Below are 71107 nucleotides of genomic sequence, written 5' to 3' on the forward strand. Positions count from 1 at the left end.
GCCCTGTGGCAGGCAGAGGTGATAGGGTAAGGATGCAGAGGATAAGATCCAAGAAAAGATTTACTTATCTGTCAGTTCATCCGCGAGCAGCCGCAGAATCGCAGGTGCAGCTTGGCAGGGGATGGAGAGTGAAGACACAAAATCAACAATGACTTATGGCAAAGTTACAGTCTCAATGTTATTCTTTATTTTTTTCTCAGTGTCTTCTTGAGGGTATGTGTATATGTGTACGTGATATTAAATGAATGTTTAAGTGCAGGACACTCAGTGCCGCATACCGTATTTTTGTCTGTCGATAACGGGCCTGTTTTCATACATAAGGCGCATTAAGCGAAACAAAACAGTCAGATAAGTCAAACTTTACTCAATATTCTTGCTTCCTCTTTTCCGTACCATTGATTCATTAATGTTGAATTCTCTCGCAGCTGCTCCAACTTCTATCGAGAGGGGAAAAGTTAGCGTTCATCCTCTGGTTCCACTGTGCTAATCTTATGCTAACATAGCTGTGTCGCTAGCGATCACGTAGCACATCATTATATACCAGCTAGCCCAACTTCAGTAACCCTACAGAAGTCATTGCTGTTTAGTTTTCGGCCTTCATTTATGTTAGAAGTGGTAGCAGAGCTGTACGTTTTAATTTGTTCAGAAATCTCCGAGAACATGGTACATCATTTAGGGTTGCCAACCGTCCCTTAAAATACGAATAACGTCCCGTATTGAGCTAATAAGGGACGCACTTTGTCCCGTAATACAGTGAGAATCAAAAGTAGTCTATAAATGTTAATGGAATTAACACTTTGTTTGAAAACATAATTCCCAGCCCCTCTCCTGCTTTGTGACCAATGAGCTGACAGCACACTTATGACAAGTCGAGTATGACAATTCAGATTACCGCTCATCTCTGTGCGATTTTTTCAGTCGCGTTATTCAGCTCCTGCTCAAACTGCACGATTGACTCGCAGGGGTTAGAAGTTGGTAGGTCACGATGCAGGTCTCACACTATACCGCCCGATGCTCTGATGCGACCTGAGTGCTCACACTGTGCGTCCATAACATGAAGGTTATAACAGAAAATCTGTCGCTCTCCCTCTCTGTCTTTCACTCACACAGACACACCACCACCATCAACTTTGCTAAATTGCTAATGAAAAACATGATCAGGCAGCTGTGATTGAGCAGCAATGTAAATCCAACTATTTTCACGGTTGTTGTGGTCGTGATAATTTTGTGAGGCCACATCGAAAAGGCTCGGATGAGCTTTCCAAAGTTCTACAAGTTGTGCCTCCATCGCTTGTGTCCAGATCACACGCTGCACAGCCGTGCTGCTCCGTCTTTTTCACCGACGGCTACGTCACGAGCGATTGATGATCGGGAGCTGGTCGTGAGGCGTTAATCGCTTCTCGTTACCCCACGTATACTACACGACGCACGATGAAGGCCAAAATCGGTCCGAGCACCAAATCGGTCGCACGACTCAAAAATCGTCTTAAAATGGGCCAAAAATCGCACAGTGTAAGCCCAGCATTAGAGCAGCAATGTTTGTTCCCCTCAGAGAAAGAGGGAAAGGCTGCAAAAGTACAGGGAGGAATGGGAAAGGAAAACACCTGGCTGGAAAAGTTGCACGATAACACCTTTAAAGCGCACTGCACTGTGTGCCGGCGCACTTTTTCCATAGGCATGCTTCTAATGGTGGGCACATGAAGAACATGAGGGGCGTGAAAGCTCGGGGAACCCTTAACCAATTCTTGTCCACCAGGCCACGGCAGAAGCAGATATGGTATGTAAACACTGGTTGTGTTTTTTTTTTAAACCCTCTGGTTAGCCGCAGCTTACTTCTTTACCCAGTTCTTCATGTTGACCATGTCTGCACACATAAGTCCATTGATGATTTAGATATGCGTTAACTTGCGCTTTTGAACAGCTGTACCTAATAAAGTGACCATTAAGTGTATGTCTGTATATCGTGTGGCGGGACACTCACATTGCAGTCGCAAATAGTTCTTTAGTCGTGTTTTAAATACAGAATGTGAGCCAAAACAGGCCAGAATAGAACAAGTGCTGACTTCATGCAGATGTAATGTTTCGCCCTCGGGGAGATGGCAAGTCTAAACATGCCCAAATATAATGGAGTTCTGGCCAGCACTTATTTTACTGCAACAATAGAAAAAAACAAAACCTAAACACTGGGTCAAAACCACAGGCTGCAGAGGCTAAGGATCAATGAGGAGCACTTAGCTTTGACTCGGTGTGTGTGCTTCCATACATTGCCTGTGGAGCCTGTTTACAGTTTAGAGCAAATCATCTGGCTGTCAGGTGCTGCAAAGTTATATTTTGGCTTCCTCCTGTCAGAGTGTTCGTCTGCAGCGGTTGACACGCCTGAGGAGATATCGGTTTAATTAAGACTCCAGCTTCAGCTGCTTGTGGCACCGTCACATCCCAGAGTTCACAGAGTATAAATCTGGTAGCTCAAACACTTAGTGTGTGTGTGTTTGTGGATTTATAACACCTGCATCCTTCCTGCCCCTTTTTGTGTGTCAGCCCTGTCAGAGAGTGTGAAGGTGTGCGGGGCTGAAGCTTTGGCTCTGCTGGGACTGATGAAGCAGCAGGACGGCCTCGCTGCAGCGGACAGCGGCAAGCTGAAGGCAGCTCTGGAGGCCGTCCTGGCCACGGCAGAGGTGGGTAGAGATAAAGAGTCGCTCTGTCTCCGCAGCTGCTTTGTGATACGATGGCTAATTTCTCCCTTAATGTGAATACTTGACTTTCCGCTGTTTCAGAAATTGCGTCCTCGGGGTTTGGAGCTGCAGCAGGGGGAGCTGGGAGACCTCGTGGAGCAGGAAATGGCTGCCACTTCTGCCGCTGTGGAATCAGCCGCTGCCAGGATAGAGGTGCATAAGTGTGTTTGGGAGGGGTGTTTAACTTTGGTCATCAGGCACCAGGTGTTTGTGCGAGTGTCCAGTGTGAAAACATTGTCCCCTGTTTGACTTTGCAGCAGTATTAACCTCTCACTCTTCTCCCCCCCTTATGCTCCTCTGTGCGCTCCAACAGGAAATGCTCAACAATTCTCGAGCAGTTGATACAGGAATCAAGATGGAGGTCAACGAGAGGTAATGCTCAGATTAGGACTTGTTTTTTTTGGAAGGGGGGCACCGCACGGAAGCTGAGCAGATTATCTTTTTCCTATAACATCATTTTTAGTTAAATGTGGGTTTCCAAAGATAACGGACTGTCTGGCTTTTAAAGCAGCTGCAACCGTGAGCCTTTCTACACTCATGCAACAGCGTAAAACTCGGACGAGCGGACATTCAGCGACCTTTAAATGAGTTCAGTCATGTAATGTCCTCGCTCTAACCAGGCAGCAGCCTCCTCCTAAAGCAAGCAGTCACACAGTGCACTGAAGCTCTGATATAGACCTGCCAAACATAGCACAGACAACAACACCACATTTTACCTCTAATTAGAAACAAACTTCAACCTCAAGCTTTTTAACTTCCGGTGGTTTTGTTTTGGTTTCTCTTTCCTGCACAGCAGCAAAATGCTTTTGAACTTTAGAAGAAGTTGAGTCATCTCCAAAAACTAACTCAGCATCTTCTTCAACAACAAGAAGCTCTCCACAAACCTTCACCAAAGCAGTGTTTACCTTCAAGGGAATAGTGCTGTAAATAACTAGAAGTCACTATATAACATGATACTACAGTATATTTCCTGAAAATACTTTCTTTATAGATATAACACATTTTGATGGAGAGGTCAGAGGTCAAATGTGACACAATATGTTGACGATACACCCCACACTTGTAAGAATCATAGTTTCTAAGTTGGAGGCTTTTTGTTAATTTTCCACCAATAAATATTTAAGTGAACTCTGAAGATGTGAGCTAAATTTTAATGGATTGTTAACATGACCTCACTCTACACCACTACAAAGTTTCAGAATGACACACACGCATACAAACATTACCAAAAATGTGCAAATGTTGTGTTTTCTGGTGGCGTTTTGCCTCCTTGGCAGAGGCGAGTGTTCCTAAGAGAGCGGCGAACTCCTCCATCTCATTTTGAATAAATAACACAGACACAAGCCTGCAGGTATCTGTTTGTATTCTGATGTGTGCAATCTGAGGAAAGGAAAGGGAGATGGTTTTCATCAACCGCGAGATGTCGGATAGTCACCTGCTGAGTGCTGATGTGTGAAGAGTTTCATAAATTCAACCACAAAACCAGGACAAAGCTTGACATTTGAAGCCAGCCTGCCACTTGTCTTCAATGCAGTATTCTGTCTTTTCAGCCTCATTAAATAAACGTCGGCCGTTTGTCGGACCCACAATAAAAAAAAGATCGGGTTGATTAGGTTTCTCTGGTATTCATCCAGGCTGTGTATTAACTCTGTGTGCAAATTAAGCTAATTAAACTTTCTCTTAACTCTCAGGGTGACTTAATTATTCATGTAAAAAAGGAAAAAAGTGTTTAATCTGTAGCTGCTGTGGGAGATGATCATGCAGAGGAACAAACAGCCACTACAGCTGTAACCAAAACAAAACACACAAACTGCACTGAGGATTTGGGTCAGTGGTGCATCAGTCGTGCATTAGCTATCGCTACAAGCTGCGTTCAAGATATCTGCAGTCACAGCTTCTGAGCTACATCAGGCTTGCTTGAGCTGGAGAGCTGCAGGCAGTGATTGTCTTCTGCTCTGTCGCCCTCTGCAGGATCTTGGCCTCCTGCACAGAGCTCATGCAGGCCATCAAGGAGCTTATTTTGTCTTCCAAAGATCTGCAAAGAGACATCGTGGAGAGTGGAAGGGTGAGTCACACTGCAGCTTTATGTTACTGGTATTTTAGCATAGTTTAAATAAATCCAATATCTAACATCTAATTTAAACATGTTTGGTGTTTGTCCACCAGGGGGCAGCCTCCATGAAGGAATTTTATGCCAAGAACTCACGCTGGACCGAGGGCCTGATCTCTGCCTCCAAAGCGGTGGGATGGGGCGCTACAGTCATGGTGTAAGTAGCCTTCCTCTCCTCTGTGAGTCTTTCTCACAGCAAAGTATTAAAGTGCTTGAAGGCTGAGTGCTGAGTGGGAAAGTTGTTGATGATGATGATGATGATGAGCAAAGAGGAAACTTTTTTTAGAAGAAGATTGATAAAGCGAACACTTTAAGGCTTGTGAGGTCATTTACAAAGTTTTAGTTTCTTCTGAGCGTGATGCCCAGGAGCTCTGGCTAGTGACAGGGAAGATGACATCGCAGATGCAGACTGCTTCCTCTGAAGCGTTCCTGGGCGCACACTTAGAGATGGGATTAGGTCGGGCAGTCGTTCAAAGCAGAAAAGGAGCAAAGTGAAATTGTTCAGGCATCCAAGCAACCTCCTAGATGTGGCGTTGGTACAGACTCTGTTAGCTGAGTCAGTGTTCCCCAGGATGAGCTGCGCTCTCTGCTTAAAGTGCTGTATTTTCAACAAGTGGAATTGCCAAATACAAGAAACCAGTAAAACTATATTTAAAAAAACCTTTGAATTTCAACCACAGACAAACTTAACAGTTTTGTTCATGTCCTGTAGTAATGATGGCTGTTATCTAATGTTATGTAAATGTTATGCTATAAACGCTTACCCTGATGTGGGGTATAGTTTATGTTTTAAGGAGTCGTTTTTGTTGTTTCTATGTGTGCTTTGGTTTAAGATGCTAGCCGCGTTAACACTATAAAAATCTCCAGTGTATAAAAACTCTGTTTCCACTTCCTTTCTAGCTTTAAATTAAAATCAGAGCTTCCCTTGAGTTTGTTTTGCACTGTGTTGTTGTTGCAGGGATGCTGCTGACCTGGTGGTTCAGGGCAAAGGGAAGTTTGAGGAGCTGATGGTGTGCTCACATGAAATTGCTGCCAGCACAGCACAGCTCGTGGCTGCTTCCAAGGTGAGCAAAGAAGTTGAGCTTTTTTGAGAAAGCTGAAAACGTTACTTTAGCAGTAAACTCCAGGGAAAGATGTTAAAGATTTCACGTCTCTCGCATTATTGCTGCTCTCCTTCTGCAGGTAAAAGCAGACAAAGACAGCACCAAGCTGCACCGCCTGCAGCAGGCGTCCCGCGGCGTCACACAGGCCACCGCGGCCGTCGTGGCCTCCACTAAGTCTGGGAAGTCCCAGATTGAAGAGACAGGTGAGTTTTAGTTTCCTATTTCCTGCTACCTTAAAAAAGAAAGGAAAAAAAACCAAACAACCACAAAATATTTATGCCGGTCTTTTCTAGACACTATGGACTTCTCCAGCATGACTCTCACCCAGATCAAGCGACAGGAGATGGATGCACAGGTGAGCGAGCAGCCGACGGTTGAGCTGCGAGTCTTAATTAAATCAGGAGGTGACCGTAACTTCATCCGAGAAGCTTTTCACAAGGTGCCTTTCATTGGACGTGGAGTAAAAATAGTCTCTCCCTTTTGGCCCCAAAATAATCACAAAGTCTTATTTTTAACGAGCGTGCCGATCCGAGACTCTGAAGGTTCATTTTTCATCGTGAGTGAAGCCAAGGTTCATGTGAACACTTGAGTCTGTGTTGTGGCTTTGCTTCACCCACACTGAAAGAAAAACACGGGAAGCTCTGAACCTTCTCTCACACACACAGCTCATTGTTGGAAACGCACACAGGGCTCCTATTTTAAGATGTGTGTTTTAGTTTAAGTCAGACCTGTTTAAACAACAGCTTTCATCTGGTTGTTTAGAAGGTTTTCTCTCACTCACACACAAACACACGAGCCTGACATAATTCAGCCTGGATGACAGTTGGATTTTCCGTGTTTGAGAAAAGTTAAACAGCTGTATCTGTATCACGCCGTGACACCCATAAATCCACGCTGGCAGCTGTGGCTGCGTTACGTACAGTTTTAAATGTAATAAATCATCGGCTGTTGCTCGATGAAAGGTCGTCTTCTCCCTTGTTTGTTCAGCTTCGAGCCGATCTGTTTATAGTTTTTAGTTTTCCAGGATTTGAGAGGGGAAAGTGATTAACAGTCCTGTGAACGTGTCGGCGTCTCCACAGGTCCTGGTTCTGGAGCTGGAGACCCGTCTGCAGAAGGAGCGAGAGCGTCTCGGCGAGCTGAGGAAGAAGCATTACGAACTGGCCGGCGTAGCAGAAGGCTGGGGCGAGGATGAAGAGGGTGGGCACCCGCGTTACAATTTATGCACGGTTTAACAAAAACCGTAGCAACAAAAACACTTAAAATCTGTCTCCTCCTCGTCCTCCACAGGCACAGGCTGATCCCCGCCACCGGTGTCGTCACCCCACTCCTCCTCAACCCAGAAGACCGGCTTCTGTCTGCCTCTTTCTATTTATAGACACACTTTTCAGCCTTTCTTCTCCCTTGTTATTTTTTTAATTATTATTTGTTTGTCTGTTATCCAAGCCAAATGAAAAGGTGCTTCTTTTCTAAACCCGCTTCTCCACCCATGTCCCGAAGCTTCCATAAAGGACAGCACCAAGGGCTCAGCAACAGCGGAGGATGGGTGGGGGTGTTAGTGGTATCGGAGGGACGAACACGTGCACACGAGGAACGGTGTGAAAGACGACCCACAGCCCGGCTTCGCGGCCTTCCCCCCCCGCTCCTCCTCCTGGACTGTGTTGGGAAAACTCAGCGGCGAGGTCTCTTATTGTCGTTTCCCTCCTCGCTGCACAAGTTCTACTCGTCATCCCGGGACGCACCGCACAAAGGCCGAACTCTGAGGAGCAGGACGGAGGGGGGAGATGAGTCCACCCAGCCCACATTCGTGTCTCCGTAACATAGACGGCGTGCTCTCCCATTTAAAAACAGATGTTTTTGTCCTGCGCGTGAAACAGCGGGAGCCCGAGACGCTTCTTTTTTTCTCACTGTGAGTTCTCACCTTATTGAGTCCGCTTCGCTGGACTTTCTGCCTTTCACCTCCTCACCATTGTAACGACCATGACTGTTAACTTAAACACCGACCCCTCCCACACACACAGACACACCCCTGATTTTTGGTCTTTATTTGAATAAGCGCTCAAATAGAACGGTCCATGTGCAGGAGGGTTGGGTTGCAAAGTAGCGCACACACACACACGGTCCCTGTGAACTACCTCATGCTACATCATTGGAGGTAGCCGTGCATCAGGGGAAGGTTTAGATGAGCAGGTTTGCTGAAAACACTAATAACATGGGTCTGATTTTTCAGATTTTCCTTCTTATACTGGTTAAACTGGGGAACAGGGTAGCGAGAGGCAGCCCTCTTTATTATCATTATTTTTTTTAATATAGAGCTCGTTCTGATGTCTTTTTCTCTTCATCAAAACACAAGTTTTGCTCCTCGGTTCAGTAAAGACAGAGACCCTCCTCTGCTGTCTCGTCACAAGCTTAGCCCAATAAATCAGCAGGAGAAGAAATATCCATGAGAACTTTGACCTTTCTTGAAGTCAGACTTAAACGAGGACTCGAGGCCATTCCCGCTGCACAAACCTTTAGATCGGCCCGGTTTGATCACGTGACCCAGCCTCTCGCCACGCACAGCGGGGGACCGACTGCCGTTATTTTCCCTGAATTCCTTCTCTGAGTGACAGAGGGATCACGGGGTCTGGGACGAAAGCAAACTGCAGTGTTTTTTCAATAGCTTCCTAAAGACCAAGTAGCTGTGGACATAAACTACAAGCCTCCTGTTGTTGGAAATAATATTTTGCTTGCTTTTAAGGATTCGGTTTAACTTAAACAAAACAGTTAGTTTCCTAACTTCCTGCTGAACCCGACGAGCTGCCGTTTGGCTCTGGACTCTGAAACCTGAGACGAGCAGGCGTTTATTTTCAACCCTCAACACGTTACTTACCTTCTTTCTATTCGATGACCCGCGGTTGGTGGTGGTGGGGGTTTGTCTCTCTGTGTCTTAACGTACTTTAGTTTTGGACGCTCCGCTTCAGCTGCATATCTCTAAAAGGTTGTGACACTGGGTAATTTAACAGCTGCTGGTCGAATAGTATTTGCCAATAATAATAAGAAGTATTATCTGCAGTGCTATTGAGTCCAGGTCTTCTTTTTGTACTAAATGATTTTTAGCTGTAGTCTGTCACTTCTTCCACATCTGGACAACACATCTGGTAGCTGACTTCAGTAGAAGAAAACCTCCATAAAAGAAAGGAGCATTTTCTTTGTATGGATTTTTTTTTTCCAAGTGTCTTGAAAGACTGGATTGCACCTCGAGTGATATTTTGGGTTTTATTTTATTTTATTTTGCCCAAATTACCTTTTTATTAACCTCTCTCTCCCTCTTTGGCTCTCTCTCTGGTTCATGTCTGTTTAGTCCTACCAGCTCAGCCAGCCTTTCAAACTGCCTCACACTGTAGTCAGAGAGAAACAGATACTCACATAGCAACATTGAAATATGTCTTTGTATAATATACTAAAACTATGTTGGTGGGTTTGTTTTTATTTTTTCAGTTTTTAAAAATAAATATTTCAGCTCATTAATACAGACCATGGCGTGACTGCGTCTCCTTCTTTCCCTCGTTGGATCTTAGTTCTGGGGAACAAACCAAAGCCTGTAAAGAGCACAGTTTTGAGAAATGTTAGTATTCTTGGAAGACGTCAACGTTGCACAACAGTCACTGATTGATAAATTACTTTAGTCTTTGCTCCGTTAATCCTTTTACCTGATAACGCGGTGGTCGCTGGGCAGATTTTGAGGATTTCCAAGAAATAAGTGAATAGCTGGTGGAGATGACGTGCAGACAAGTGCAAACAATGGCATCCTTATGTGCATGAGAGCGCAGTGGTGGGAGGGTGCAGCGGGTGTAGGCTCAATAACCATCTTTTACAGAAGCAATAACCCCTTCATGTGCGTTGGATCAGATTTGAAATCCTAATGCAGCTAATTGATTTTTCTTTTTCAGGAGCAGGGGTTGGGTTGGACTGTTTTCCAGTAAAAGGATTGACTCGAGTATTTTTTAAAGTGCTTTGTTGGCACTCACCTTTGCCTAGATTTTCTGGCCAATGAAAGACAAAAGAGGAAAAACTGCTAATGAATCAGCCTGAGCCACACCCTCCCCCACCGCACTGAGATATGGTTGGAGGCGCTGCGGGACTTGTGAGTAAATGAATCGGTGTAATCTAAAACCACTGTGCTGAGATTACATAAATCCCCAATCTGGGCTGCTCCAGGATCAAACGTGTCTGCTCATAAGAGCCTTAAATGCTCCTAACTACAGTACAGCTGATTGCCACTGAGGAAGAAACAAAATACAAACAATACCACCTCACAGCAGCAGATAATCATTAACTCTGCTGGTAATGTCTGCGTTATAAACCCTGCTTGCATCTTTTAATCACAACACTATAGTTAAAGTCTGGGTCTTTCAGAAGCTGCTGATCTGCTGGGATTTTCCCACACACCCATCTCTATTGTTTATAGAGACCTAAAGGTCTCCTTTTCCAACCAAATATCCAGTAAGCGGCAGTTCACTGTGTAAAAATATCCTTTTGGTGTCAGAGGAAGATTGTCAAGCTGATTGGAAGCCAACAGCAGCTTGAATAACAACCAAGGTATTCAGAAGAGCATTTCTGAACATGCAACATGTTTCATAAAGCAAATGAGCCACAGCAGCAGAAGACCACAATCCTGTCGGCTAAGGTGAGGACACAATTCAGCTCACCATAACTGCACAACTGAAGATTGGAAAAACATTGTTCTGATCAGAATTTCTGCTGCAACATTTGGACGGTAGGGTCAGTTTGGTGTAAAGGACCTGAAAGCATGGATTGTGCCAACAGATCAGGTTGGTTGTGTAATGGTGTCAGGATATTTTCTTTGCACACTTGGGACTCCTTAGTACCAACTGAGCATCATTTAAACATCACACCCTACATGAGTACTGTTGCTGCTCGTGTCAATTCCTTCATGGCCGCAGTCCAACCATCTTCTTATGGCTGCTTCTTGCATAATAATGCACCATGTAACACTGGTCAGATGATGATGAGTGAGTTTACTGTACTCAAATAAACCTCCACAGTCACCAGATCTCAATCCAAGAGAGACCCTTTTGGGATGTGATGGAACGGGAGATTGACATGATGGATTTGCAGCAACTCTTTTATGCTATCATGTCAACATGAACCAAAACCTCTGAGGACTGTTTCCAGCACCTCGCTGAATTTTTGCCACAAAGAATTAAGGCAAAAAACGTCTCTATTACTACCAAGGTGTATCTAATAAAGTGTCTGCTGAGGGTGATTCAAACATTTATTTAATTTCAAAGTGTGCAGGTGTGCTACAGAAATGCATCCCCTCTCTGTGACGGTCACAGCTGCAGTCAGGTGCAGACAGGCCACAGGTGTGCTCTGTTTACAGTCAGCAGGGACTGTAAACCTGCAGGCCCAAAACAGCAGTAACCCTTTTGTAGGTCAGTAAATCCTGTAAGCTGAGAGTGTTGAGCAGCAACAACAACAACAGCAACAGGCTGAGGATCTGTAGAGCGGCACACAGCTAATCATAGCGAAACGTGACATCTGAGGATCAATCAAAAATACGGTGAATACAATCAGGGCAGAACAGCAGATCAAAGGGCAGTGCGCACAAAGACGTTCGTCAGACGTGCAAAACATGTTTCTGAATATCTTAAAACGTGTCTATACAAAAAGAAGTGACCCTTCTGTCTGGTGCACGCTTCGGTCATCTCCACTTTGAGACAGAAACAACATGTCATGTACAAGTGAAGCACATTTAATAAATGAACTTTCCAAAAGCCTTTAAACTGTCCTCTTAAAGGTTGTTCAACATTATTGTTGAAATGACAAATATTCACTTTTTATTGTTAGCATTAGTTGTTACCATGGCAATAAAGCTTAGAGGACACCTTAGCCTAAATTCACTAATGTTAAAATGCATGCATAAAAACGTTATGCTGTCTCTACAGACAAAGAGATGTCATTAAAGCAGCTCTCTCTCTTTAAAGAGCCCTACATCCGTACATGTTGTTCCACTCCCCTCTCAGTGGCTCAGTGTGCAGCGGTGCTGAACTGTTTTGCTTTGTGCTGCTGTTGTGTCACATGGGTTATGTAGTGGGTGGTGCCTGTGAGAAAGACAGGGCTGAGCTATTTATAGCCTCTGCAGTCTCTTACAACAGGTCTCCTGGCAGCAGCAGCAGCAGCAGCACAGCCTCGGTCTGTCTGAGGATTCAGCAGGGACCAAGAAGCCCCACGTATGCAGCATTTTTTAGATCAGTGTTTACACTGACAGGTTCAGCACGATGGTTCACACAGATGGAGATAAACTGAACTGTAGTAGGTTATACAAGAAGAAAAGCATACAGCATATAGCAGGTTCTGCACAAAGCTTTGTGAAACTGGCAAGAAGAGTAACTAGTAAACAATAGTGGTTTCAGAGAAACTTATTTTTTCCAAAGACCTGCTGGTGACATATAATTGCATCCATCCTTTGCACATGAAACTAAAGCCACTGCTGTCCCCTGTGCACGTGGTGGTGATTCACATTTTCTTTTTTCGATTGTGTGTGTTTTCATGTGTTTGTTTTGCTAATGTGCTTCATTAGTTTCTCATTTGAAGGCCTCATGCAGTGCAGACCTCTCCCTTAAAGCTGCATCACAGCTGGTCTTGTACAAATCTGTTTTTATTTTTGTGCACATTACACACAGTTAGGTCGATTGGTTTTTGGATAATTCTTTCTATGTTTTTTATAATTCAAGGGGTGGAACAAAAAACACTTTAACAGATTAAAATAACAAAATCGCAATAACTATTTAAGAATTACAGTCAATTTTCAGTCTCAACAGTAACTCATTGAGAGGCAGTTGCATGGCCATGTGAAGCCCATTATCTTGTATTTGTTATTTGCTTACTGGAGCTCTCAGTAAGCAAATCCAAAAAGATGGCAGTACAAACAAAGGAGGCCGTCATTAGGCTGAACAACCAAAATTAAACCCTTCAGCTGGCAAATCAACAGTCTGGTTGAGCAGCTGAGTGATACCAAAAGACCTGAAAGACCACAGAAGACAACTAAAGTGGATGATCACAGAATTATTTCCATGGTTAAGAAGGAAATCCTTAAAATCTAACCAATTTAAAATCTCTCTGCTCAGATCCAGAAATATACTGCAGAACCGATTAGAAAAAGCTTTATAACGCAAATAATATAATGTTTTAAAACATGCTGCAAACCCAGTCAAAAGGGTTCTCAAAGCAGCTTTTGGAGTCAACATCAGGCGATGATAAGCTGGTCCTGATGTTTCTAAACAACAAACAGAAAAAATGGAAAATATGAGTTCATGTGCCTGTCAGGAGAAAACCGCAGCAGGGAGAATTTCATAGTTTGATCCAGGAGTTGAAGTTTTATCACAGTTGCTTTTATACATATTTCAGGATGTGAGAGGAGGAGTTTGAACTCTTGTTGGCAGAGTTAAGACCACATCTGAGGAGGCAGAAAAATTATTTCAGAGAGCCAATTGACCCAGAGCACAGTTGTGGTCTGATTGGTCAGCCTGAAAAAATAAATGCTACAAATTTATCCTGTAAAATTAGCCGATCGGTGTGAACGGCTGCATTATAAATACAAAATACATGATATATTTGCATGAATAATCAAAGTCTACAATCAAGAGACTCTTTCATAAACATAAATACAGTTTACAACATGTGCAAATCAGTAGTTAGTTAGTTAGTTAGTTAGTTCAAGAATAAGGCCAAATTAGGCTTTACCAGAAAACATATAGAAGAGCCTGCACAGTCCTGTAAAGGAAAATAAATAATCTTTGAACAGATAACATGAAGATGAACTTGTACCAGAATGATGGGAAGAGAAAAGTTTGGTAAAAGACTTGTGTTCTGAAACATAGCAGAGGAAGTGTTATGGTATGGGCCTGTGCTCCCACTGGAAGCAGGTCACTAGTGTTTATAGATGATGTGACCGCTGATAGAAGCTGCAGGATGAACTGCAAAGTGTCAGGGCTACACGTTCTGCTCAAATTCAGCCAAACATTCCACAACTGATCAGACAGCATCTCATAGTGCAAATAATATGATGACTCAAAGAATACTGCAAAAGCAAATAAATTATGTGGTTCGTGTGAATGGCTGCATCAAGAATATGAGTCCAAATACATTTTTCACACACAAAATATTTGCAGGAATTTTAATGTATAAAGGCCTTGATTCCCTAAACAGTTCATGCATATTTCATTTTTGTAAAACTACTTGAATTAAAGTTAAAAGTCTGCACTTTCACAAACTTGCTCATAGAACTAGAGTTACATTAGTAACAACTACTCTCCTACAAGTACTTTTGTGGAACCTTTTCTCTGCATCCATTGTTCCCAGGAGGACAGATTTTACCAGGGAAACCACCCATTTAAATTGTAAATATGTTTTCACGTTTTTACAACTACTCATTTTTGCTGCAGATCTACAACTCCTAGAACTCATATTCTCTATAGTCAATGTAAAGTATGACATTACTTCCGCTATGTCCTTCTTTACCTAACACTTGTCATAACACTCATATCATTTCTCAGATTTAAATACAGGGAGAACATGATATTTTTTTCAATGGTAATAGAATAGAATAAAATAGAATAGAATTCAACTTTGTTGTCATTGCACATGTCACAATTACAAGGCAACGAAATGCAGTTTGCATCCATCCAGAAAGTGCTTTAGCAATAATATAGATATATAGATATTATTATTATTATACTATTACAGGTATGAGGGTACAAAATATGGGTCTATTATGGGTATGTTATAATGTACACGGTATGAAGGTATATTATGAATATGCTATAGCTTTAAGTATGTACAGGCTGTAGTGAGTGTACAAGCTATGTACAGGCTATGAGCAGAAGGTTAAGAAAGAAGAAGAAGAAAGAAAGTTAAGTGCTCTTTTTATGTTTTATGTCTTATATAGTAGTTTACTATGTGGAGGGGGGGTTCACACAGAGTTAGGTTTGAAGATGTTAGTCGATTTACTTACCTTTGGACGCAGGCTGTCTTCAGTCTTTGTAATAAGCAGACTCATAAATCACACTTTCTATCTAAGAGTAAACAGCCACAGTCTATTATCATCTTCTAAACACGATTCTATCACATGATTTATTTCTGTGGTTGACAGAGTCAATGTTGCCTTTGTCAGCAGGCTCAGCTTTTCCCAGCAGCCTCCCTGACCCCTCAGAAGCTGTCACAACAAAATGAAAGCAACATGATCGCATAGCACCAGAGTCGGCCAGCTTTCTCCAAATCTGTAATTAAAATTCATGCTGTGGCAGAAAGGTTGCATTTTATTTTAGTTTTATGGGGTCTTTAAAATGCTATTTTGTACTCGATGGTTGCTACGTTGTGTGCTGGGACTTAGAGATGAGAGGTCAGAGAGTGCACTGAGCTCAATTTAGGCCTGTGCTGCTTCATAACCTTTGGCATTATTCACCTTCTTACACACTTCAGGCCACATCACAACAGCTGACTGTACGAGCTGTGGAGCAGTTTCCCTTTCACGTTTGCCTGACGATGTTTTCATGAAGAGAAGAGACGAGCAGGCCGGCAGACTCAGGCTGCTGACATGTTAGTAAGACAAGAAAACACTTCAAGTGACTCATTATTTTTGGCAGCAATTTCAGTGTGACCCACTAGGAGGATTATTTATAGCATGATACTGTTTGTGTGGATTAGTCATTTAGCTGTTTAGCTCTGTAAGCAGCTGTGGTCATTCTGAAGATTGCAGTTCATTTTAAACATATTTAAGGAATACGCAGTGCCTCTTCCACCAAGCAAAATACATTCACTGAAGAGCATTAAAAAGACACAAACTTAACTTAATCTTCTCAAAGTAGCTCATTAAATTAGACACTGTTTTGGGCGGAGGTCATTTCAGTCCCCATTTCAGTTCACCAGTTATATAAAATGAAACATTAAATCCAAATACGTCTTGACCTACCCCTCGCTTCTTTATATATTTGTTAGGAAAATAGAAAATAGGTGCAGCGATTTATTGACACGTGCAAACAGACAGTGCATCAGTGATGTTGAGGCCAATCTATGATTCAAAATGATCTAATGTGTGTTCTCTTATTCAGGTATCAGTGTCACGCTGAAAAAACTAAATGCTGGATCAAAATCTGATGGTGCTTTTCTGCATTGTTAATTCCTTTAAGAGCTCCAGCACCACCGGGTGAAATGCAACCTCAAACCACGACAGAGCCTCCACTGTGTTTCACAGATGGCATTTACTGATGTACCTTTCTCCTGATCTCAACCAATCAATGACATTATAGTACCAAATCACCCCATGAGAGCACTTCGCTCTCGCTCTGCAGGCCTACTTGTTGTTCCTAGAGTATTTAAAAGTAGAATGGGAGGCAGAGCCTTCAGTTTTCAGGCCCCTCTTCTGTGGAACCAGTTTCCAGTTTGGATTCGGGAGACAGACACTATCTCTACTTTCAAGATTAGGCTTAAAACTTTCCTTTTTGCTAAAGCATATAGTTAGGGCTGGACCAGGTGACCCTGAATCCTCCCTTAGTTATGCTGCAATAGACGTAGGCTGCTGGGGATTCCCATGATGCATTGAGTTTTTCCTTTCCAGTCACCTTTCTCATTCACTATGTGTTAACAGACCTCTCTGCATTGAATCATATCTGTTATTAACCTCTGTCTCTCTTCCACAGCATGTCTTTATCCTGTCTTCCTTCTCTCACCCCAACCGGTCACAGCAGATGGCCCCGCCCCTCCCTGAGCCTGGTTCTGCTGGAGGTTTCTTCCTGTTAAAAGGGAGTTTTTCCTTCCCACTGTCACCAAAGTGCTTGCTCATAGGGGATCATATGATTGTTGGGTTTTTCTCTGTATGTATTATTGTAGTGCCTATCTTACAATATAAAGCGCCTTGAGGCGACTGTTGTTGTGATTTGGCGCTGTATTAATAAAACTGAATTGAATTGAAGAAAAAAGATTTCAAATTTGGATTCATCAGTTCATCAGACCGGCTGCCACTGATTTTCTGTCCAGTTCTTATGTAGTTCGGCCCACATCAGCCTTCTCTGTCTGATTCTCCTTCCTTAAGAACGGCCTGTTAGCACACTTCCTCAGATTGTTTAAGTATACACTGCACACTATGCTGAGATATGCTGTATGTTTTCAGCTAATAGCGCTTTGGAAATTACCTTCTTGGTGCAAAAGTAAAATTGTATACCTGTCAAACTGTGGTATCTTTGCCATTTTTCATAGATTCAGGTAAAGAAATGGGAGCAAATGATGATGAAGCTGCTAGCAACACAGTGGAGTTAACCTTGTTTGTGGCTGAATGTTTCATCAGTCAGTGTTAAGTGGCTTAACAAGAACGTTTTTGAAAGACCTTCAGAAAACCTGGAGAAAAAAATATGTGTGTGATCCAGGATCACAGAAGGATATCACCTGAGTTTAACTGCTACAAAACAACTGAGTGAGTGAGATCATCAAATAACTCATGATTAGAAGAAGACTGTTATGTGTTGTCGGCGCCCCACTTTATCCAGACTTTAATCCATAAAGATTGCCCAGGTTTTACATGACCTCAGTGCAGTGCAGTGAAAGTTGTGGAAGATTTCTGAGACGAACTGCTCTTGTGTTGGAAAACTGTCTCAACGTTTTTGCTGTTTGCAGACCAAGACTGTCAGGTCCCTTAACAGCAAATGTCATCACTCAGACCAGCCTCACTGAAGGCCTTTTCATTGTTTCGTGCTCGCCTCCCTTGTTCCTCTCCAGCCTTGGCCTGTGTGTCTGATACAGATATGAGTGGGGAAGGAAAAAACCTTCCTTGCTCTGTTGGGGCCTGCGGGTACTTCTACCCAAGCAAACAAACAAGTAGGCGGCACTTTGCTTCCCTTGGAGGGGGGCAGCAATTTCCTCCAAAAAGAAGGAAAAACCACAGAAGGTGCTTTTAGATGCTGGTGCAAACAATCTGCTGTCGACACTTCATGTCTTCCTATTGATTACCAGCACCACAGAGCATTTTAGACATGAGACAGCATGATTTTATTTAGGGCAAGTGAACAAAAAGTTACACAGCACTGCACTTGTGAAGCTGTGGGTTGTTGAGTTTCATGCTACCACACTTGGAGGAGAAGGATTAATCATTTGTGTTGTCTGTGTGCCACAGCTGGAAAAGTAAATTAAAGCAATTAATCAGGGACAGGGGCATCATAACATGGCTTGGAGCTGCCATTTGTATTGTGTGTTCTCCCTCGGCTACACTTAAGTATCACAGCGGTGTGCGTGTGTGTGTGTGTGTGTGTTTGGGTGGGTTTGCTTATCTGTGCATGATGGATGATTTTCTGTGAGCCATTAGAGACTCGAGAGCATGGCAGCAAACTTGTGCCATAAAAAACCCATAAAAAAAGGAAAAATTTGTGGAAATAAGAGTGCGTTCAGAAAGTCAGTAAGACTTTAATGTCTCTGCAGTAAATGTGAACCTTAGCGTGTTTTAGGGCTTCTAAACCTCAACGATTAACACCTTGCATTGCTTTTTTAAATCCATGAAACCAAAGGATGAAAATAATAATTATTTATGATAAATAGGAATATTGCCCTTTCTTCAGCTCCATTTTGTTTCCTGGGATTTGCTCTGTTACTTTCATGGATTGGCTGCAGTGATCTGGAAATTGCACTGGTCTGTCAAGGTAAATAGAGTCTTGAGTGTAAAAGTAAAGCTTTTGTTTTACTGGTTGATCTACATCCTTCCCCTCACCTGTGGTCACGAGCTCTGGGTAGTAACTGAAAGAACAAGATCATAGATACAAGCGGCAAAACTTAGTTTTCACCTGGGGTGGCTGGGCTCCTGTTTGAAGACAGGTTGAGAAGTTCAGTCATTCAAGAGAGGCTCAGAGTAGAGCTGCTACTCCTCTATATTGACAAGAATGCCTCCTGGGCACCTCCTGGGTGAGGTGTTCTGGGCATGTCCTACCCGGAGGAGGCCCTAGGTTAGGTCCAGATGCATCGGACAGATTATATCTCTCAGCTGGCCTGGGAATGTCTTAGTGCCTTAGTGGAGGTGGTGACTTGGGAGACGGAGGTCTGGACTTCTCAACTTAAATTACTGCCCCTACAACCTGGCCCTAAGCAGAAATTAATGGATGGATGCACTTTCACCTTAATATTGAGTTCAGTGTGTGGTGTATGTGGTTTTGTACTTCAGTAATCCTTGTGGGAATCTATTTAAAGATTAACCAGTACACAGTATGTATGCAGACACAGCTGTGTAAGTCTACTGGACCACAGGTACCATAAAAACAAAAGGACCGCTGTGATGTCAGGATGAGAGTCCTCATTTGCCCTCCTCATAAAGTAGAGTGTGTGGGTGGTTGTTTGGCCAGAGCGCAGTGTTTGCAGCCTGGCAGATTGCATCTACTGTTACATATTCCGGCATCTATTGTTTCAGAAGCCTCCCTGGCAGGATATTAGATCATGGGGTAATAAAGAAAATACCAACACCGAGATATAATGTACATTTGTAAGTTTCCAGCAGTTTAAAATACCATAAACATCTTTGTACCCAACATGACCCAGATGCGATCTCTCTGCCGTCACAACATATGTGAACATCTGTAAAATCTAGGCCACATGGGGTTACAAATCCCATTTTTTTCTGTGTGCATGTGTGTGTATGTGGGAGTCACATCATATGCTGTGTCCTGCTTTGCCCATTTTTCACATCCGATGTGCTCGTTGCACACGTATAGTCATCCAGACAGTCAGCCGCTGCCCTACTTTTGCATAGACATGAACACTGAGAGGCAGCCAGGTCAGTTTGAGAGACAGAAGAGGGGTGGGCACGGCAGACCCAGACAGTGCATGACACCAACTCCTCCACTGCTCCGGTTTAGGAAAGAGAGATGGAGTGAGACGGGGTTGCTAGGAGACCTGGCCCAATGCAAACACAGCACCATCTGCTGCAGTGAGATTTGGAGTGGGTTAGCCAAGTCAGGAGGTTCACTGGAAACGAGGCTACAGGGAGCAAGAGGGAGCGGGAAAGCGGGAGGAGAGCACGGGATCCAGGCTGATAATGGGAGGTGGAAAGGGAGAAAAGGAATGCGGGATATGAGTGGAGCGGACAACACGGAGGAAGTACTGGAAAGTACTATAAACATGACGAGGAGCTCAATTATTCCATGACTAACAGGTGTGACTCTTATACCAGCCCCTATAGTCGTCCTCCTGCGCATACACACAAACACACACACTTTCAAATGTAATCTCGCAGGAAACATCAGGAGAAGCATCAGCACGTATTTTCTGTATCAGAGTGATAAACACTCATAAAGGCGATGCCAAGCTGCTGTTTCGTTTTCTCGGTTCTCCAGTAGTAACAGATGATGCACTTGTTACCATGGGAACCATAAAATGTCATCACCAGCAGATATCACCGTTCAGTCGCAGCGGGCTCCGCGCCCACGTCCTCCGTCGAGTCACACAAACACACGCCTGATAATGAGTCATTTTTCTCACCGTTACCAACATTGGAGCCGCGTTTTAATTACACAAGAACAGTATCAGTGGGAAGAAACTACACAACAGTCATTACAGTCCTGTAACTCTACGGTACAGCGTTGGCTCTAGGTGACTGGGGCCTTTTATGCCCACACAATGAATCCTCATTTATAATGCAAAGCTTTAAAAAAAGGACACAGACCCTCTGTTTCTGTCACATGGCTCTATGGACACTGAAACAACTATCCACAAATGTATCTTTCTGTCACGTCACATGCAGATGAAGAAATTCACATTGTAAAGCTTTTAATCGACGTGTTTTCTAATAGAAAATGATCACAACTGAAATTTTTGTCCCTTTATTTTGGTACTGTCTGTGGTTTTCAAACTGCACTTAGAATAACAGTCACACTTTTCTTTTATCTCTTCTATTCAAATTAGGTTGATACTGTAACATGTAATGTGATTAAGTTCAGACTGTGTGCTTCATGTTTTATCTGCACAGAACATTTGCTTATATAATGCCAACACCAGGAAACTGGAAACAAATATTTCAATGTAAAACAGAGGAACAAAGACTGAAATAGGAATAATCTTGTTTCAGGGTTGGGGTTAGGATAGTTTTGTTTAAGAGATTATCTGCCATACACTTACTGGCCACTTTGTTAGCAAAATGTAGCATCACTGTTGGTGTTGTCAGGCTGTTCCGAGTTCCGAGTATTTCACGCAGTGAAATGTGACCTGATACGCTCCTCGACTCGAACTTTATATACAGTGAATGACTATATACAAAGAGGACATTACGTGCAGCAAGTGGGTGAGTTATATACATTATATAAATAAAGATAAAAGATGGTAGGGTCAGAATATAGTATGTGATATTAGAATATTGCTGACCATATCATCCCTTTATAACCAAAGTGTACCCATCTTCTGATGGCTGCTTCACACCTCGTCATAAAGCTCAAATCATCTCAAACTGGTTACTTGAACATGACTGTACAGTTCTGTATCAGATTTTCTTAGACTTTTATTAAGTAACTATCTACTTTATTTTTATTAATTGCATTTTTTCTGTAAATAATAAATGAAGTACATTTCACACACCAAAAAAGTTTTAAGATATATTTTTTTTAATTAATATTTTCACTTATTTATTAACTGAGTCAATTGTCCACTTGGTCAAAACTGCCTGAATCCAAATTTTAAAAATGTGCATGATCACACAATATTACTTCACCCAATATAGCACAGTGTGCAATGACTGGAGAGCAATATGAAAAGCAGGCAAAACCTGCACTCCTGCTAGCTAAGCTAGTTGCAGAGATACCTCTAACTTATTTGTTCACCATTTCTTCTCATTTTCTAGAATTTAAAAAAGTAACAAATTGCAATTTAATGATTCAACAGCTTAAATATTAGTGTGTAATGCCACATATTTAAAACACAAGCTAAATGCTTGATATAGAGATAACCTGCAGCTAAAACCCAGACCTTAAAATGCTAACTTGCTTTAGCGCTATGAGGCGATCTTTGCAGACTCTTGACTCCAGTGGTATTTGCCAGATTTCCTGCTATTCTCTTTTCTTCATATCATGTTTCTTACTTATATATTTGGTATATGTTTTAGGTAAGATATTTTAAAACTGTCAAACTTAATAATTATCAAATTAAATGATTGTCAAATTATTATAGCCAAATCTACAATCTTGCTTTTACAAACGCAATTCCAGAGCACTGGAACAATGTGTATGATGTCAATGAAAACAAAATGCAATGATTTGCAAATCTCAGTCTATTCCAAATAAAGCAAACATCAAATGTTTTAACTGAAAAAGTGTATTTAAAAAAAAACAAAAAACATTAACAGCGTGGGACAGGGACAACAAAAAGCTGGAAAAGTAAGTGGTCCTTAAAAGAGACAGTTGCAGGACATGATTGGGTATAAAAAGAGCATCTTAGAGATTCACCAATCTGGGAAAAAAAAAAAACTGTCTGCAAATTGTGGAACAATTTTAGAATAATGTTCCTCAACATAAAATTGTGAAAACTAAATCTCTTATCTACAGATATAATGTCACAAAAAGATTCTGAGAATCTTCGGGTCCCAGGGCGGCACTGCATTCAAAACAGGCATGTTGCTGCTATGGAAATCCCTGCTTGGGCTCAGGAAAACTTCCAGAAATCATTACTGTGAACACAGTTCACCGTGCCATTCACAAATACGGGTTAAAGCGCAAAGAAGACGCCACATGTGAGGATGATCCAAGGAACACTGCTGTCTTCTCTGGGCCAAAGCTAATTTAAAATAAACTGAGGCAAAGTGGAAAGCTGTTTTCCTAACATTCTTTTAGGAAAACATGGACACCACATCCTCTGGACTAAAGAGGATAGGGACAACACAGCTTGTTATCAGTGCTCAGTTTGAAAGCCTGCATCTCTGATGGTATAGAGGTACATATGGAATTGGTAGCTTGCATAGCTGGAAAAACACCATCAATGCTTAAAGGTATATACAGGTTTTAGAGTAACATATGCTCCCATCCAGACATCTTTTTAGTGAAGGCCTTACATATTTCAACAAGACAATGCTAAACTGCATCTATTACAACAGCATGGCTTCACAGTACATGAAATGAAAAATATGACAAAGAAGACCCAGGACTGTTGAGCATCTAGAATCCTATATCATCAACGTCCAGCAGCTGATCTCCTCAGTTCCAAGACTGCTGCTAAAAGAAGAGTAGTTGCTACATAGTGGTAAAAAAGGCCTTTTCCCAACTTATTAGAGACGTGTTGCTGCCATCAAATTGAAAGCGAGCTTGCTTTTTTCCTAAAATGGTACATTTTCTCACTTCAAACCTAGATTTTCTATGTTAGATTGTGAATAAAACATGGGTTTACGAGAGCAATGTGTTCTGTTTCTACAGCATCCCAAGCTTTTTAGAATCGGGCTTGTACGTATGTGCTATCCTCAAGGTTATCTCACATTTGTCCGAACACTTCAAACTCAGTTGCTGGAGTGGGCGAGGTAGCGCGAGAAGACAAAAACACAACGACCCTTACAGATACCGTGATGCATTTTATTAGATGAAGATCCAATGATATATAGTCAACATCAGCATCCTCCTTTAAAAAAGACATTAAAATTGAAACATTTTCAGTAAAAAAAGTAGTATCGTACAGCCAATGTGGGGTACCAGAGAGAAAGCATGACATGACCTAAATCATATTCATTCATCATCGTAAGGATCATAGATAAAACACAATACATTAACACTGTTTACAATCTGTAACACAGAGGTTGACATGAATGATGAATACAGTAAATAGAATATATTCATATATTAAGATCTGTTTACAAAATCAAAGTAATGCATGTATGTATATTATATATATCACAGAGAAAGGCTATCCACAACCTTGGCTTTCAGCTATATGCACACCCCTTGTTATGCAACACTTTGCCCAAGCAAAATGAAATCTTTTGTTTGGTCAATTTATTGTTAATGGGTGGGTTCTTTGGTAGTGCTGGGTTTTTAACGCTGCAGCCTCAGACTGAGCGGTGAGAGTTACCGACGAGAGTTAACCGTTAAGGTTTGGTTGTAACTGAAAAGGACTCTTCACCTACGGGGAAACTTCTAGAGCAATGTTCGCAGGAAACTGTGTCTGTGACAAAACAGAGCAACTCATTTTTACTTTTCTAAACCAGGATCACATTTAATCTGCGATACATCTCACAGCTCAAACGCACTGAGATGAAGCTGACTAGGTGTCAAGTTACAGCACAAGGTTTAATTGGAACTTTAATATGCACAAAATGCTGTTTTTCACCAAAAAATAAAAAACAAACATCATGAGGATCTCTAGCACAAAACTAGTCAGAAAACTTTATACCGTGCATGCATTAACAGTGCATTTGCATGGGATGGAGGCAGCTGTAATGGATTCTCTCATTTGAAAACAATACATTTCCATCGGAGAATAACACACCTAGCTCGTTTTGTAGGATCCTGGCCTTAGCAAAGAAAAGTTAGCATCAATGAACCTGAGCAACGCTTTCCAGTAAGGTTACCTCGCACTGTGATTAATCCAAGACCCTTAGTGGATGAGGAGTATTTAGTAAGCTAGGTAGATCATGTGTCGGTGCATTTAGGAAAAAAAGTGAATCTCATACATTGCTTCATAATGTTACCCATTAGTTTCTCCTTTTTTAAACAAGGGACAGTTAGTTAACGATCAGGGTAACAGCAGTTAAACAGCAGTCATCCCAGACTGAAAGAGAGCCTTTGAGCGATGACTGAAAATCTGCAGTCATGTATAACTCGGTTAAAAGTATATTTTCATGTTCTCTTGACACATGAAACCAGTTGCTCTCTAACCACTGGCTGGTTGGCTTCTTCAAATGTGTTTGCATCTGACTGATCGCCTCATCACCTTTGCTCTTCCTCTAAGCAGCAGAAAGATGCTCACAGTGTTTGCAAACCTTTTAGGAACTCTGGCCAAAGGTGCTGACCTGAGACGTGCCTACGTTTTGTAATTCAGTCTGGTCCTGTAACAAAGGTGGTCTCAGCGATGGGTCCGCGGACACCAGACGAGCTCGGGGGAACGATCAGCAGATCGCTTTACACGACTTTGGTGTATTGAAGGATGAATAAAACCTGGGAGAGCTGCTTTGCTGCTGTGAGGGCAAATTCCTATGAGGTTTTGGAACAAGCTGGTGGCTGTCCATCTCTATCTCTCTTTCACATTCGGCTCACCCTGATCGTCCTGAGCTGCATCACTGGCATGACATGGAGTGGATCCCAGCCAGAAACCATCAGAGCCTCAACATAAATGGATCAGGACCCTTCCCTCTCCCACTATTTGGAGTGAGAGGCCCAGTGGGTAGCAATCTCTACCCCCTCATCCCCAACTCAGCGCCCCATGTGCTAGGGCCTCCGTGCCAAGCCTTAGCGCCAGGCCTCATCAATGGCCCAGCTGGCATGGCCCCGATCAGCTGGATTTGCTATAATCATATTAGGTCATCTCTTTTACGTCGGGGACGGAGTGGACGTTCGTCAGCTCCTCATTCAAGGCCGTCGAACGCCTGCAGGCTGGGCCACCCGGTCTCGTTCTGGCTAAATTTCCCGTTAACAAATGGTTTTAAAGTCATTATTAGACAAGGTACAATACTTCACACAGTGGAGACGTCTCCTAGCAGGTATAGAGGGAGTGCGGCTGTCTTTTTTAAAGGCTCAGAAAAAGAAATTAGACATCTTGCCTCGTATACTGTTGCTGGCCAGTCACCTAGTCCTGCTAGCTGCGTACAAGCCTGCCTAGTCCGTCTCTCTGTCAAACTGGGATGTCTGGGACTTTGACGCGTGTGTTTTTGTGTGTGTACATCGAGAGGTGTGATAGGGAGGGATGGGTAGTAAGTTACAAAGGTTAATGGTAAATCAGCCAAACCAAAGTCACACACTCACCCACCACACACGACCCCGCTCCCACCCTCTACCCAGTCCCTCCCCTCCTCCTCCTCCGCTGCGGTTGTCACCCGGCTGCTCGCCCCTCAGTCCCAGCCGTTGTCCTTGATCATGTGGGCCAGCTCGATGATGAATTTGCCCTCTTTATACTTTTGACTGCTCTCAAAAGCATGTTCCTGGAGGGAGTGGCAGAGGACAAAAGACAAGAGAGGCTGCGTTTATTTCAAATGTAACAGCATGTATATGGAGATTGCAGTCTTTTCAGTTCTGTGCAAAAATCCTGGCCTGTCTCTGCTCCTGGCTCCGGGGAAGCTGGTTATATAACAATCAGTCACTAAACACTGCAGAGGAGCCTGCAGATCCAAAACCCTGACCAGACTGCACTGTCATACCTTACATTGGCAGGACTGAGTTTCTAAGCAGTAGAGACACCAAATGAACACAGGCTGCAGCCAATGCAGGGCAAACTCTGCAAGCTAAAGCTTGCTTTTCCTCGCTTGGGTGTGTGATCCAAAATTCCTCAGGAAAATATGAATGAATTTAGAAAAAGTACCAGAGTACAAGTCTTAGCTACATAGATTATTAGTGGCTTGCAGTGTTGGTAAGCTAAGTAAACACACAAACATGTATGTAACTGTGCAGCTCATTCTTCCTTTGCCATTATCCAGTTCACTGACTCTTTGCTGACTGATCCTTTTATCATTCAAAAAGGAAGTCTGCATGCTTGGGCTAGCTTACTGAAATGCTGGGAACTCTAAAACTCAAAAAGAGTCCAGAAATGGCAAAAAGATTTGAGCCAGATAAATGCTTAAGGTCTCAGCCAATGGCTATTGTGGTACAGTGGGTTATCTACCACTGTCCAGTCCGCATGCCAAAGTATCCTTGGGCAACATACTGAATAGAAATGCTGCATGAATGTGTGACTGAGAGATTGAATGGGTCAATGACATTTGTAGTAGAAAGACTGTCTGAGTGCTCTCCAGAGTAGAAAGGCAGTATGTAAGCCTAAATTTTCAAACTGGCAATGGCCAATTGGGGAAGTTGGGGAAAAATTAGCATTCCCTGACTGGTTACATGAGGTTGATGTCTGTTGCTATGGAAACACTTGCTAGATTGGTCGCTAGTCTAGCTAATGAGTGATCAGCCACTCCCTTGACAAGTGGTTGAGGGAGGCTTGGATAGACACTGCAAACACTCTCCAAGTGACAGTGAAACTGTGAAAGAGAACGTCCATCTTCAACTGGCAAAGAAGCTGAACGTTCTCTGTTTCCAGTTCAGATTGCACTTTGCATTTCACTACCACTCCGTGGCAAGTTAGCAATGTTTGCAGACAAATCGGCATCTTCCATGCAAACGACAGGCGGCCAAAGCAAGAAGAGGATTTCTGATACAGCCCCTTTTTTTCGAACAAGTTCACCAAGCAACAGCAACCAAACTCCAGCGACCACTCAGCAATCGGTTTGCCAACCAGTCATCAACCAGTGGGGATCTATGACCTAGATCTTGGCTAATTTCTCTATTGGATAAGCTACCAGTTTGTAAGTACATACTAATGGCATTTGCATCATTCTCAACTGTACACTGAAACAGCTTCTTCCCTTGGACAATTCCGACTGTCACCAAACACTATCCACCCACACCGCACCTCACCAATCTGAGCCATGGGCTGAGTATCCTTCATCATTCAGGCCCCTAACATACACACTCTAGTCAGACCAAGCCATTTGCACTACTCCCAAGCCCTTTGTTCTCCATTGTGTGCCTTTTCTAGTGTGTGCTTCTGTCTTAATGTCTAAAATGACATTTATTATAGTCTTTTATTTTACTTCATTTGCTTAAAATTAGTGAGGCCATTGCAAACATGTTGACGTCACTGAAGGCATGTCTCAATCAGCCATTGATGAAATCCTTTTAGCACAGCTCTTATTTTGAAAAGTATGGAAAGCTGTTTTTATCCATCTGATGTTCCAAAGAAAGAGTTGATTATTGTTAAACGTGTCACAAAACAGTAATATTCTGCTTTCTGTGCAGGACATTCACTCACTGTGAGACCCTCTGAGGTGTGTCACGGTGTAGGCCGATACAAATGTTCTTTTACGATCGCCTGTACCTTGTTTTGTCTTTGGCTATTTTGGTTCAGACCTGCAGAGGCATGCTATCAGATTTCTCGGTGTAGAAGTGCAGTAGGTCAAGCCTCTCAATAGAACTTTGAACACTGCAGAAAATCTACACTGCTGCCGGCAAAGGATATTAATGGAAGCTCTCCTTTAAGCCCCATCTAGTGCCTGCACGCTTTTGCATACATGTGACCTCTGTTTTCTCTGCCTTGTGAGGTCCTGACAGGAATAGAAACTACTGAGAGATGGAGCTACTTATGTAGCTGGTATACCAGGTGTTTAACATGTGCCATAAGGAGGGTACTTTTTTAGGCGGAGAGGTTAAAGAATAAGGTCTAAGGTTATAGAGGTAGTCGTGAATGTTAAAGTTAGAGGTTAAGCAAAGAGTTCTGGTCAATGGACCTTTCTCAGAAAAAGGATACTGCGTGCACATGTTTGGTTGAACTCTTCAGGGATGTAGCCACGTGCCCTATAATGTAAACTCTCACTTCCAGGGTTCACCATGGACAAATGCACATGCTCTGTTGATATACGAAGACTGCTAACGTGTGGATCCTGTTTAGGTTCTCACTGACATGTGACCTAAAAAACTGCCTGTCCTAAAAACATACCGCACATGTATTTTGACATACAATATCACTGCTTTACAGACGCTTCAACTCTACTCAAAAACGGTTCCAATCAAATCTGAGTCTATTTTAAACTAGATAAAAGATTCCTAAAGAAACTACTTTTCCATGTAAAGCTTCTGTTTGATTAACAAAGGGAAAAAAGTCTTCTGTTGAACCATCAACAACCCAGACTTTTATTAAAGTCCTATACTCCGAACCTTCAAGGGGCAATGCTTTTGCTTCTTTTTATGACGTGAACATTAACTGCACAGTGTAGTGGTTACAGAATAATGACATCTTCAGTGTTTAGGCTTGTTGCCTCCAATTCTTGATGTCATTATGTAAGACCGTTAGCCACTGAGGAAAATAAAGGCTCGATTGTGCAACCAAAACAAAAAGAAGAGAACTTTGTGTTTGTGTTTCCTAGCAGAGCTATTGGTAGATTTTCCAGGTAGCTGGATGCTGGAACAGCCGGAGTAAATGTGGAAACTCTATTGAGGATAAGAAGGAAAAAAAACTCTGGAAAGTTCAAAAGTGACGTTCAGCTGTTTTGGTTTTTTTGGTACCCAAGTCACATTTATTTAAAGATACAGTCAGTTAAGTTTTTGAGCTTATTTAATAGATTAAAAAATGTTGGAATAATAACTATAAATCAATCGGTGAGTAAATAAAGAAACTGATGCATTCACATAGACACGGAAATAATCCAATAAAAGCGCACAGAAGTGCATGCTGGATTGTAAGACCATTGTTGTACCACCATCTTGAATACAGTGTCTACAGTGGCCTAATCCTGTTTTATGTATGTGGCTTTTAATTTATAGATCACAAATAGCTCCTTCAAACTATTTATGTCCATTTCACATTTGTATTTGCACGCTTTCATCATCTCTTTCTCATTATTTTTTCTCCTCCCTCATTTCCACATCATCCTCATCTCGTGAACTGAAGTCAGGGTTTTAATACACGAAAGCCTGCATTAAGATGCTTACTTATTCCCAACATTGACACAATTACTTATCGTCAGGAGATTAGACATTCAAACCTCCCATCTCCAGACAGCTGACAATGAGCCAAGCTAGCTAAACAACAACAGCTGGTTATAATTTAACATTATTCCAGCTCATGTTAAGCTCAGATGCCCTAAAAATGACACCTGAACTCAGGTAAAGTTTGATTACATTCTTTAAATAGAGTTTATTAAAGTCAAACAATGTTAGCTCCTCTACAAAGAAAGTTTCACTAATGCTGGCTAACAGCAGTTAAGAGAAGCTAATAGGGGCTAACAGAGGCTAACATGAGCTAAAGACTGCAAAAACAGCAGCCTTACAGACAGAAAGGTTCAGGATATCAGCCAATAACTCAACTCGGTATCACTGTCGTTGGTCAGAAGTAGTCAAAGTTTTACAGCCTATTAAAGAGTAAACAGAGGTAAACCCCTGGCATATTGAGAACTGAGGCAAAAAGTGACAGCCTATACTCACTACATACAGTATGAATGGTGGCTAAACTAGGTTTCCCCACAGTGGCCACCATAGCTAGGATTATGCACTTGAATTGGGAAGTCTTCTAGACTTATTAACTGCTCGAATGGTTTTAAATTCCAGATCACATTTTACTATACAATCATACAGCATTTAAACTACCTCACATCCGTGGACAATTTAGAATCAGTAATTACCACAACATTCATGCCTTTGGACTGTGGTAGGAAATTGGGAGTAAATCAATGCAGGCTACGGGAGAAAATGCAAACTTCATACAGAAAGAACTCACAAACGTAGAGGTCTGAACCAGGAGAGAGCAGTGCTAACCATCGCACCAACCAAGTCCACAGTCTCTCTTTTTATAGCAAAATCTAAAACCTTCCACCTGTTTGTTTTCTGTTTTTCCTGAGTTTGTTTTTCTATTGCGAAACATCAGACACACACAACCTGGCATTATATCCACATTATGTAACAGAGTGTGTCCATTTATCGGTGTAATGCAAGGCTGTTTTATAACAAAAATTGAATGCAATCTTATTCATTCAATATGCTGCCTGGTAGTTTAATTGACTGCATGATAATTTATTGTACTTTTAGTCCTTATATCAATGTGTCAATATGTTTCCCTCAGATCTGTAGTAAAATCAGATTAGAAAGAGGTATAAAATACAGAAAGAACCAAATTATACCCCAGTAATTAACTGGAGTCTAAATATAATTAGGGTACAAATAAAATAAGAGTACGCTATAATAACAAACTCTCAGCTTGTCGCCCCTAAACTTGGATGTGGTTTGTGGTACTTACGTATTTCCAGCCAAGGGTCGTTTTGCAGTTCTCACAGTAGATATCTGCTACAGCGTGCAGGCCCGTGAGCAGAACTCTCTCCTCTGCAGGGCCACACCCAACATTTACCCTGAGAGAAAGAGACACAAGCAGAGACAAAGAGAAAATATTTTAAAAAAGAAGTGTGAAAGATGTTGTGCATAATGTGCACAGAGGGTGTTGCACAGAGGGTGCACTGACAGGCCACCAGGCTTTGCAGCAGCACCATTTTCACACTCAATTCAGCCAGTAATAACACCGCTCTGAGGCACAAACTGGCTCTATCTACACTGGGGCCTTAAAAAACAAAAACAAACACACCCCAATATTAACCTGGCACATCATCTGCTTCCTGTTCAAGTCCAGCATGCAGGTTTCCTGCGACGCCTTGTGCCTACAGGTAGACTGAAATGCAACAAGAGCACTGGCTTTTATTCCTAAATCAATACTCACACTGAGTTGAACAGGTAGGCTCTGCCCTGGCTGCCCTGGAACGACTGCAGAGACAAGATGAGACAAAAATGAGAAGACTGAGAAAAATCCACTAGTCCATACAATGCAATAACTCTGTAAGATTATATAAGCATGCTATTATACTGCAATAGTGCTCGTATGTCATGGAAGAGCTTATATTAAAGCCTGTGTGGTCTGTTTATTACTGATAACATCGTGGTTGACTGCTGTTTTAATAGGCCTACCTTTACCTGGCTTTTATTTACAGTAAGGCCAAAGCTCGCATTGACGCGCCAAATTAAACATATTTAATTCAGCCAGCTGTGTTACGACAGGCGGAAGGCCTTAGTACACAGGTGAGCATGTTTCCGTAATCACACATGGAAAAAGTGATAACACATTCATAATCCAATTCACTAACCAGCTTATAACCTAATCCATAACCTAATCCGCCCACAGGCAATAGTGAGGTGGTGGCTGACACAAGCGTACAGGTGTTCAGCCTGCTGTTTATTTTCATCCTTTCTTCCTGTTTTATGCTTTTTCAGTACTTGTCCTTTTAAGTGCTGTTAAACAATCGTCTTTATTTCTGTGTAACTGAAGTAAAACAGTAAATAATCTGAATCTACCTGCAATAATTAGCTGCCTGAATGGCAGCACAGGGCGCAATCACGCCACTGTTGCCGTTGGATACCTTTGAGATGAGCTCGTCGTGGTTGGCTAGGTGAGCTCGGCAGTGGATGCAGCTGTAGGTCCGGTGGCAGCTCGGCAGGTACGCCTGGAAGGTCTTGGAGCGCGTCATCCTGACCATGGGCGGGGTTGGCGGGCGGTGCAAGAAGGGACTGCCAGCCCAGGTCGGCTCACAGGGGAAGCACCGCAACACACAGGTGAGGGCCGTGGTGGGCGGTGGGTCGGGAGGTGAACACCTGAGCGCAGAGAGGTGATAAAAGTGCAACTACTGATGACATGCGACTGTAACAGCTGCCTCCTCAATCCCAACCTACAGGTGCATAAGTGCTGATGGGAATAAAGTGATCACTGCTCTGCGGGTTGAGAGAATTCTCCAGCTGGGTTGCATCTGTGAAACTCATAAAACCTGAAAAAGCTATGGTGGGACAAGACAGTGTGCATTATTAATGACCTGAGGAACCCTTAGTGGTTGTTTGAGCCACCAAAGCAGGGACAAAGACTCATTTTGGTAAATATTTGATAACGTGTTACTGTAAGCCATTTATTACCTTGTTTGAAGGCAGTTTTCGGATGAAGCTTGGCTTTTCTACTACAGGACTTTTTAGGAAAACATCTGCTGACTGGTGAAATCAGATATGTTACTGCTTAAGGACCTGTTTGAATTAAAAAATGCTTATAGAAGAGGCACACGGCTGTCCAATATGTACCAACGGGCCTGCAGGACAGTGACTCACCGTGATACAAGCACACACTAAACACTAGTATCCATACTGGGTATAATGAATATTTATAATTATATATTTCACTGCCCCAGCCTGTGTCCCTCCCTCTGCAAAATTATTTATAGTCCCCATCTGATTTTAGCATTGCATCGTGAAACAGTCCACAGCACAAACAACAATCATATTAGAGGATGACTTTCACGTTCAGCGTTCACAATCCCATCACAGCAGACATGACAATGCCCGGTGCAGGATGATCCCCAAAACGACCTTTCACTAAAAAAAGAGAAACAAAAAGGGGCTGATTCAGAAAACTCACTAACAATGTTAGAAATACTCCTACAGCCTGATTGCTGACAGAAGAATTACCCACAAAAGATGAAAAGCAGCTGTGGACCAGGGCTGCTGACTTTGCCAGTAATGCAGCAGCTGCTGATAGAGAGGAGCAGCCACACGCCTTAGTGAAAAAGATCCACCCCAACCTGACCGTCATTCACTGCATCAATCACAAGGCTGAACTTGAAGTCCACGAAGGTGCAAAAAGTGTTACAGGGCTGAGCCACTTTCACACATTTATCGACTCTCAGACTGAAAGTCTGGTCTTAAGCTCAATAAATAAATACAGTCGCCTCATTCTCAGCACGAGTGTGGGTAAAAGAGGGGCCACGAGCTGCAGATGATGCAAAAATGCCTTAATCGAAGCAGAATGTTTTTTTATTATTTGTTTAAACTGACAGTATTTTGTTCTGTTCAGCTTATTTCAGATTAAATAGTGATGTTAAGTGCAAATGGGATTTAATTCTGTTACACTGTTTGTATTATTAGGTTTGAATGTGTCACCTGTGTCTGGAGAGGAATGCATAGACTGAGACTACTGCGCATACTAATTTAATTTTAAAAATACGTTATAATATACTCAAAATGCATCATCACTCGCAGCCTGGACCCAATTCAGGGGCCACAACCTTTGAAGGACTCGAGGCTCCTGCTGCCTAGCAACGTAAAGCAAAACGTCTGTCCAAGACTAGAGACATCTTGGACAGAAGTGGTGGAGAGAGGAGAAAATGCTTGTCTTACTATTATATTTGATACATTTGGCTTTTTGAGACTTCAGACTAAAAAACCTAAAATAAGTTGCAACATTTATTTTTGAGCAATAAAATGAAAAGAAATGACCAGATATAGCAAATATTATACAAATTAAAACACATATATGCAAATTAACATTGAATTTGCATACAAGAATTCAGTAAACACTCTATTTTCAAAAATATTGGAATTTTCTAGTAGTTATTTAATGCTTCGAACTATAAAGAACCATTTTGTTTTGTTGTTATAGGAGAAAATTAAGCTGTTTCATTGTTACATGATGTACCTGAGGCTGAGAGAAGTTTAAACTCAGGCTCTGTGAGGCTGCTTTTACAGCAGTGCTAAATGCTGATTTCAGATGACTAACATCCGAATGTTTAGAAGTGCTAGGTTATTTCTGCTGTAAAACCCGTCTCAGATTTCAGGACTACCTCGTGCTTTTCCTGTTTTCGATTGCAGGTCAGATGTCTGAAGATATCATGGAACAACAAATGTACAACATATATATGTTACAGGTATTCAGTACTAGTCATTAATAAAGCCACTTCTTGCCCACCGTTAACATGCAGTCAAACCCTGACTCCAGCTTTGCCAGTGCCCACAGGCAGCAGCAGTCCTTGCTCGCTCTCTGAGGCTGCAGAGATAATCTGCTTAGCCAAGCACAACTGTGAGGACTGCGCTCTGCTCGCTCCATGATATCCAAATGGATCGAGGCCTTAAAATACTTCTGCTGGTGTGCCCTGGTGACTGAGAAGATTAGAGAGCTGACCCAGGAACCCATCCCAGGGGCTGAGGGGCAGAGAGGACAGGAGTGTGTTTAGACTAACTGTACAGGAAGAGCTCAATAGTTAGAGGCCTACCTTTTGATGCAGTAATAATCTTTGAGGTTTTATTGCTTAATGCAACATTAATTGTGATTTCAGCACTGCAGCTCTGCTGCAAAACAAACCCTATCAATCCCAAAAGCAATCTTGTTTTATTCCCCTGTGCTGCTTAACACCTCCATGACAATATGCAACTTTCACAGTCTCCCCTTTAACTACTATCCTTTCTATGGGTTATTGAACGCAATCCTTTTTTTTAGTTGTTCACCTTTACAATCTGTCTCTATGTCTCCACGCTTTCCTGTCTGTCTTTACCCAACCATCTGGAAAAACGAATAAAATAGTGATTGGGAACAGGAGGCCTCTGTGAACTGAGGACACACAAAATAACGAGCTGAGAGTGAGAGAGGCGCCTCTTTACGTTGCTGCTCTGCAATATGATTGTTTTTAGTGTCAGCGCGAGGCTGATAAAGGCTCAAGTGCTGATGGGAAGGACTGGGAGGGGGATATAAATAAATAAGGCAATGAGATGTGCCCTTGTTTTCTCTCCTCTGACACGATGCCAGCAGCGTGGGATTGGGGCACAAAGACACATTCAGTACAGTTGTCAGAGTTGACCCCTGACACACACACATACAGACTGATGTTTTACCCAAAGCACGTTTCATCCTCTCACAAAGTTTATGCATCATCCAGTCCTCCAACACTTGTTCAAAACGTTAAGTCCTGATGTACAGAATCAACAAATGGGCACAGGTACAGATTATCCAACTGGAATGACTGCTGCACCCACAAACTCACGTTTGTTTGTTTGCTTTTACCATTTTCAAACCAAATTACAGACCAAATAATCAATCAATTAATAAGAAATTTTTCACAAAGCTGCCAGATTACAGCTGAGTAATTAGTCTCACGTAGGAGTGTAAGCTTCAACCTTGGGCTTCAAATTTAATTCCATTAAATTTAAGCTTCTGCTTTTAAGCCTCTGCAGCAGCATTTGTTGCAAATCACTCAGTCTGAAAGGACCAGCTGAATGCATGAAGTGAAAATATGATACATGGATCAGGTGCCAGAAAAAGGCTCTGTGGGATGCTGTTCCAGCTATTGTTGACGTATAGCACGCTATGATATTAAAGTGCCCTTGTGGGCTGATTTTCAGGGGCAGGATTATACAGGGAATGCTATGCATCTACTCATAGGTCATATTTAATCCACGTGGAGGTCTCTTTGTGTATAATCTCTCTGATGAAAGATCACTTAATGTCAGCCTTAACTGTGTACAAGTCCATGTCAGTGGCTTTAGATTGAAATCAGTGCAGTGACAGGAGGGGAATGTGCCAAGGCTGGAGTATTTGTAAAGCCTTCAGAAAATTACACCCACATTGTCTGGTTGAAGCTCACCTAACGTGAGATTTAGTTAGTTTCATTAGTTAAATGCCCCTGACAACCTCTGGCTGCTAGAGAAAAATATTTATTTCCCAACTGGTATTTCCCACATTGATGGTGCAGGCTCTGCACCAAAACCATCCCTGGGATTCACCTGGTTGCTAGCAGATTGCTACAGTTGCTGACTTGTCTGCAACCACTTGGCAAATAATGTTTGTGAAAGCTGAAGCGTGACACAAACTGGAAACGGACTGTTTGACTTCAAAGCTTCTGAAATGTGTTGGTAGCAGCAGTGAGGTTTTTTTGTTGTACTTTTCAGTCTTATTACGACTCAGCAAGTAGCTGAAGACTGTTTGGAGACAAGCTGTTGTTTTTCATGCTAACTTAGGTGACCACAATCTGCTAGTGAGTCCCTGAGTGAGTCCTGCCTGGTTCAGAATTCGCGGTCGTTCCACTGGGTCATGTAACCTTCAAATAGCTACCCCAAGTGCTTAGCAGGCAGTTTGAATGTGTGCTGATTAAACAGACTTCTTTTTTAACTTCTTAAAACAGCATCTCAAACCTATCTACTGCTATATTTCTATGGCGCAGCTAGCATATGTTGCTAACTTTTGGAACTATTGTGAGGCTCCATGATCCGCCACTAATGTAAAAAAAAGAAAAAAGAAAAAAAGATGTCCATTCAGCAGCTAGTGCCGCAATCACAACCAATATCACCTAGCAACTACCAGAACCCACTCACCTGTTAGGAATAACCATTTTTCCCTAACAATCAGTAGTTTCCCGGGAGTTGCTGACCAGTCTCTAGCCCTGTGTGACTGAGGCCTTATGTATTTATATTTAAAAGGTAAAATGATGTGGCCATTGTTTCAGACAAAGTGCATCCTCTACTAACCAGCGACTAGTACTAATTTACTATTTACTAATTATTTTACCTTTGGCTATAGTTCACATTTAATGTGTGTATGGAAGTAGGAGTATGCTTGAGAAGCTGGATAACCATACATCTGACTCTGTATTTTCATGTACTACACAAACACTTTTCTCATGTATGTTTTATCCAAACTGTGAAGCAATTTGTGCACTTTAAAAATGTGCTAAACAAAAAAAACATATTATTATTAAAGACTAATTAATCATCTTTAAAAGACCAATAAACTGGAAATCTAATGAGCAGAAGAACTGAAATGATTCTAACCTCTATCAGATGTAGGAATTTGATGATTACAGTTTAGTAAAATTATAGAGACACAAGAGGGGTTGTAGAAGGCTTGTTTCGATTTTTTGTTTTCCTTTAATAAGTGAACCATAAGGCTGGAAACAAATTAAGCTGATATTGTCCTTTAACAGTGTCAGTGGCAGATGTTTGTGGTTTTGTGCTTACTAAATTAAATCTAGAGTATGGTGAAGGCTTTAAAACAGCTAAGATATTTTCTTATGGAGGAATGATGAATAATAAAAACATACAGAATACGTACAAAATAACCACACAGGAATACATCAAAGAGTGAAAGCAGGCACAAGCTGGAGAACCAAATTAAACAGATGAAAAAAAAAGACGTAGTGAAGCTGTTCGAGGGGTTGAGAGTGACGGTGTTTGACATTTTCAAACAGCTTCCAAAAACAGAACAACACTCATGCTGGTGGGTGGACATGCTTGTAAGTCATTTTTGCAAAAGCAGCATTGTCTGCGGGATGCTGACGTTCAGAGAAACTGCTGACGCAAAATGTTTGCACTAATAAAACCTCTCTGGCAGGAAAAAAACCCCCCAAAACAAATTGCATAAATGATCAGATGACTGGAAGAGCTGATTGCAGCCATCCAGACAGGCTCCGGTGGCGTAAATGTTAGAAAGAAAACCCAAGTTTATCTACTCCTTCATCTGACTCTATGCCTCTCTGATCCGCCACGGGTCGTTCGAGGTCACCGAGCTGTCCATTCTGGTCATTTCTGGGTGTCATCACAAAAGGCTACGTGCAGCGAGTCTCACCAGCCAAAAGGGCCCTTGTATCCAAACAAAAAAAACAACCTTTGTTATGTAACACACTGATGCTGCTGCTGCTGCTGTCTCTGACAGTGATCGCGCAGGAGAAAACCAGAGGGGGGGGGGGAGCGATGCTAGGTGAAAATGACTTGGACAGAGGGTTGAAGGGAAGGGTGAAGAAAAAAAGGAAGAGGTGGTGTTGGATGATTCGCTGCTGCCCACGAGCTGCACCGTCACGATTTCTGTACTTTGTGTACTTTCATCTTGCTCTCCATTCACTGTTACACCGAGGCCACACAGCTTACAGCAGCATGACATCACTGACTACTCCCACCATCTCATTAAACCACATTGATGGAAGTGATGCTCCTGCTTCTCAGACTCTTACACATATGCATGCAGCTGCTCTCCTGCCCCTCTTTGGCTTGGTTTCATGTGCTTGATGTGTAGATTTTATTTCTAAAGCTCTTCCTGTAAGTCAAACCTGGCCAATTGCAGGCATAACACACTGTGCACAACTTTCGTCCGGGCAGGATCATCTTTCAAGGCCTGCAACTCTGACCCTCCTCTTCGATCCCTGGGTATCGAGCCCCCACATAATCATTAGGGATGTGCGTGCGCACGCTGCAATGAAAATAGATCGCAAACAGTGGAAAACAAGGCTGTGCCTCGATATGGGGTTCCCGATCTTCATCTCCTCCGTATGAACTCTCGCGGACGTTATTTACTAGATTTCTGGGATTAACATGAGGCACCCCCCACCTGCAGGTGAGGCTCAGTCATGTGTGTCTCATCACCCGAGGTAACACCTAAGTAAAAACATGAGGGTTTACAGTGTGGATGTGTGTATGAATCAGGTCACAGGCAGTGGCGCACTTTATCTGGGGCATAACTTCAGCCACCACACAGAGCACAGATGGCGGGGATGCCTCGGCTCAGCAAGACACTCTCTCTCTCTCTCACACACACACACACACACACACACACACACACCGCCTTTAAAGCTTTAAAATCCGCAGTGACTTTAGCAGGTGATTGTCGTCAGCATGTGATCACGTGAGCGTACATTACACGATAACCCGCATCGATCACTGCTGACGTGCACCGCTACGGCCGGGGGCGCGCGCACGGGGATGATGGCGCAGACGTGCAGCAGTGCCACAACAAAAACAGCATGTGTCCTAATAATAAATAAAATACTAGATACTGTAGTAGATACTGTAACCACAGAGAGCAACTCTTCAGCATCCCGTCCGCAAAGCAAACAGGAAGAACAAACCTGCAACAGTTACCTAATGCACGTAAACAACGCAAGACATCATAAACTTCTCTTTTATATTGTCATTTTACAGCACGTGGGTCTGCAGTTAAAAGTTGACTTGGTTAAAGGCGTTGAGCATAAATAGGTCGATGCTTGAAATGAGTTAAGAGAGCAGTGTGAAAACCATAAGTAACAAATGCACCGGAGATGAAAAATAACGCAGACGAAATCATCTTACCTTTGAAAGGAAGAAAATGCGGGTCTCCTCCACGTAGCCTAGAAAATGTGGCACGTCCTCGTTTTTCCTCGTGGCAGTGCCAATCCTAAAACCTCTTTCGCATTCCTTCCCAGGCAAATTTCCTCTCTTCTCTGGCCCTGGCAAGTCCTGCAGAGACGCAATGTTTTGACGCGCAACGATGCCCAGCAGAGTTTAGAAAGCCACAGAGAGCAGTGGAACTTCCAGCCGGAGCGAGAGCATTCACTCCTATCTACTTCCGTGTTCGCAGTAAACCGTTTTGATTTTACAGACTGAATTTATATATGATGGGGATTCTTTAAATATATAGTTTTGTTTATATTTACTGTTATGTGCTTTAACAAAAGCGTTTTATAAGCCGTGGCATGGAAAACTAGCTAAAAGGTATGCCGCATTTAGGGGAAAAACCTCCAACAGCATCCTTTCTTTTCTAAACACATTCACGGTTACTGTAAAACTTAGATGTTCGACTTATTTGCAGTGCAATTAGTAACATCCAAATTGCAAAACTGGAAAACACAAACTCTGAAAAAACGGGAATCATCTTGGTCCCAAATCACACTTGTCCTTAAGGCTTGATGAATAAATGACAGGCTTATCGGCCAATCAGTGAACAGATAAAGCATAGCAACACCGTGTTTATTGGTCAAGAGTAGAAACGATGAACCAATAATCTTTCCGGATTCTAACGGTTTTTTTTCTAAATGAATTCTCTAGAAAGCAGTTCAGCTACCTGCAAATATTGTTTAATGAAGCTGCCTCGAGCAGGACAACACAGCGAAAGCATCACCTGTTCTTGTGAAAAAGTAGGAAATTATTATTTCAACATGTCCGGCATCATTAACTTTTCGCGACAGTAAAAACTTCTGACGTCGTTTTAGTTTGCAGCGCCACCTCCTGCCAGTTACATAAACTGTGACATAACACAACCCTAAAAAACGACAAATACCACTTTTATATAATGATGTACATACAGTGTTTATTGATACAGATACAAAAAATTGCTCTCGGCAAATCAAATCTAAAGATGAGCCCAAAAAAGTTCAGTTCAACACACACAACAGCTTTAAACATGCAAAATAAAAGTACACTGAGGACAGAACAAGTAGTATAATCAGAAAAATCCCAGTAATTGTAATGTGATTGTTGGATCAAGTCTCTAAAAGAAATCTTCAAGAACATTTGTAAAAACAGTGTAAAACATCACACACAAGTGATTTAAAATGCCCCACAACAAACCTAACATTGTTTTGACTGCAAAAATCCCAAACAACGTACAGTACTTTCAGCCAAAACCACATTCATTCGATTAGAGACCGCCACCGAGCATCATAACATTTCATATATTTGTATATTAAAGCAAGGAACTATGTGTAAACTACTTTCATTAACACATTTGAATTTTAAATGAGTGCAGTAAAGCGATCAGTCTGCATCACTGCTTATACTAGGCTGTAAAATATTTTAAATATACACATGTCATATAAAGTTCAATGCTGATTGCAATCACACTGACACAGGTAAAAGAAACCAGATAAGGTTTCCTATTTTGTGCAAAATTCCTCATAAAACAGGCAATATATGCCTCTATTATTTTATCTGATCAAAAGGCTGATCAAAATAATAATAATGAGCCAAAACAATGAGAAAAAAAAAATCTAGACACTAAACAATAACAGAAACATGAGACACAGCATACAGGACAGTGGTTTTTACAGTGCGGCGCACAGCTGAAATTAATCCGTCTGAATGTCCGGTTAACTGTTCCTCACCTGGTGCATCAAATAATATTTAATGTAGTGGAGAATCTTTGTTTTGTTTGACTGCATTTTGGGAAAAAATGTTTCACCACTGCTTAGACGTGGCGAATTATATGTGCAAAGAATGTATGTATGTGTGTGTGTGTATATATATTATTATATATATATATATATATATATTATATATATAATAATATATATATATATATATATATTATATCTAATATATATGAATGAAACAAGTCGAAAATAACATGACATCATCGAGCTGCATCTGCAAACTAACTTGAAAGCATCAAAAAGGATCGAGTTTGCGCAAGTAAACCCTTACAGAAAGTGTCAAGTCAAGGACCATGAATCTATTATGGCATCTGAGACTGATAAAACTTAAAAGCACAATATTTCAGTGGCATTTTTAGCTCTTTGCAAAAAAAAATTCAGTGGTTTCAATTAAGTGTGTGCTCCTAGCAGAAATATCATACTGTTATATGGGTATGTGTGTGCATGTGTGTGCAAGCGAACGCACCATGGATAATTCTAATAATACTCCTACTAATAATAATGAGCCAGGATTTTTTGTGACTAAAAGAAAACATTCAGATTTCATCATTTATGCATCTAAAATATTGTAAATGCATGCAGTATATTTGTGTTATAATGGCAACAATTCTTATTAACTTTTTCGAAATATACTTCAGTCGTAACTTACCAACTTACTGTGAAGACATCGCATGACTGCACCGCCATCTGCTGCAGTCATTGCTGAGAGGATTGTAAACCAAATTACCCAAATACGTTTTCATTTTGAGTCATATCAGAAAATCTGTAAGCCTGTGGCGATATACTGTCTCTGTGACGGGGCCCAAGATCAGTCAAGATCTAATATGATCACACTGTTTAGTATGAGTAATGAAAAACAGGAGTATGTGCTACCACTACATGTATAACACGCGGTTCCTAATACAGAGCATGTTGGAGTTCCTACAGACTGTAAAACACAGTGTGAGAGTAGCTGTGCTGGAATGCCTGCAGTAAAAGCGGGTGCATGTTGGGGGCTGGTCTGGCAGGTCAGTGGCCCTGAAGGATAATCACTGGTGACAGGTGGGGTGAGGTAGATTTTGGCAGGTCACTCCGCTTTGGAAAGGCTGTTCCTGTCCATGAAGTCTTTAAGCTTGGTGGGAAAATCTGTCATAACTCCCGTGGCTCCCAAATCAAACGCCCTCTGAAAGTCATCCTCGTCATTCAGCACCCAAATGTACACCTGAAACCACATGAGGGATTTGTACAGTTAATACACACGCGGTCAGAGGCTGTCACACACAGGAATGTTTCTGTACTCTAGTCTATATTTGATCTGGTAGGAACCTTTCCAGTAACTGCTTTTAACCACAGTGTAACTACAACAAACACACAGGCTTAGTTCTGGCATTTTACAAAAGTTTTACACACTGTTGGAGCAAAACAAGGCACACGGAAAGTGGTGACAGTAGTAGTAGCAGTCTTCAGGAATAGTTCTCCTGGCTTCTTGAAGGACATTCAAAGCTCTTCTTTGGATGTTGGCTACCGTTTGCTCTATTCTCTGACAACATGATCCCACACTGCCATGTTTTACAGATGGCTGTAAACTCTCAGTGTTGTACCTCTTGACCTCCTCCATACATGCACTAGGACTAAATCATGGTTTTTAACGTGGGATTCATGAAACTACCATTTTATCTTGCTTTTCAGTTATTAACCTGTGCAGACATACAAGTGCAAAGTACTATAAAAGACCATGGGGACGATGCTGTGTGTAGCTTGAAAGCCAGGAAGCACAAAAAAGCCTCAGTTAGCATTGTTTGTGGCTGGCTGGTTGTTTGTGACACTGCCCCCTGGTGTACACAAGTACAACATGCAAACCTGTGCGTAGGCTCTGATTAAGACCAACGCGCAACCATCCCCTTTACATCAACCAATCTTGGAAATTGTTCCAGGACTGCAAATAAAAACTTGCCAGAAGATGTGCCATCTGCCTATCGCTACCACAGGCTACGTGACCATAAGAGACTGAGACCAAAGAAAAGGAAAAACATGCTACAACAGGAAGACTTTTGTATCCATGTAATCAGGTAAGGAAGTTCCAATGAACCAGCCATCCATTCTAACCTCTAAAACACTTCCATAGCTCCTCATTTACTGGTTCCTCACAGGAACCTGAATCAACTTAATTTTAAAGGAACTGCAGTTTTACCTGAATTCCCCGAGCTGTTAAATGGTCAAAAAGAGCTTTCCTCATCAGCAAACTGCAAGAGAAAAATAAACACTAATCAGCTGAGGTGTGTGACTGTAAATCCTTTCTATGTTAATCATGATCGCATAGCTACATCTCAGTAACACAGAGAAATACAAAAAAAAAAAAAAAGCCTAGTGCTGCTGCAGGTTTATCTTTTGTTGAACTTTCTGCTGATTCAACCACAAAAATCAAAGAGATTTTACATTTTTGGAGGAGAAAGCGACTTACGTGTCTGCCAGCCAGGCGATAAATCGCTGACCTCTAGTTAACCTGCTGGGATCCTGTAGTCTGAAAAAATTCACACAGAAAAGTAAAATAATTAAAAATGGTAAAAAAAAAACCCAACAACAACAAAAACAAAGGGCACTTGATTGATGCTATAACAGCATGACAACATATTTTTAGGAAATTTCTGAAATCTACCCAAGAAAATTAATAAATCAGTGCGTTTAAATATGCACAAGAAATCAAGTCAATCTCTTAATAAACACAATTTATGGTTGCAGTCTTAAAGCAAGAACTTCACACTTTAGAAGTGCAATAAAACAATTCTGTTAATCCTTAATGAGCGTTGGGCAAGAATAATCTGCTTTTTGACCATGATCCTCATGATCCACTAATACACATTTCACAAGGCCAAGCTGCGCAAACGTTTCTTCTAATGACCTAATTAGTGAGTGAGTTCATCTTTCAAAGATCATCCTTCAGGCAGATAACGGAGACAGAAAGGACACCAGCGCAGCCAGGGGAGTGAATCTGAGCCAGGTACTGTGAAAAGGCTTTAAAGCCCCAATTCAAAGTTAAAGTATGTTTAAATTATTTTCTTGCCTGAGTAATAAAAGTTATTAAAGTTGGAATCCCCTTTGTCTAAACTTCTGTAATTTGGAGGAAACAACAAACAAGTCCGTATATGTTATCCAAAAACAAGGCCCAGCTAATGAAGACTCCTCCAGAGGTTTACTCCACGTCCTGACGCTTACACAGTAGTGATGGGATTTCCGGCTCTTTTTAGAGATCAAACCACAGCACTGACAACTTTCTCCAGCCAATAAACCAGCAGCAGCTAAAACACAATGCTGCCAGATTTTACACTACTAATTATTAATAGTTTGTGTTGACACTGCAGCATAGATGACTTTAATCATTTATGTTAACTAAACTGTAGGTTAGTTAGGGTAAAAAGAAAACCTTAACCCTGCTCTGTTGTTTCATGTAGGGCTTGTTTTGTGACTGTATTAGTGAGGGTGGAAGCATGCTGCTGAGCTAACCCTTTCCTGAAAACTGTTTATCAAAGTTCCTGACATGCACCTTTTACTTCTTTAGTACCACATTCCCTGGCCACTTTATTAGGCACACCTTGCTAGTATTTGGTAGGCCTCCCTGTTTCCTTCAGAACTACCTTCATTCTTTATGTCATAGATTCAACAAGGTCATGTAAACGACCCTCAGATAGCATCCCATGGCAGCAGCAGATTTGTCGGCTGCACATCCATACTGAGAATTTTTCGTTCCACCACATCTCAAAGACGCTCTGCCGGACTGAGATCTGATGACTGTGGAGGCCGTCTGAGAGCAGAGAACTAACTGCCAAGTTCAAGAAGTTTGAGATAATCTGAGCTTTGCATTATACTGCTTATACTGTTATACTGTCACACGATTGGCAGAAAATCACCGCATCAGAACAGGTGTACCTAATAAAGTGTCCATAGAGCTTATTACTAGTATTTGGTTACATGAACAACAAAGTGCAAGTGATTTGGGTGTGTGACTGTGTGTGACGGAAACTCAAATACATTTCTATTTGTTCACTGTAGTGGATGCAAATCCACCTCCCTGTGTGCTCACTGCCCTGTCAGAATACCAAACAGCCTCTCAACTGTCATCAGTCCAGAGCATAGAGAGAGTTATTCGAATGTCAGCAGGTCTTCTTGATGATTTCTACATGCATTCAGTTGGTGTAATGTGTTTGGATGATTAGATATTTGTATTAACAGGCGTACCTAATAAAGTGGCCTTTGAGCTTATTTGTATTGCACTTACTTGGTGATAATGGAGGGCATGGGGATCTCCAGGAACTGCTCCTTGATTGGAACAAAGGGCAGGAGGCCGGTGTAGAAGAGGCCTAACAGCTGCAACACTCTGGGCAAGCTGAACAACACTGGAATATGAGGGTTCTGCAAAAACAACCAACCACACCAGACTTACCAGCAGTTCCAAGTCATTTTTATTCACCGAAGAGGATGGTGATGGCTTATGATGATAAAAGTGTTTCCTCTAAAACTCCCTCAAAGGGTCTGAACATTTTTAGAAACATGACAAAAAGATGAATAGTGATTCCACAAAGCAGTGCATTTAAAATACTGCTATATGGGACAGATTGAGCCCTTTTCCTGTAGGCATGCTGGTAGATGAAATTCTGTAATTTCATAACAACAAATTTTATAAATAGCTACACACATTTCACCAAAGTAATGTGAAGCAGCATATAAACGTACCTCTTTGTAACACTTTCTCACAATCTGGTTGCTGGCGTTGCCCCAGACAGTCAGATGCGCTCGGTCATACTTCACGACCAGCTCAGAGACCTGCAAGGATTGAAAACTCAATGAAACTACGAAACAGAACATTTTCTCTTGCTTTTGCTCTGTCCTGTTGCCAATGTTTAAAACTTAGAATTAGTTTTTTGATGAAAAGACGGCGGCAAAACTCGTAAAGTCTCTAGACGGACACTTGGAGGGCAGAGTCCCAATAACAAGGCCAACGTCCTCTTAAATTAGATCAGTTCAGGATCTGAACAGGTTATTCCTCTGTCTACATTTTCTCCCCTCTTCATCAGGTTTGTACTGTTACTATATGCATGATTGTGGTGACAGACAAATAAAAGGGACTTAAAAACATATCTCAGTCTTGGTTATCCAACCATCGTACTTTAGGAAATGCTTCACTTCCCTTTCCTTTACTAGGCACCATGGGCTTTGTAACTATGGAGGACTTTTTTTTTTCTTAAACAGGCTGTTAAGTCGATACATTTTCGGACAAGGGTACATTTTTTTTAGTTGTCATCACAGCTTATTTTAAATCAAGATGTGATTGAAGCGGCGACTTCAGCCCTAATTCAGGAGTCTTAACAAAAGCATTGCATTAACTCATTACTCGCTGAAAGCCCACTAGAAGTAATCCTTGAAGCTCTTCTCTGTCACATTGCAGGCCTGCTTCCAGGACAAAATGACTGGGTGTGCATCTTGGAAAAACCTGGAAATTATTCTAATTAATGTGAAAAACACATTTTTATTAATACATAATAGGTGGCAAAACCCATCATTAGTGTACAGGGGAGGCCAAATTTCATCTTTATGGGAGAAAGAGTTCACCATTTGGAATTATAGCCATTTTTAAACACTGCCTTCTCCAGTAGCCTAAAAGTAAGTGAACAGGTGATGAGATGTCCCTCGTGATTCCACAAGAGACACAAAATCTGCATTTGAGTCCAAGTGCTGAACTTGCAACAAGTATGAAGAAGGAAAGAACAACTCAAGGACGGTGGAGGTAGTGTTATGGCTCCCAGTGAAATCGGGTCACTGGTGTTTATTGATGACGTGACTGCTGAGAGTAGCAGCATGATGAACTGTAAAATGTACAGGCATGTACTCTTTTCTCAGATTCAGCCTGAGGCTCCAAAACTGGTCGGTTAGTGTTTCACAGTACAAAGTGATAATGACGTAAAGCATCCTGTAAAAGCAACCCAAGAGTCTCTCAATGAAAAGAAATTAGATATTCTTTAAAGTCAGTGACCTGATCCCAACTCAAAGGTGCCTGTTTTTCAATAACCAAAGACAACAGTGACAGAAGACCCACAGACAGGCAGCAACTGAAGGCAGAGGCAGTAAAGGCCTAGAAGAGCATTTTAAGGGACAAAACACAGCATTTGGTGATGTTTATGGGTTCTGGACTCCAGGCAGTCACTGACTGAAGTATTAAAACAATCTAAAATGATGTTAGTTTGTCCAGTTCATTTTGAGCCACTGAAAATCAACTATGTATAAAAATGGCTGCAATTCCTAAAATGTTTTAATACAAATTTTTCCAAAAAACACAAATTAAAACTGCAGTTTGATCTAAAATCCACTAAAGTGACGTACAGAGGCAACACTACAAAAATGGTGTCACTGTCCAAAAAGCTATAAGGCTAACTGTACACTGTTTCCTGCACAAGGAAATAACCACAAGCTGCATGTCATCAATACAGTAAAGCAAGTTTCAGTCAGGGGTCGAGAGAGATGAGCTGCTTAATATAGCCACCTAACACACAACACACACACAGACACACACACACACACACACCACACACACATCACACACACACACACACAACACACACACTACACACACACACACACACACACACACACACACACACACACACACACACACACACACACACACACACACACATCACACACACACTCATCACACACACACACACACACACACACACACACCTTCTTGATGAGCGTGTCATTGTTAACCTTGATGTCAATGTTAACAGGAGTGTTGGGAAATGCGTCAAACACGTCCCTGAGGAGAGGGATGCGTTTGTCCTCTCCTCCTTCGCAGATGCACTCTGCACAGACAAGGACAGGTTAAAAACACCATCAGCTTCAGATTAGACGCCGGGTTGTGCGCACTTGTGATTTTAGCGGTAATTTTCTGCCCGTCAGCTGTCAACTGTTATAACCTAAAATGTCGATTTGTGTCACCTATTGAATAAATACGTTGCTTCGTGGTAATTACACAAGTGACAGATACGTGATGCTCACCTCGCTGAAAGGTTACACCCAGCCTGCAGAGGTATGGAGGGAGTTCCTGCAAAGAAAGCACAACAGACACAACTTCAGAGTTTCTGGAAACAAAGCAGTCATGCTCAAAATAAATCCAGGATTTCTGATATAGTTTTCTCTAGAGCAGCCATTCCCAAACTTAAGACTTCCGAGGTCAGCTGTGAAATCTGAAAATCCTCTGCAGACAAACCTTTAAATCTGACCGTTGCACAAGTCACTAAAATGTGTTTTTATTTATGGCAGGAACAACTGTTTCCTGTTCCATCAAAGCAAATGATGACAATAATTTCTTTGAGTATACTGGGTGTTTTTTTATTGTCTTTGTAGGGATTTCAGAAATGTTGTTCATGCATATTAACTGAAAGATTTTTTAAGAACAAGAATAAAAAAAAGAGTCAATAAGAATGTTAATAAATGTTTAAAATAATACTCTGGCCAGAAAACTGAAGCCCATATTTTAGTGTCTTGTTGTTTTAAATATATCTTGATTTCTTTGTTACCTCTTTTGTGCTGGAGAAACAGAGAAATATTCTTTATATAAGACAACTTCTTCAATCTTACCTCCACCTTCTTTTTCATTTGTTTAAGCAAAGATTGATGTGATTTATATATACTGTAAAGTAACACACCATATAAACCACTGACACTGGTGTTTTTCATTTTATTTGCCAACAGCCAGCCATCAGTCAGGAAGGCTGGTATCATTGTTTAGATGAGATCAGTAAAGATAAGAAGTACTTTATTTATTCCATATATGGGAAATACTCTTAGGGTCACTGTATCTGGATATTTATGCTGATTTATAAGTTCTACTCCTTCAAGAGTCTAACCTTACTGGACACCAAGGTCTGTGCTTATGTCTACAACAAGGCCAAAGACCATTAAAACCCACTAAGCCTCATCTTCAGTTCCAAAATATAAAATTTAACTTGTAGATGGGATCTCTGACCCAAGAACCTCTACAAACACACAAAAATACTTCAGTTTAATGTTGTAAGGCTTCTTTGCAAGACAAAAGCATTTTTTTCCCAATAAGCATTAAATGTGTAGACTACCAAATGTTTAAAGAGGAGAGCAGAGCTTAGCCAAAATCCTAAGTTACTCACAAGGAATGTAGCTGGATAAGAGTTTTTTAAAATCACGTGACGTAATCAGATGACTTGTTTTTGACCTCCCCTGATCAAGGCGCATGATCCATCAAAGCTCATATCATGTCTAAACACAAACCACATTCACAGTTGTGGTCAGACGTTTCAACTAGTGATGTGACGTTCTGTATCGAGGCTTCGGAGCGTGTGTCGAGTAATGGAGGGGGCGTTTCCGCGAAGCGCGTATCGAGGCTTGCTTCATTTATGGGAGGAGCTGAAAATGATGACGTCCGAAGCCTCGCTGCCCGGCTGTACCACGTGACTGGTTCATGAAGTGGTTCGAACTTTGCCGCGAGATATGACAGCGATATAAACCCCTCAGACTTCATTCAAAAATGTGGGTGTTTGATGGAGAGTTGCGGTTAGTGAGAGTTTGGAGACAGTTTGGAGGTTTATGAGAGTGAGGAGAGAAAGTCAGGAGAGAATGGAGCCAGCTAAGAAGAGGAGGATGTCCTCCCCTGTGTGGGAACATTTTGATCTTATTCCTCCCAACAAGGTATGTAAATTTCTACAGAAGATGTATTTTCATAATACTGATGGTGCAATACAATTTATGTTAAGCTGTCTTGACTTTTGTACAAGGTGAAGTGTTTGCTATGTGCCAGGGAGCTGGGATATAACAACAACACCTCATCCATGCTTAGGCACTACAGAGCTTTGCATGAGAATAAGGGGAACACCGATTGTGGAGCAAGACCAGGTGAGCCATCAAATGCAATGATAATATAGCATGCAGTAATGTTACTAAATGATATAACAATATTATACAACTGTTATAAGTTACGTGTGTGATATTTATATTTGTGCTTTGTCTTTATTGTCTTTCCTCAGGAGAACAATCTCAAATAGATGAAGACCTGGTTGCATGGTGATTGAGGACTCCCAGCCATTTAGCATTGTGGAGGACAAAGGATTCAAAAGATTTGTTAAATCATTAAATCCTAGCTATGTTCTCCCCACTAAAAAGGTCATAAAAGCAGTGAAAATTTAGTTTTTACAGAATAAAATGTGAACAGGCAGGACTGAGGCTCAGTGTGTAGCTGTCCATACCTCAACGTTACAAAAGCACAACTACTGTCCACACCCCAACCACACCTCACCTCACAGTAAATGATCATTTCCATTTCAAGCATTTCCAAATAATCATTTTCCATACTGCCACTATAAATATACACAGTATACTGCCATCACTACAATATACATGTTTTACACACTCCTTTTGTTGTTGACATTTACAGGCTGTGTGCAAAATGCCACACTCTTCAAATTCATGCCAGCTATTATTTTTACGTCCAGTAGGTGTCCTGCTAGAGCAAATGAAGCTTCATGAAGCTTCGCGTTGGGGTGAACCAATTGGATGAAAAGCTTCAGTGCTTCATGGGGCTTCATCTGCCCATCACTAGTTTCAACCCAATCATGATGAGCATGAGTGTCATGATGATTTGGGGCTTTTAATGATTCCTTTCAACTGTTGTTTTTCCAGGGTGGAATAATCTTTAATGACTTTTAAAAACAACTGAGTACACAAGACTGAATTTATGTAAATTTTGTTTGAATTCTCAATGAATAAATAAATAAATAAAAATTAGTCCACGACACTTCTGTCTGACCGAGCTCTTTGCCATATATGTAAAATTAAAATTCAGTGTTATATTTGTAATTTTTTTTCATGCAAAGAATTAAACATGCACAGCGCTTGATCAATGATGAGAAGAGATTTGAAAGTGGCTTCAGTTCAAACTTACAGCGTAGGTCACATCGGAGATGTTGGTGTCGATGCCGCAGGTCCTCTGCAAGTCGCCATCATGTGAAACCACTACCTGTTCATCTTTTGTCAGGTGGCAGTCCAGCTCCAGCATATCTGTGCCGACATCCACAGCGCTGCACGATCCGACACACAGTACGCATATAGACTCAGCCGCAATCTCAAGCACACAAGCATTAGCATTGAAATTTGGACCCTAACCATGCAGTATAGCACACACAGATATAGCACACAGATTCAATAAATGCATAAGACAGTCCACCTCTTGTCTGATTAACTAATCAAACAAAGGAGAACCACAAGGTTATCTTTTACACGAACTGTACATATTGCACCAATTCACAAGCTTGATTGTGGGTAAAAGAACTAAGACAACATCTCAGATGACACACACCGTCCACAGTCACAAGTGCAAATCCCAAAGAAAGAGCTGTGTCTTATGACTTTGAAGTTTCTACTCACTGCTTGAAAGCCATCATAGTGTTTTCCAGATTTTCACCTGCCCCTGAAATCGGAAAAATAAAAACTCAGATTTCTTTTTACCTGCTTGGCTGTGAAACACATGTCTGAAAGAGTGCCTTCACTCCAGATGTGGGCATAACAAGTATCTTCTCAGGGCGGGGGGGGGTTCTGATATTTTGCTTGTGGTTCATGTGTAAGTTTTTCTAATTTTTATCTTTAACTCATATCTGCAACTACTGCCCAGTAACAAATAGATGGTTATAGGATCAAAACCATAGAAGGGAAATGTGACAGTCAAAAACCTGAATAACAAACCTGTTTTTACCCATGAGTAAGTAACTAGCTGTTAGTGGGACCTAAAAGAGGGAAAGTAAGTTGGGATTAAGTGGCACCTTTTACCTTTTAAGTCAAGGGCTGTTCTTAAGAAAGAAAACTGGTGACCTACCTCCACGGTGAGAAATGTGCTTGCTGACGAAAGTCTCTCGCTTCTTTCGATGTAACAGATTTGGGCATTTTAGCAGCAGGGCAGAGGTGAGCACGTAGCCCGTTACCGTTGACAGGACATACACAGCAGCACACATCTTCTATCAGTCCCCTGCAGAACAAACACCAGACATTTAGCAGTGGCTGTGTCTGTCAGATAAATGTGTGGGGTTTTTGTGTGTTTTTTTTAATGCAGATACATTTTTCCCACTCACTAAACGTTTTTAATCACAAACACTGAACAAAAACAAACCTATTTTCTTCATATTTTGCAAGGATAACAGGAAATAGGTCAAGTGAATTATTGATACATGAAGAGATTAACACACTTTAACACAGCCTGGATTTTCTTTAGCAAGTTTTCTTATAATTTGCTTAGTAGTCTTCAGGAACAGTTCTCCAGGATATTCAAAGCCTTTCCTCTGATTTTTTAGTTCTTGTTTTTAAGGACACACAGCACACTGTGCCAATATATACCAACTTTTCACTATTTCAGAATCATTTTGCCAGTGCCCATGTCTGCGCTTGTCAAACTATGTTATCATTGGATTCAGCTACAGAAATGAGAGGGAAAAAAATGTGTTTTCATACAGGCTGCTGGTAACAAAATACCTAAAGATACTATTTAAAAAGGGTTCTTTGGTAGTTAATCCCTTGAGTTAGGTGCCTTTTGAATGACTAGAATGACTCGTAGGTCAGTGTTAAGTACCTGAAGAAAAGAAACCATTTCTCTAAAAATGACCAGGTTCATGGACTGAACAGAAAATGAGTGAAAAAGCAGCCGATGTCAAACAAAAAACTTTGAAAGACCTTCAGAAAGCCGGGAGAACTATTGCTTAAGACAAATTCTTTAAAAATTACAAGAAAGTATGGCTCCCTGGAAGCACAGTATAATTGGGGTGACTCAGGTCTTTTGCACAGTACTGTATAATCTACATTTTTGTTTATCAAATACTAAGAAAAGGAAAGGCAGGAAAACACAGATCTCAGACAAATAATGTTCAAACTGAACATTTGAACTCTACATGGACCATTGTTGAGTATGTCACTAATATCTCCAGCTGAGCAATTCTTAAAATAAATTCCATAAATGTACAAATGTGAGGTCCTAAAATGCAAGTTTTGTCTTAATAACATGTGAAATCTCAAAACACTGTTCAGCTAAAGCTAGTTAATACTGATTAGGAATTAAAGGAAATCAACTGAAAATATGCCCTCTCACTAAAAAATGTTTGCATCACTTCAATTTTTGAGTTTAAGTTAAAAGAAAGAAAGAAAACAGTAAACAAGACACAACAAAATTAGACCAAAACATGAACCCAAAACAAAACAGAGTTACAGCAAGTTACTTACAGCACGCTTCCTTACAAGCTCAAAAAAAAACAAACCAAAAAACACCCCTGGCTGAGCACGAGCTCCTATTTAAATGACAAAACAACACATGCTGCAGGTCAGGCCCACAAAAAAAGGCTGGGCGGAGACATCGTCAGCCTACATAGTAGAGCTGGGCGATATGAGATTTTTTCATATCACGATATGTTTTTTTCATTTCAGGCGATAACGATATCTATCACGATATAAGCCAAATAACTATATTTGTAAGATTTAAATGTGCCGTTGCTCACAAGTAAAATGTGAAATAATCAGCAGCTTGTTTTTATTTAAATATTTATTTCCCATAATAAGTTCAACAGGGTAGATGTACTTAAGGAACATGAGACTTTTTCAGATAAATAAAGGCAAATATTGCAAACTACACAAAAGGCAGCCGCTAAAGCGTTTAAGTTTCAAAATAGAACAAAGAAACAGACTAAATTGTCAATTCCACTTAGAAACAAAATATTAATTCTAAAAATAAATCTTAGTTTGTTTTACAGAAGAACAGACAAAACTGACTAACTTTTGTCAATATCAAATAAACTGAGAACTAAAAGGAAATTCTCAATCTCTCCTTGTTGTATAGCTTAGCTTTTCAAACAGTTTTAACAGTTACTTTAGTCTGACAAAAGCCGAATGACGAATTAGCGCTTCCAGTCAGAGACTGAGGCTACGTCCACACGTACACGGGTATTTTTGAAAACGGAGATTTTCCGTTTTCGTTTTAAAAAATAATCCCGTCCACACATAAAGGCAGAAATGAAGGAAAACGCTGCTATGAACATGCCAAAGCAGCAGGTGGCGCTAGATTCCTAACCGTGCAGAAATGTTGGCCAATCAGAAGTCTAGAAGCCTCGGTGGGAAAAAGTAAACAAAGCTGGGGCATAGAAGCAGAACCGAGTCGTATGTGTGGAGGGACAGTAACTGTGTGTATATGTAAGCATTTAAACACTGCAGAGAGTAGAATTAACAGTAACAGTATTGTAGAAATTCATTTCACCGAAACAATAACGTGGCGCACAGTGTGACGTCAAAAAATGCGCACACCTTTGACGCTGCGTTTTCTCCGTTTTTCTAGTCCACACGTAAATGCAAAAACGGAGTTTTCAAAAATCTTCGTTTTCAGTGACCAAAAACGCCGTTTACGTGTGGACGAAAGGTGCAAACGCATAGAAAAATCTGCGTTTTCAAAAATACCCGGGTACGTGTGGACGTAGCGCATGCACCAGTTTATTGTATTTCCAGACTTGCTTTCGGCACAATTTACAGTGCACGCTACTCTGTTTTTTGTCAGACTTGAAATAGCCGAAATACCTTCACACTACGGAACTTCTATGGCTCTTCCGTTCGACAATCTCTCCGGCATTGGAACCATCATCTGTTTTCTCTTCGGTAACCTTCGGTCACGCTCGGTTGATTTTTCTAGTCGGCACACTCATTTCCTCCATTACCCGGGCGGTACGGTGGCTGGCTGCTTCCCAAACAAATACACATGTGCGGCTTGGCACTTGTGCTGTACGTAACAAGTCACGTGACGTGACGCTGCGGCTGTGATTGGTTCGGCTCTGTAATTTGGATTGGCTGTTCTTTTTTTTCTTTTTTTTTTTTTTTTTAAGAGGACAAGAGCGGCGAGGTCTATCGCGATAGTTAATTTTTCTATCGAGAAAAAGTTATATCGCGATACATATCGTTATCGTTCTATCGCCCAGCTCTACTCTGATTATCTTACTCCAAAGAAAGTTCACATTTTACATGGATAAAGGTACCTTCATGCCTTTTACATTTCCAGCACAGAATACATCTTCCATTAAACCTATTTTATAAAGGCGAATAGATATAAAGAAGTAGCAATGAAGTACCTTATACTGTCAAATGTGTTACAAATAGGGCTGCCACAAACGATTATTTTGATAGTCGACTAGTCACCGATTATTTATGCGATTAGTCGACTAATCAGATCATCATCCACTGGACGTAAAACTACAGCTTATTGCACCAGCAGCATCTGCTCTTATATAACTATCATTAGCTTACAGCTTTAAGCTTTTAAGGTGCTAACTAAAAATAAAGACAAGATGATAGTTTATTCAATTTTAATGAAATTTGCAGATTGTTTCGGTAAGTTTAATAAACTCCTTGCTATCTAAAATATAACAGGACACCGGAGTATATTCTCCAGCATCTCACACTTCTGATAATCAGCTGTCTGCTTGACGTTTATTCAGCTGTGTAAAAACTATAACTTTAATCTCAGCCAAACCGATTTACTCAGGAACAAATAAAATACTAAAAAAAAAAAAAGCCAAACAACAACATTTTTAATTTATCTAAGTGACTCATATATATTTAACCTGAGTGCGAAAGACGCGGTGGGTTTGAAAACAATTTGCCGGGAGTCCGGTGTTCTCACCGGCGCTAGTGACCTAGCCCCCGGCTAGCTATCGAGCTAGTGGGTAACAGACGTCTCCGAAAACGTCGGAGCGCTTTTGAAAATATGTGGTGTCCTGATAAACTGAGCCGATATTTGAGGTTTACACAGCTACATTCTCGCCTGAAAATATGTTAAACGTTTATTTTGTGACCCAGAAAGAATAATAAGAGTAATATTAAAACTAACTAGCTCCGCCATTGTTGGAAACTAAGCTGGGCCGCGCTATGAATTCTGGGACACAGCTGCTTCTTCTTCTTCGGGGTTTAACGGCAGCTGGCATCCTTGTACATGCAGTGCTGCCATCTTCTGTTTCAGTCCGTTATTACACTCTTAAATCCTGCTATTATTCCTGCGTCTTTTGCGATCTTACAAAGCTTCAAACGACACGTCGACTATTAAATCAGTCGTCGACGATTTTGATAGTCGACGTAATCGTGACTAGTCGACAAATCGTGGCAGCCCTAGTTACAAATTTACTATTACATGGTACTCTATCCCAAAAACTGAAAAACTTGATAATTTCAGTTGAGAAAAGCAGTGTAAGTGAATAACTGATCCAAGGACAAAAGAATTAACATCTAAGAAATGATGAAGGATTCAGCACATATCAAAAGCGTTTCTTAAATAAAAAGACAAAATATAGCGATGTGATGCATATGCTGGGAGCCCACCCACAGAAAATGGGAATTAAAAATGCCTTCACATATTTTTATCAGAAAAATCTAACTCCAAAAGATAAGAGATCTACCAGAACAGCAGCTCCACATATAAAAGAGAAAGAGAAATGCTTGTTTACTTTTTGTTGCAACCTCTAATTTCTTGTTCAAGTCAAAGTTGACGCTGCTGTCATATTTTCAACATTGGAAATCCTGTTAAGTAACAGATAACAACAATGACATTCATTATCTCTAAAACCAGCTTACTGCACACCAGCTAAACTGTGCTAACGTTAGCTGTGAAAGGGGCGAGCTAACAACATGACCCTCTTACCTTTGTCATCAAATTGTTCGGACTGTTGTTCTTAGTTGTGTTAAATAAGTTAGCGATGTCCACGTGTGTGTGAAGCGAGTTCGATAAAGTGATGAACTAGCGTCTCGTCTACAGTCTCACTGAGCTTGGAAAAAAACAAAACACCACCACTAGCCGGCCACTTTGTCGTGCCCATGCGCACTTTGCTACTTCCGGCTCGGGGACTTTTCACTTCCTCTCGGATATTTCAAAATAAAATTGAAACGTCACGACTTTTCTAATGAAGAAAAGTCCACTGTTTTTTTTTTTGTTTTGTTTTTTTGTTATCATCAAACCTAAGTATTAGTTGACACTATTTTTAAACAAAATGTCTTAGATTCACTGTTTTAAAAGCTATTATTGCTTATGAAAAAAGAAGTGTATGGTAGCAAATATTAAAAATAAGAGGGACATGCAGAGCTGTAGTAACTACAGAAGGATCAAATTGGTACTATGAAGATATAGTCAAAAATATGTCTGAAGCTAGGTTACAAAAAGAAGTGACAATCAGGTGACAGCGGTATGGCTTCATGCTGAGAAAGCACACTACTTATGAGATGTTTGCTTAAAGAGTGTTGATGGGGAAGTACAGAGAAGGTCAGAGGGAGGTCTACTGTGTCTTTGTGGGTCTAAAGAAGGCATATGATAGGATACTAGGAGAGGAAATGCGGTACTGCACGAGGAAGTCAAGAGTAGCAGAAAAGCATGTGAGGGTGGTGCAGAAAATGAATGAGGGCAACAAGACAATGGTGAGGTTTGTGGTAGGAGTGACAGATGGGTTGAAGACAGGGATAGGATTACATCAGGCTATTCTTGTTTGCAGTGTTGATGGACAGGTTGGCACATGAGGTCTGGCTGGGGTTTCTGTGGCGTATGATGTTTGCAGACGACATGGTGATATGTAGTGAGAGTAGGGAACAGGTGAAAAAGAGCCTGAAGAGGTGGAGGTATGCTCTGCAGAGAAGAAAAATGAAGGAAGGCAGAAGAAGAAATTACATTGCACACAGCAGAACACCTGTTTCCTTATTTATTGCATTGTATGATTAGAAAGATTTCAAACCCACTGACCCAGTTAACTGAAATGTGTCACATACAGTATATACAATATACAAAATTTTAAAAAGTTCATGCAGAGTGTAAAAGCAGAGTGTTAATGTCACCTCCTGTTTTGGGGAGTTGTACATGCTCAATACCACTGTAGCTCAGACTAGACACACCGTGATTCATTTGCTTAAAGTGGCTGGGAATTGGACTTCTGATCATGATTTCTGATGGAACAATGTTTCTTCCTTTCATTTACATGCATGAATTACCAGTGATGGGAATAATGGCGTTACAAGTAATGGTGTTACAAGTAACGGCGTTACTAACGGCGTTACTTTTTTCAGTAACGAGTAATCTAACTAATTACTATTCCTGTCGTTACGCCTTTACCGTTACTAACAAGAAAATATTTTTCAGCAAACAGATGGTTGAAGTTGTCTTCAGCTTACTGCTTCTTAGTTGTTCAGTTGCTAGTTCCTCAGTTGCTACTTCCGTGCAACTGAGGCAATTCAACTGAGTTCAATTCAATTTTATTTATATATAGTGCCAAATCAAAACAGCAGTTGTCATGAGGTGCTTTATATTACAGTTTTTCTCAAATGTTAAAACACAAAAGCCAATCCTGTAACCCAAATGACCAGTAGTCTAAACACATTTACTAAATGTAGCCACCATATTCCAGTACCATAAACACATGTCACATGAAGACACAATTCACAAAACACAACCCTCTGTACTCATAAATCTAAACACATTTTTCCTTGCTAAAACACATGTTGCGAAACAACTCTGCTCATATTCTCAAATGAAAGCCCATGTAATGCAAAATGCTTGCCACAGTCACCAATCTTTGAACACAGGGAACACACCTGGCGTCATTCACTACACACAATGACTCAAAATTGAAGACACTTGTTGCTAATGCTGTACCCACATGTAAAAGCAAGTTCAGAGTGCACAGTATGCTGAAGATTCCAAACAAACACAATGGATGAAGGCAGAGTCAGGGGAAGAGGAATTTGATGCAGAGGAGGGAGAAGAGCTGGCCCTGGAAGAAGAGGAGCAGGCCAATGAGGAAGAGGAGTTCAAATGAGAGGAGGAAGGGGAGCGACCAACGAGGAAGAGGAGAAGGCCAACATGGGAGAGGAGAAGGTCCAGGAGGGAGAGCAAGACAACCTCGCACCATCATTACGGACGAGATGCGAGCAACAGCTCAGCGACATGATGCCGCACAGTGATTGTGGTGTGTGTGTGGTGTGAATAACGTAAATAAAAAAAACTTCACACCCTGTTCATGTTTTCAAGATTACTGTTGTGTGCAATAGATTCTGTTTTTGCATTGAGTTGTGTTACAGTAGTGTACGTACATGCAGGATTTTCTATAGATTTATACTACTCATATGAAACTCACAAATCTAAATGCCTAATCCTCTGCAGAGATCTACGACGATCCGTTACTGTATAGTTTCTAAAATATGCATTGGCAGTTATGAAACAAAGAACCTTCTCACAAATTGAGCATTGTGTTTTCAATTGTTTTGCTGTAGTGTGTAATGCTGTGTATAGTGTTTACAGTTTTGACAGCTTCGAGCTGCTCTCTTGGTGTGGGAGTTTGAGTTTTGCAGTGGGAAGGTGTGGTTGTGTTTATGTAGCTTTAGAGAAGGGTGTTGTGTTTGGACATTGGGGGACCTGGTGGTAACGTTTGTGACATGTGTTTTAGCATTTGAGAAAAACTGTAATGTTTTGTCTTGTGTAGTTAGTGTGTAGTGTTGTGGATAGTTTTGTGTTGTGTGTCAGAACAATGAGGCGACTCCTGTCTCCGGGTAGAAACATGAGTGATACACCTGCTGCTGTCAGACCTGCAGGTATCAGGCTGTTGTTCTCCTTTATAGTGGACAGAAATTATTTTTTTGGAGTGGCACAAATAATTTGTGTGGCATCTTATATAATGCAGAACAGCTGATTGTTATATAGATAGTTTGAAATGGTTATTTAAAAAAAGGGTAAATGATAAATGGCTGCAAATAACTTTGTTGTTTGCAAAACTTGTGCATAGTATTTTAAAATTGACAATTTATATTTGCATTTAAAGTTATGAAATATGATTTATTAAACATGTGTGTGGTTATTACAGTAAAAAATATAACTTTTTCTACTCTGGTTTTATGTTTTTTGTCTGATTTCAGATCAATTGTGTTAATGCAGTATGTCAAAATGAAAACATGACTGTAAATTCAGACACGTGAGGTTGTGCTGAAAAGAATGATACCAAACAAGACAAATAAACTGTTTTTAAAGGTGAAATGTGGAGGGAAAATCAAAAGTAGTTAAAAATGGCCAATTATACCCTGGACCCCAGAGGGTTAAACATTTTTTTTTAAAGTAACACAATAGTTACTTTTCAAGTAATTAATTACTTTTAGAATATTGTAACTCAGTTACTAACTCAGTTACTTTTTTTTGAAGAAGTAACTAGTAACTATAATTAATTACTTTTTCAAAGTAACTTGCCCAACACTGTGAATTACAGGGACATGGGTAAACATGCATGGATTTAAGGTAGTAAATGTAGATGAGTTTAAATTCCAGGGGTCAACCATCCAAAGCAACTAGCACAGTGCACAAAAGAGGAGTAAAAGAGAGTGCAGGCAGAGTGGATGAAGGGGTTAGGGTTGATTTGCGTCAGAAGGATGCAAGAGTGAAAGGGAAGGTTTACAAGATGGTAGTGAGACCATCTGCTATGATGTATAGTTTGGAGACAGTGGCACAACTAAAATGACAGGAGGAAGACCCAGGATGGACAAGAGTAGTAATGAGTAGATCAGGACAGCTCAGGTTGACTAATTTGAAGAAAAGGTTTGAGAGACTCGGCTGAGATGCTTTGGACATGTGCAGAGAAGGGATGGTAGATATATTGGACAAAGGATGCTGATGAAGCCACCAGTCAGGAAGAAGACCACAGAGAAGATTCATGGATCTAGTAAAGAAGGGCACACAGAGGGATCGTAGTGATACGGTGAGATGGAGGCATGATTCTGTGTGGCGACCCCTAAAGGCAGCAGCCAGGAAAGAAGAAGATTATTCAAAAATACAACTTATGTCACAATAAAATTACACAAGTATGGCTTGCAGTAGTCCAATACAATCCACTAGATGCTGCTAACATGTAGCAATATAAGTGTGTTAAATAGCATGGAGCTGGATGTACTATGGCAAAAGTGAAGACTGCAATGCAGTTAACAATGACCTGCCACCTTAAGCTCTGCAGGTGATAAATTAACACTGTGATAAAAAGAGATTAATGTCCAAGACAAAATCTTGCACATTTGTACCAGTCAAAGTTCACTTTATGCAATCAACTGCACATGGAGACGTGATCCACACCCTGGGAATACTTCACCATCAGATTTCAACTCATTTCATGGTGCTCGAACACCATCGACCCTAAGCTGATGTGCTGTTTTTAGCGCTACTGTTTACAAAATGTCAGAAAATTTGAAAAACATCCTGGAGGAATGGAAAGGTCTGGAAGAAGAGTATCAGCAACTTCAGGTAAGAAACTGCCCATAATCGGGACAGCCTTGCACTGTATACTGAATATATGATGTTCTTTTACAGATCCACAGAAAGTTGAAAAAGTTGAAATATTTCTTCTAATTGATATGTTTCCTGTGTTGTTGTTATAACCTTGTGTTCTTAATGTCCTGCAGGAGACACACAGAATGTATTTAAAGAAACTGGATGAACTTTCCAAACTGCAAAACAACTGCTCTTCCTCTATCTCCCGTCAGAGGACAAGACTGAATGAGATATCCCAACTGGTGAAAAAGTAAGTGTGAGTCACAACTAGAGATACACACGTACACAGATGTACAACAACGTAAATTATATCTTGCATTGCATCATAAGAATTGTGGGGAGTTCTGCTCATTTCAGGTGTGTAAGCCTTGAATTGAGTCTTACAACTAATATAGAGAACTTTATACAACATGCCTCATTCACACACAAAACTTTCCTACACCTAAGTGCTTTCTTTCTAACACTCACACTCAAATGAACACATCCAAGAGAAACTTGGGCTTTATACCTCGTCCCACATTCCCATAACCCTCATCCAGTGTGTTGCTACAAGACCAATGGCTGAGCAGCATTAACACTGGCTGCAAGTCTTTAGTCCCTGCAGGGGTCCAGGTCACAGCCTACAATCCTAAACTGTTTTAAACGGCCATACAAATATTAAAAATCACATTTCCACAAAAAACAAGCAAAAAAGAACCTCGGCAGAACATAACTGAAATACTATCGCAGTTCTAAATTTATGATTTGAACGTTTTATAGCGTTGGCACACTCACCAGTTCACCACAAGTGTTACTTACTTACTAAATTAGTTAAATATTAATTGTGGTGGATGACACCACAAAGAAATTTAAAAGACCTGTGTAAATGAAAATTAGTGCATTAACTGGACTTTTACAGTGAATTAGCCTACGGAAAAAATAGAGCCAGTCAGGTTACACACATATCGTCACAGACAGTATGATGGAAAACATTTAGGGAGTGCATGCTGCCATGCAGTTCATTTTGGGTCCTTAATTTGCATTTGCTCCAACTTTCCACCAGGTTTTATGAATTAGACTCGGTAGTTTTGACGTGTCCTCACTGGCGAAGAAATAAACAACAACAGTCATATCTTTGGTTTTAGAAGTGGCTGAGACAATTCAATGATGCAAAGTTATCTTGTGCTCTTATGTCACTTGTCAGATCCAGCAAAGGGTCATCAGAAGAAGATGCCAGGATTCTGGATGACATAAAAGAGAAAATCAAGATTCGACCAAATGCTTTCTTTCAGATGGAGGCTTTCCTTCCCAAGAAAAATAGGTAATCAATAGCTTTTAAAATATAAGCTGACTTTCATTAAATAAAACACTTTTTTAACCTAAAGAGAAAAAATCATGTGGTTGTTTGATCTTACAGCCTATACCTCAGTCTGGTTCTTGGAAATGTGAATGTCACGCTTTTCAACAAGCAGTCAAAGTAAGTTTGACCATCAAACCCAAAGCGCCGAGTATAATTATTTGACTTTTGCATTTTCCTCTGTTCACTCTTATAGCGCCACTTTTATTTATCCAGCCACACCTCTAATATTCAGATAAGTGCTTTCATTAGCACAGCTGTCCTCAGCTGCTGGATTTCGACAATCCTTCACTCTTCCAGAACTTATGCTTTTGCAGATTTGCTTACAAAGATGAATATGAGAAGTTCAAGCTGTGCCTCACAGTCCTTCTGCTGCTGTTCTCCTTCATTTGCTATTTCTTTGTGAGCTACAGGTAAAGCGTAATGTCATCATTAATAGCTGAATGCAACTGTGTGAGATACAAGCTGACACTGTTTCTCTAAACGTAACACTTGGCTTTAGATTTTCTGACGTAATCCTCAATTTTCTGCTGGTGTGGTACTATTGTACCTTAACTATCAGGGAGAGTATCCTCATCACCAATGGCTCCAGGTCAGCACCTCCAATCACGATCATCTTTTTCATAAATTGCTACGACCTATTTATTAAAGAACTTGTGCATTACAGAATCAAAGGTTGGTGGGTTTTTCATCACTACATATCAGCGGTTTTGTCCAGTGTAATGCTGACTTGGTGAGTAGAATAGGTTAAAAAAACAAAACCCTGATGCTCTTTAAAACACATTTAAACTCTAAATCTTTATTTACAAATGCCCTCCCTTTAATCCTCAAAGGCCAGAGGGAAACCTGTACCACATGTTCAGGAACCAGTTCCTCGCCTACTCTCTGTATCAAAGTAAGTCTTATTTATTTCACACTTCCAGCTTTTCTTTTCTTTTCTTTTTGTCAATAGAAAATTGTACTTAGTAGTCAGTATAATCTTTTAATATCATAAGTTTACATATGGTAGTGATAGGATGTGCGATCTTTAATACTCTGCAAAGGCTTTGTGTGCATTGCAGAGTGCTCTTGCATTCACAATCACATCCTGGGAGCATGGGAAAGGTCGTACCTTCTTTTATTGTTTTACGGTAGGATAAACGTAGCTATGTCAGTTTTAGTCTAAGTGCCTTTTTTACATATAGATGAACTGTTGGATTTTCCAGAGCAGCAGGTTTAGGGAAGTCGTTTATAGGGTCACACTCTGACACACACATACATATACACCTCCACATTCCAATGTAAGGAACAAACACCCACTCACTCTCGTGCGAGAGCTCAGAGCTGCCCTTGCTAAGCAACAAGTAAAACTGTGTGTTCTTCCTATCTGATTCTCAGCTGAAGAAGTGTTTTAGAACATATCTCTTAACACTTTTTCAAACCAAACAAAACCCTGATGATCACTGTTTGCTTCAGGTTTCGTTCAGTGTCTGCAGTGCTATTATCAGAGCGGATGTCTGTACAGACTGCGAGCCCTGGGAGAAAGACACAACATGGATCTGACTGTTGGTGAGACACTCGTAGCAGGCAGATCTTATATTCATTATTCATTCTCACAGCTGTACACACGGGTGCTCACACACACAAACTACACCCTTTTTGGCTCCTACCTCAAAGCACACTGTGCGCTGTCGATATTACGTGCTGCACAATAATGTTTAATATTTAGTATTTACTGTTATATTCCCATAGATCATCGTGATGTTGTTTATTGTATTGCTCTCGTTTTCTTCTGCTTGTTTTCTTTTTTCTTTCTCAACAGGTGATCCGGGTGATTGATATATGCATTTTTTTGTCTGCTTATTTAGTTGGTTTTTGTTTTTTTGCCCTTTATCCCCGTCCCTCTTCTCCGCTGTTTTCCCCCTCTTCCTTTCTCCCTTTTCTTTTCCTCATTCAAGTCTGTCCCGTATCTAGCAAGTGAAAATAAAAAATAAATAAAATAAACAATAAAAGGTGAATCAAATGGACCATTACGGCAAGGCTGGGATGGTCAATTTGGTAAAGTAAATCCGTTGGGCATCTTTCTTCGCCTTTAGACAATAATTCTGATGGCAAAAGAGCCAAACGGGACAGGCAAAAAAAAAAAAGATTTTATATTCATTAAATGAAATGTGACCACAGGCCTCGCTGTAATCATATATGGAAGTAACAACAGACCTACAAAAATAGAAAACTGTTGTGTGTTTTCTGTATTTAGAGGGATTTCAGTCCTGGATGTGGAAAGGGCTGACGTTTCTTTTACCCTTCCTGTTTTTTGGTCATGTGAGTACAGTCTGTGTGACACTGACAAGCTTCTTCTTCTAGCTGCTTATTTTGCATTTTTAAAAAAAGGAAAAAAAAATCATGCTTTGTCATGGTTTAGATCAGGAATGTCAAAGTCATTTTACACTGTGGGCCACATACAGGCTACTTTGATGTTAAATGGGCAGGACCATTCAAAAACATAAAAAATGTGTGTAAAATTACAGAAAAAATTATTATTTTTTACTGCTAACTCACTGTAAATCAAACAAAAAACAAAAAGAAGCAAACAAAAACACTGACATTTTCAATGGAAAAACAGGTAATTTAATTATTTTTGGTGTAAGGTGAATGGCAAGGTGGGGGGTGTCTTTATCAATGGGAAAAACTGTAAAACTTATGACAAGTGAAACAGCTGTTAAAAAATCTATTCTCTCCCTCACATTTTCTCAAGATGTCCAGTTGGCCTGTTTCGAGTCTTTTGCGGGCCTTTCCTGGTCCCCGGGCCTCATGTTTGACACTCCTGGTTTAGATGGAATAGGCACTGATAAAAATGCTGATGTCATGTAAGACTTAATATCGACTGTATTTAGGCAGCTGGAGACAGTGTTTGGATTTTTGCTGATCTTGATAGCAACTCGATCTTTAGCATTCCTCTGTGTCTGCGTACTACAATCACTACTACTACAAACCCCGAGGCTTCGTGTTTTGTCTCTCAGTTCTGGCAGCTCTTCAACGGGCTGTCTCTATTCAGAATGGCTCAGCTCCCAGAGTGTAAAGAATGGCAGGTCAGTGGTCTCATACACACCAGGTTTTACAGTTTCAATGTGACATCCAGTCACCATTAGCACAGATTACATGCTGGTAACTGTGTGTTTAGGATACGACTCATCCTCTTCTGCTTACTCATGTTCTCTATGCTCTAATGTCATGCCAGGTTTCAGTGTGTGGGCTCTGCTTCCTTATTCTCTTTGCGGGAAACTTCTTCACCACTGTTGCAGTCGTTCGTCAGAAGTTAAAGACCAGGAATCAGAAGCCAAAGAGCCTGTGATGCAGGAAATTATAACAAGGCGGCACAGTGGTCCTGAGTTCAATTCCACCATCAGACTGGGGTCTTTCTGTGTGGAGTTTGCATGTTCTCCCCGTGTTTGCTTGGGTTCCCTCCTGGTACTCCTCCCACCATTAAATGACATGCAGATTGCTGGGATAGGTTAATTGATTAATCCAAATTACACCATAGGTGTGAATGTGAGCACGAATGGTTGTCTGTCTCTGTGTGTTAGCCCTGCAACAGACTGGCGACCTGTCCGGGGTGTACCCCGCCTCTCGCCCTATGACAGCTGGGATAGGCTCCAGCGCCCCCCGCGACCTTGAAAAGGATAAGCGGAAGCGAATGGATGGATGGATAGACTTATTACAAGTGTATTGCCTTGTATTGTATGCATTGTATTGTGTAAAATGACTAATCACTCGCAGTTAAATGTTCAGTTATGATCCACATCACTTACATGTTCAGAGACAAGCATCACTCTCCAATAAAGTCATTATTTTACAGATTTTCTGCAATTTTGTTTGTAGCCCTTAATGTTATTTTCACAACTTCAGCAATATTTTATGTTAAATGTTATAATGAGTAATTCACATTATATTTTATTTCTCTATGTGTTAAACTAATGATTAGCAAACAATACAGCCTGGGCTAAAAAGAAAAAAATCAGTGTTTTTTCCATTTCATGTTTTATTGTTAATGCTCATTTGGTGTCATCATAATAAAGTGCCTTTACAGTTATTAATAAACAAGAAAATTGACTGAATTTCTACTTTAAACAAGGAGCTGGAAACATTCCTCAGGGATTTTGGTCCATATTGAAATGATAGCATCACTCAGTTGATAAAGTTTTGCCAGCTGCACATCCATGATATGAATCTCCTGATAAACCACATCCCAAAGGTGCTCTACTGGAATGAGATCTGGTGACTGTTGAGGACATTGGAGTACAATGAACTCATCGTCTTGTTCAAGAAACCAGTTTGAGATGATCTGAGCTTTGTGACATAATGTCATATCATGCTGGAAGCAGCCATTGGAAGATGTGTACTCTGTGCTTACAAAGGGATGGATGTGATCGGCAGGCTGTGGTTTTTAAACGATGGTTAGTTGATGTTTAGTTGGTACTAATCGGCACAGTGTACCAAGTATCCCCCATACTATCACAACATCAACTATCATTGATAGAGGGCAGGAAGAAGAACAAGCAAACTCCACACAGAAAAGACACTGGATTTGAATCCTGTAAGGCAAAAAGACCAGACAACATTCTTCCATTGTCCAACTTTGGCGTCAGCTGTATCCTCAGTCTCCTGTTCTTAGCTGACAGGTGTGGCACCCAAGGTGGTCGTCTGCTTCTATAGCCCATTTGTGTCAAGGCGCAATGCCGTGTATCCAGAGATGCTCCTCTGCATTACCAACAAGAGGCAGTGGCTCTATTTGCATTTGGAGACAGCTGAGCCGGTGTACCAATCAAAGTACATGTTTATGTGAGGTGATATTACAGAGTACAGACGTCAAGTCTACTTTGTCATGTTTTAGTAACTGAAAAAGCCTTCAGTTATTTGTATTAATGAGTAGACAAAAAAAATCCTACAGTTCATCTGAATAGAAACAGATTAGAAGGAAATTGTGTATTTATTTATTTAATAAACATTCACTCAGTGGACAAAGATAGAGTTAGGCCTCGGTGACTGGACACAGCAGAAGTAAAGTTTGCTTTACTACCAACAGGTTTTGGCTGGAATAATTAAACTGTGCACAAAGGCCAGTTTGTTTGCTTTTTTTTGTTGTTGTTGTTATTTTTTTTTTTAAAAATCTTGTTTACTTTAAAAGTGTACCATAGTGTACATGAACAAATACACTCTTTTCCAAACAGTGCAGGAGTTGTACTACTACTACTGCTGTTCTTGTACTCGAGTACTCTTTAACCTTTTTATTGAATTTTACTTGTCAATAAATTTAAAACCGTTCTCGTTGTGAGTGTACGTAATGAAAGTATCTGAACACGCAGGCACAAACCCTGACGGATTGCGGGGCTGTCACGTGTCCTTGGCACTGTGAACATAAAGTTAAACTTGCGAGGTCACGTTTGATGAGAGTACCTCTCAGTCTCTTGGAGATATATGGAGCTTGTTCTGTTCGTTGTATTACATAACCCTGACCCTTCCTCTGCTGCACCTCGCCTGCTATTTACTGAGCCAGATTAGATATGCACGGGCGAGTCTAAATTAAAAAACACCCATACAATAAATAAAATTAAGTGGGGGTTTTTCTTTTTCTTTCTTTCTTTCTTTCTTTCTTTTTTTTTACATCATTCATTTTTAAGCTGAATCACGTCTTCAAAAAACACAGACACTCAACTTCTCCAAAAAAATAACATGACGAGGCTAAACTGGCCTTCACAGTTCAAACCCCACCCCCTGACACCCCCCTGCTTCCAGGACGGAGTTGGTTTGATCCTGCATGGCGTAAAGTTTCCTTCCGCGTCGAGCACGCCAAGAGTCTGCCGTAAATCCAGGAAAAGAAGAAGAGAGCTGTGCGAGAGGCTTGCACAAAGAGGAGAGAGGCAGTTAAGGTAAGATGCTGAGAAAACTTGCCTTTTATTTGGTTTACGTCGACTAGCGCTCTGTGGCAGTGTGCGGAGACTCAAACCTAAGCGATATCGGACTTACACCATCACTAGAAACCTGTAAGACAGAGCCAATATTACGCTTTTACATCAGATATTAGCTGTAGACTACAGCCGACTACAGTGTTACGCAAACTGAGGTCAACTTGTATAATCTTTAAGCCACGAACAATTTAAAGTAGAATCTGATCATCTTTAAACGTGCAATTTATAAAACTATTGCGTGTCTGCGTTCACCGGTATTTTCTGTAATGTGTTTACAGCCACCTTTGTCACTCTCCAGAACATAGTCAGAGCCCGGTTCCGCTGGCTACTATTTCTATCGTTATTTATTAATTTGTAATGTGTAAAATGGGATTAAGTCTGCTATAACGGAGCTAACTGACACTCATAACTAGTATAACCGGTGTGTAGCGTGACATTACGTGTGGTACTACACACACACACACACACACACACACACACACACACACACACACACACACTCGTGGGTCAATCTGGACTGTCCCACAGCCGATAACGCTTTCGTGACTGAAACGCATATTTATTTTAGGTGAAAGAGCTGGACCGTAGTGATGTCCACATTGAACTGCTTCGCTTTTATCAGATTTCTGGTGTTGTTGGACATTTTTGCCCCAAATTAACAACTCACTTTATGTGGTTGTACTTTTAAACAACCACATAAATCATCTAAGTCAATGATCTTTTAGGGCACATGTGTTTGATATGGGTGAGGATATAGGAAAATAAAAAGCGTTATTCATATAGTTTTACCCAAGGTTTTCTTTTATGACTACATTACAGGTATCTCTGAAGGAGTCACATGCAGGTCATTAGAAAGTTACTGTGTAAAAAGATCACCTATGATGACGCAATAACTGAACTGGCTCCTTGTGAGTTGTAGATGTCTTCTTTCTGTCACAGGAAAGTAAAGCTAACAATAAATACCAAGATTAGGTCGTCATTCTTTTATAAAAACAGATGTGTCAAATAAAAGGTCCAGGGGTCCAAAATCGGCCCCGCAAATCTCCAATCTGGCCCACTAGTGTGAAGGAGGACACAAAATGTGCACAGCAAAATCTCCAGTGTTAAATTAACACTAGAGAGTGTCTATATGGGTCCACACCTCTGATTGTTAAATACAACACTCTTGAGTGTTAAATTAACACTTTTGACAGTGTTATATGTTTAAAAGTAACCTAGTCAGTTTTGAAGATTAACAAAGACTAACACTGAGCAGTGCTGATTTTCTAACACTGGAATATTTCTAACATTTTGAGTTATTTTCCAGTGTTAGAAAATCAGCACTGCTCAGTGTTAGCCATTGTTAATCTTCAAAACTGACTAGGTTACTTTTAAACATATAACACTGTCAAAAGTGTTAATTTAACACTCAAGAGTGTTGTATTTAACACTAAGAGGTGTGGACCCATATAGACACTCTCCAGTGTTAATTTAACACTGGAGATTTTGCTGTGTGGAGGTTCAGTTTTTTAACTTTTCCGTTTTCAGTCCTTCCTACTATCTGCTTTTCACAGTAGATCCACAGTTACAAACTTGAGATTTAGAAAAAACCTTGTTTGATAATAAAACATTCTGAGAGATTAGCTACAGAACTTTTTCTGTTAATTTTATTTATGTATTGTGAATTGAGCCCAAAGAGACAGATATTTTTGTTTGTTTGTTTTTTACAGCAGTATTTCTTTATCACGTAGAAAAACTGATATGTACTGTTGAACTTTTCCTATATGAGGGATTAAACTTCTTTACACTGACAGAAAGCGGATTTTCACAGGTCCGGCTGATTTGAAGTCGCTGTATGTAGCCCATGATGTAAAATTAGTTTGACATCCCTGGTTTTAAAATAACTTTTTGTCTGGCTTTTTACCAGGTTGAAGGTTAATACATGGTTTCAGGGTAAGGGCTTGGCACCGGTTTGTGTTGTAACTTGAGGGTAAGAGGGTTGGGTCAGCATATGTGGCCCTTCCCCTTACACACTGAGTGGAGTGGGCAGCAGTCACTTTTTGGGAGTAAAGG

General features: G+C 40.9%; 5 protein-coding genes across 9 annotated transcripts in view; 3 read left to right on the forward strand and 2 right to left on the reverse strand.

Moving 5' to 3' along the window:
* Window positions 1-9458, forward strand: part of hip1 (huntingtin interacting protein 1) — a 49504-nt gene extending 40046 nt beyond the window's left edge. For all 3 annotated transcript variants that reach the window (XM_005933145.3, XM_005933146.3, XM_014337070.2), the window contains 10 exons: window positions 2539-2675; window positions 2775-2885; window positions 3046-3104; window positions 4704-4797; window positions 4899-4999; window positions 5801-5906; window positions 6025-6148; window positions 6239-6300; window positions 7025-7142; window positions 7233-9458. In XM_005933145.3, coding sequence (XP_005933207.1) covers window positions 2539-2675; window positions 2775-2885; window positions 3046-3104; window positions 4704-4797; window positions 4899-4999; window positions 5801-5906; window positions 6025-6148; window positions 6239-6300; window positions 7025-7142; window positions 7233-7243 — 923 coding nt within the window. In that variant the 3' untranslated portion in view covers window positions 7244-9458. The remainder of the gene's footprint in view (window positions 1-2538; window positions 2676-2774; window positions 2886-3045; window positions 3105-4703; window positions 4798-4898; window positions 5000-5800; window positions 5907-6024; window positions 6149-6238; window positions 6301-7024; window positions 7143-7232) is intronic.
* A 14049-nt stretch (window positions 9459-23507) lies between these two features.
* On the reverse strand, window positions 23508-39832 carry ypel2b (yippee-like 2b). The gene is made up of 5 exons (XM_005933143.2): window positions 39590-39832; window positions 32089-32320; window positions 31395-31438; window positions 30924-31032; window positions 23508-26079 (listed from the first exon to the last, which is right to left on the reverse strand). The coding sequence occupies exons 2-5, from the start codon at window positions 32203-32205 to the stop codon at window positions 25990-25992; spliced, it is 360 nt and encodes a 119-aa protein (XP_005933205.1). The 5' UTR covers window positions 32206-32320; window positions 39590-39832; the 3' UTR covers window positions 23508-25989.
* A 1768-nt stretch (window positions 39833-41600) lies between these two features.
* On the reverse strand, window positions 41601-57326 carry gdpd1 (glycerophosphodiester phosphodiesterase domain containing 1). Of its 3 annotated transcripts, none has more exons than XM_005933141.2 (11): window positions 57134-57326; window positions 52298-52447; window positions 51853-51895; window positions 51371-51506; window positions 48457-48502; window positions 48139-48260; window positions 46135-46224; window positions 45680-45813; window positions 43868-43927; window positions 43598-43649; window positions 41601-42628 (listed from the first exon to the last, which is right to left on the reverse strand). In XM_005933141.2, exons 2-11 carry the CDS (start codon window positions 52431-52433, stop codon window positions 42494-42496), a joined length of 954 nt encoding a protein of 317 aa, XP_005933203.1. In that variant the 5' UTR covers window positions 52434-52447; window positions 57134-57326; the 3' UTR covers window positions 41601-42493. The 3 variants fall into 3 exon arrangements, with proteins under 3 accessions (XP_005933203.1, XP_042081053.1, XP_005933204.1); XM_042225119.1 differs by lacking the exon at window positions 57134-57326 and adding an exon at window positions 56940-57118; XM_005933142.3 differs by lacking the exon at window positions 57134-57326 and adding an exon at window positions 53689-53894.
* Window positions 57327-61592: 4266 nt separating this feature from the next.
* Window positions 61593-66673, forward strand: LOC102296718 (ion channel TACAN). The gene is made up of 12 exons (XM_005933140.2): window positions 61593-61747; window positions 61906-62024; window positions 62958-63074; window positions 63171-63230; window positions 63428-63523; window positions 63613-63702; window positions 63778-63843; window positions 63944-64005; window positions 64566-64658; window positions 65347-65411; window positions 66110-66178; window positions 66328-66673. Exons 1-12 carry the CDS (start codon window positions 61679-61681, stop codon window positions 66439-66441), a joined length of 1020 nt encoding a protein of 339 aa, XP_005933202.1. The 5' UTR covers window positions 61593-61678; the 3' UTR covers window positions 66442-66673.
* A 2208-nt stretch (window positions 66674-68881) lies between these two features.
* Window positions 68882-71107, forward strand: part of porb (P450 (cytochrome) oxidoreductase b) — a 23973-nt gene continuing 21747 nt past the window's right edge. Inside the window, exon 1 of the mRNA XM_005933138.2 lies at window positions 68882-69016. The gene's annotated coding sequence lies outside the window, so the exon portion shown is untranslated. The remainder of the gene's footprint in view (window positions 69017-71107) is intronic.

Source organism: Haplochromis burtoni, unplaced genomic scaffold, assembly GCF_018398535.1.
Source record: "Haplochromis burtoni strain Fernald_Lab_line unplaced genomic scaffold, NCSU_Asbu1 Contig_160, whole genome shotgun sequence".
NCBI classification, from domain to species: Eukaryota; Metazoa; Chordata; class Actinopteri; order Cichliformes; family Cichlidae; genus Haplochromis; species Haplochromis burtoni.

Excerpts from the sequence above, each read along its gene's own strand:
- gdpd1 (XM_005933141.2), bottom strand. The coding sequence starts at position 52,433 with ATGTGTGCTGCTGTGTATGTCCTGTCAACGGTAACGGGCTACGTGCTC. Across the intron at positions 46,225-48,138 it reads ATGACACGCTCATCAAGAAG|GTCTCTGAGCTGGTCGTGAA; the intron begins GTGTGTGTGTGT and ends CAATCCTTGCAG. Across the intron at positions 42,629-43,597 it reads TAACAGCTCGGGGAATTCAG|GTGTACATTTGGGTGCTGAA; the intron begins GTAAAACTGCAG and ends ATGTGGTTTCAG.
- LOC102296718 (XM_005933140.2), top strand. The coding sequence starts at position 61,679 with ATGTCAGAAAATTTGAAAAACATCCTGGAGGAATGGAAAGGTCTGGAA. Across the intron at positions 63,075-63,170 it reads TTCCTTCCCAAGAAAAATAG|CCTATACCTCAGTCTGGTTC; the intron begins GTAATCAATAGC and ends TTGATCTTACAG. Across the intron at positions 63,524-63,612 it reads TATTTCTTTGTGAGCTACAG|ATTTTCTGACGTAATCCTCA; the intron begins GTAAAGCGTAAT and ends ACTTGGCTTTAG.
- ypel2b (XM_005933143.2), bottom strand. The coding sequence starts at position 32,205 with ATGGTCAGGATGACGCGCTCCAAGACCTTCCAGGCGTACCTGCCGAGC. Across the intron at positions 31,033-31,394 it reads GCCTACCTGTTCAACTCAGT|GGTAAATGTTGGGTGTGGCC; the intron begins GTGAGTATTGAT and ends TCTTTCTCTCAG. Across the intron at positions 26,080-30,923 it reads CGACCCTTGGCTGGAAATAC|GAACATGCTTTTGAGAGCAG; the intron begins GTAAGTACCACA and ends CACTCCCTCCAG.